At 34.7% G+C, this 72089-nt stretch overlaps 2 protein-coding genes across 4 annotated transcripts; both read right to left on the bottom strand.

The window, feature by feature from the left end:
* Nucleotides 1–12923: 12923 nt before the first annotated feature.
* On the bottom strand, nucleotides 12924–34634 carry LOC127831626 (splicing regulatory glutamine/lysine-rich protein 1-like). The gene is made up of 5 exons (XM_052356605.1): nucleotides 34569–34634; nucleotides 16368–16518; nucleotides 14509–14780; nucleotides 13951–14123; nucleotides 12924–13674 (listed from the first exon to the last, which is right to left on the bottom strand). Exons 1-5 carry the CDS (start codon nucleotides 34632–34634, stop codon nucleotides 12924–12926), a joined length of 1413 nt encoding a protein of 470 aa, XP_052212565.1.
* Nucleotides 34635–39514: 4880 nt separating this feature from the next.
* LOC127881420 (regulator of chromosome condensation-like) lies at nucleotides 39515–62102 on the bottom strand. 3 transcript variants are annotated; one of them, XM_052429293.1, is made up of 11 exons: nucleotides 61988–62102; nucleotides 48284–48359; nucleotides 47409–47596; nucleotides 46978–47157; nucleotides 46479–46623; nucleotides 44106–44177; nucleotides 43417–43560; nucleotides 43003–43116; nucleotides 42478–42630; nucleotides 41594–41699; nucleotides 39515–41237 (listed from the first exon to the last, which is right to left on the bottom strand). In XM_052429293.1, the coding sequence occupies exons 1-11, from the start codon at nucleotides 61988–61990 to the stop codon at nucleotides 41177–41179; spliced, it is 1242 nt and encodes a 413-aa protein (XP_052285253.1). In that variant the 5' UTR covers nucleotides 61991–62102; the 3' UTR covers nucleotides 39515–41176. The 3 variants fall into 3 exon arrangements, with proteins under 3 accessions (XP_052285253.1, XP_052285251.1, XP_052285250.1); XM_052429291.1 differs by lacking the exon at nucleotides 61988–62102 and adding an exon at nucleotides 50511–50627; XM_052429290.1 differs by lacking the exon at nucleotides 61988–62102 and adding an exon at nucleotides 48580–48745.
* Between the last annotated feature and the right edge of the window lie 9987 nt (nucleotides 62103–72089).

The raw sequence follows: 72089 nt of genomic DNA, 5'->3' as shown, positions 1-72089 counted from the left end.
ATACTGTTCATGCTAAACTAAAACCACAAAAATACCTATTTTATTATTTTGAGTTCTGAGAATATAAATCAGCGTGTATAAGACAAACATGTTCAAAACTGTTTAAAATGTTTAAAGAAACTCGTATGACCCTTGCCAAAAAAGGCATATTTCACGATATTGATACGTATGTTTAAGATTGATGTGAATAATTTTATCACACAGCTCAATAAAGTGATTGGTCTGTAAAAATAATGATCTTTTTCAGAACCTTTATTCTTATTGGATTACACTGGCGTCGCCATGTACAGTTAAGTTTTTAGTAGTTTAAAATTGTTTTCCAGCAATACAATATTTGGTTAAATCGTGTTGCTTATTTTGCCAGTAATAGTTTTTCAGACAAACCTGATGTTTGTGTTTTTCAAGGATTTAATTTTTGTGTCAGTTGTCTTTTAAATATGTGCTTTAACCGTGTTTAATTGTTTTCATGTATATTTTACTTGCGCTTTTTAGATTAGGACGAGTCGCTTCAGATTTCTTTCTCTTTTTGCTTTAAGCGTGTTTAATTGTTTTCATGTATATTTTACTTGCGCTTTTTAGATTAAGACGAGTCGCTTCAGATTTCTTTCCATTTTAGTAAATGTGCCAACGGTACTTTATACTGACTGTTACTCGAAACTTGTCATTATTTCTTTGTAACGTAATATTCATATATGCAATGAGCAAGTATTATATTCTCGAAAATTAATTGATACCATATGTTTTTGTGAGTGAACTCATCAAAAGTTACAGTTTCTTGTTTTTCAACTCAATTTACTGTTGTTGTTTAGAGAATATCTCGCCATTTTTATAAATTTCTAGACAGTACATGAAAACTCACAATCAAAGAACATGTAAGTTGCTACGATGAAACGTAAAAAATATGTTTAATTTCATACAGTTTAAGCAATTTATTTTTGAATTGACAAAGATAAGTTATATACTTGACACTGAATAGCAATGGTTGATACACTATAAAACGTATGCATCAGTAACAAATACATAAGTTTCATCCCTTGGAATGTACATAGCAACATTCACATGCTTGTGGTCAACTTTCTGGGGAATAACTATAATCCGAACAATTTGAGGAATGAGGTTGTCACTTACAGCTATTTCTTACTCAGGCATGTATTGACATGTTTTGTTTGTCTGCAACAAATAGCGATTTACGTAAGCTGTATATTACAGACACTTGTCTTATATTTACATCTGAGTATGTTGTCTTTGTGTTTCTATATTTTCCTCAAAACAAAACTCGCGTTTGCATTACGTGATTCTTTGCAACTTTATCTCGTTGTTATTTATCATAATGAACCTGAATACATACATGGCTTGTGTACAAGCACCAACAAATTCATATTTTGGACTATGCCAGTTTCTTTATGCTTTAGGCTTAAGTGTAGCCTATAGCATGCACTGTTTCTTTTGATTCAGCAGTCACTGGGTTTCTATCCTATTTCATAAGTAGTCGTCACTTTTCCACTTAATTCTCAATATCGGCGCACATCGACATTCTTGGGGTAACAATAATGATGATGTCCTTGACCTAAATTCGGTTAGGTCAAGGACCGGACTGGCCATAAAGCCACCGGGGCTCGAACATGGGCTGTCTCTCCGCTCATCCAAGGAGAAGGAGCTGTTGTCAAGGGTATCCGTGCTCAAATCAGAGGTCGAGCTGTGAAGATCACACTGGCATTGCAGTTGTAGAATACTTGAGCGTAGAGACACAAAACGTCTACAAAGCGCGCGATCTTGTTCTTTCATGACTGCCTGCAAAAATGATGACAAACAAAATAATCTCTTAACGTCTACTGTATGATTGAACAATGGCCTCTGTCGGAAATATAAAACAAAACTAATTTTGCTTTAAGAATTGTGCAATACGGTAACCCTTGAACAAAATGTACTCACTTTCATAAACTTGTGAACATTAGTTATTTTAATATTAATTACTAGTGTGGCTTTCAATTTGTGAACATTAGTTGTTTTCATATTTAATGATAATTGTGGATTTCATTTTGTGAACCTTAGTTGTTTTCATATTTAATGATGAGTGTGATTATTATGAAAATCATGATGACGCGACGACGACATTAATTATGTTGATGATGAAGACCACGCTTCTCCTGCTTTTACAGCAAAATTCTACCACTGAGGATGGCAATTAACAACTTTGTCAGCCAGTGCGTCGTAAGACAACACGGAATATTGACAGCCTATCTGTAACTCGTAAAAACAATCTGGCTAATTGATGTATCTGTACATCCGATCTTACAAACATGACACTTGGTTGCCCGAGTTTAGCAGAATTTCACTAAGTTACTTATTCGTTTAGTATTGCTGTCTTTCGTCTTGTAAAGAACATCCGTAACAAATTCGTTTACCGGTATACGAAGAATTATCGGCAATAAATTAACATAAATGATAAATGGAAGAAATATATATCCAATTCAGATACAAATATTTCGTTTAAATTATTAAAATCATATTCATGTGATTAAACTTTGCACATTTACTTTTAAAAGCGGAACATTTGCCTTTTGAAACAAGGCGTGGATTCAAATCAGAAAGACCAATTAGCGCTATATAAATGCGTTCTTGTATTATCACTTTATTTTAAAAGATTTTCCCATGCGTGTTATGTGGTGTCTTTTGAAAACAAATAAATACATGTATATGTCTGCCTACATTTCACTTGCATGTATTTCATTTTATGAAAATTTGGTTTGCATATTTTACTTACAATTTCTTGCTTTATCCATTCTATAGCTGTACGCATGTCGCGAGCACGGTTATAATTGTCGTCTGCTTTTCCAGACTCTGTTGATGTCCCTTCAGGTGCAGATGGCACTGACAACGACTTCGCATAACGTTTTGGTAGCGTAACATTGTTCTGAATTTTTGTATTAAATCCATCAGCCTTGCCTGTGAGGAATACATCTTTTAGGCACTCTGGAACCGGTTCAACCGTCTCTGTACCGTCAACAGAAAAGCGTATTTCAACATCACACATGCTTGATTTCATTTTTCTTGTAGGGTTCTCAATTCAACATCACACTTCAATATTCTGAAAACAAATACCGGCAGTGACAAAAAAGCAAAATTAATCACCAGTTGAGTATATGTTACCTGAAATAAAATTAGCATTGTGTATCGAATAATGTTTAAACTGTATATCATATAAAGTTTGCTTTATATATCATATCAAGTTTAGATTATATATCATATCAAGTTTGCATTGTAAATCATATACAGTTTGCATTGTATTTCATTGTAAGTTTGAATTGTACATTATAAAAAGTTATTTTCGTAAAAAATTGGCTATTTTACCAAAATAATTGAGCCGGTAGACTTCAATTTGTCTTATTGTATAAGGCTTTTCAGAAATAACAGAAGAAACAACAAAATACGACGACTTGCTTCCTGTTTATCAAAGAGAGCTTTCAGTTGTGTTGGATACTTGCTAACAAAATATCATGAAGAACAATCGTAAACAAATATTCCTCGCTTTGGGAAATGCGTCTGCTCTTCGTGCTTGTGCGTAGAGTGTCGTCCCAAATCAGCATGTCCAATTTTTTAGCCAAACTTAGAAGTGATATAGAATGGTTCATTTTGGGTGATTTTAACATCTGTCAGTTGAAGAAAAAGAACGGTCTTCTTTCTAAGTATAGTCAATTGCTTAACTTATTCACTCTTACACAACTGATAACTGATCCTACAAGAGTAACAGACACCACTCAGTCTTTATTACACCATGTTTTAGTTAGTCATACAGATAAGATATCTCAGTCTGGCGTACTTCCTTTGAATTTAAGCGATCACTTTTCGATCTTTTGTACTAGAAAAGTGACGAAAGGGAAAATATTTAAACATAACACTGTCAATGTTAGATGCATGAAGAACTATAATGCCGACGATTTTACCACAAAGTTAAAACAAAAGGATTGGGATAAAATGTTTACTTCCGAATCCTCACAAGAGTCTTAGATAATATTTAGAGACACTTTTTTTATCAGTTTTGAATGAGGTTGCACCAATTAAAGAAGTGCGCTTAAAACAACAAACAGAACCATGGATTGACTCACACATTTTAGATCTAATAAAAAATAGAGATCAATATATGTATAAATTCAAGAAATATGGGGAAAAAGAATTTTATAAACAATTCTGTTTGTATCGAAATAAACTCTAAAAGGCAGTTAAAAAGGCAAAAGCAACCTATTTCCACGAGCAGCTAGAAGAAAGTAAACACAATCCAAAATCACTCTGGGCTCATTTAAAATCATTAGGATATAGTGACACAAGTAAATCTTCACCAAATGTTGTCCTTAAAATAAAAGACCGTCTTTGTTTTGAAGCTAAAAATATAGCTGATCATTATAATCATTTCTTTACCACGGTAGCCGCCGTCTTGGTAGACAAACTTCCAGCTGCTCCAAATTGTTTTCATGTAGCCTCTGATGCTTTTAAAGCTTTTTACATAAAAAGAAATCCTGAAGCTAAGTCGTTTAAACTCCGTACAATCTCCGAACAATTTGTTCACAAGGAATTACGTAAGTTAAATTGTTCGAAAAGCACAGGTTTAGATGATATACCTGCCCGATTTTTGAAAGATTCATCATCCTTTATTAAAATTCACATTACATTTTTAATTAATAGCTCTATTGTAAAAAATTCTGTTCCAGATGCTATGAAAAGTGCCAAAGTTAAGCCTCTTTTTAAGAAGAATGATAGATCTGATGTTTGTAATTATAGGCCAGTTAGTATATTGTCAATAGTTCCAAAAATTCTTGAGCGCGCCATATGCAACCAGCTGGAGTCTTTTTTCGTCAAAAAAACATTTTGTACGAATATCAGAGTGGGTTTAGGGGGAGGTACTCTACCGACTCCTGCCTTATCCATCTTACAGATCACATTCGTGTACAGACCTCTAGGGGTATGTTCACGGGTATGATTATGCTTGACCTTCAGAAGGCTTTCGACACCGTGGACCATGACATCATTTGTCGAAAGCTCCTGGAGATGGGCGTGGAGTCGGTTGAGTGGTTCCGCTCATATTTGTCTGATAGGACTCAGTCTGTTCACGTAAATGATGCAAGGTCGGACTTCCGGTCGGTTGTGTGCGGTGTCCCACAGGGCAGTATTCTTGGGCCTTTATTGTTCCTGGCATATATAAATGATATGAGCACAAGCATTAGTTCGTTTTGCAAACTTATTCTTTATGCAGACGATAGTGCCATTTTGTTTTCCCACAAAGATCCATCTTATATTAGCCAGGTTCTAGGCAAAGAGCTAGAAAATTGCAGTAAATGGCTAATTGATAAAAACTGTCTTTGCATCTTGGGAAAACAGACTGTATTCATTTTGGATCCAATAAAAAGTTAAGCAAAATCCAAAATTTTACTATTTCATGTAATGGCCAGGAAATAAAATCTACAAGTTCAGTTAAATATCTCGGTTCATTTTTAGATTCAGATTTGTCAGGTACATCTGTTGTTGATAGTATTTTAAGTAAAGTTAATTCAAGAATTAAATTTTTATATCGTCAACAAAGTTTTTTAAATAAGTCCCTTAGGAAGACTCTTTGTAATTCCTTAATACAATGCCATCTAGACTACGCATCATCTTCCTGGTGCTGTGGTCTTACACAAACTTTAAAAAAGAAACTGCAGGTAGCTCAAAACAAAGTTTTACGTTTTATTCATAACTACCATTGTAGAACATCACTTCGTGTTGCAGATTTTAAGGATGTTACATTTCTGAATATTGAATATAGATGTAAACAATTGCGACTTAATCATGTTTATAAGATTTTTGACAATATAGCTCCCAGTTATATGCACAACAATTTCACTAAATGTAGTAATATCCATTCTTACGGGACTAGAGCTAATGATAAGGGTGATTATCACGTACATCCAGTTGATACTTTTACTTCCAAATCTTTTAACCATAATGAAATAAAAGACTGGAATAACTTGCCAAAAAATATACGATGCACAAAGTCTATGAATACGTTCAAAAAACTTGTTAAGAAACATTTTTTAGAAGAAATGGAAAAAGTTGAGAAACAAGAGTATCTGTATTATTAATTTTTTATCATTTGGTTTTAGATCTGTAAACCATATTGTAATACATTTTTAAAATGTAAACTATATTGCTATACATTTTTAAACTGTAAACCATTTTGTAATACATTTTTAAACTGTGTTTATGCAATCCTGTCAAGTTCTTCATCATACGATGTGTTTTCGTATTTAAAATTAAGAATTATTTTCTTAATACCATAATATGACATTGTGAGACCGTTGTCACTTTTTTCCATCATATATTACGAATTTATGATATAATATTAAGTCACTCAGATCTACATGTGACGGCTTTGGACCCCGTTGGAAATAAGTTTTGTACGATCTTTCGTCAAAACTTTACGGGTTATCCAGTGCACTTTTATATCTATATTTCAATATAATTTAATTTTGACCAATAAGTGTGATAAAGTGTAATAGAATATAAACCATATATATATATATATATATATATATATATATATATATATATATATATTTATTTATTTATTTATTTATTTATATATATATATATATGTATGTATTAATATCTATGATGGTGACTATCTGTGATATTTCTGAATTGTTAATAACTGTCCACATGGATTGTAGTATTATGTTATGTACACAAATAAAATTATTATTATTATATTATTCTCAAAGGCAAATCAGGGACAACAATTTGCGCCTGTAATGGTTTTTTGTTTTGAGCAGACAGGCTTATCGGGGACGACTCTTTTCGCACATGCATTAAACCAATGTTCCCGGATCGAGACTCAAAAGTATTGCATTTTTGTAATAATGCTGTTTAACCTGAAGAATGATTGCTCGGTGAGCTATTTGTATATAAACGGCCCATAATGATTTTTTTTTAAATATATGAACCTCGTTATTTATTTTTGTAATGTGTACATAGCACAAATATTTGACGCATACACATTAATTGTAACGAAGGACAAACACTCTACTATTTTATAATTGTAGTACAATAACAAACGTTTTAATGATGCTTCAACAAACAAATAGCAACTCGAAGGAAATTTGAATTCACTATTATAATTATTGTAAAATGTGTGCTATTGTTGTTGAATACACAGACAGGCAGACAATTTATACTAATGTATAGTTAATTGGTGAGGAGATACATTATTTATGGGTTGTTAACGTTTATGATTACCTATTCTACAATATAGATAAAATAAAATATGCACATACAGATTAATATACCGGTTTAATAATCACCCGTGTAGTATTTTAATACATTATGAATCGATACGAACCATTACAATTCACTTTGAAGTCTAAATATGGCGATATATGGCGATAAATATGTTTTCTTGCGGCACCCGCTTTAATACATGCTAAAATGCCATTAAAATTACAAATTAATCTATGCAATTAAAGAATTTCTTGATAAATTAAGCTCTTATAATATGTGTACCGGTTTATGCGTTTCATACACAAATACTTAATAAGTATTTGACATACATAATTAAATAATATGAATAGGTATTTCTAAACTTATTTTATAAAGGTTTCGTATATGTACTGTGAATATATTTGCCGCAACTTTTAAATAAAAAAAAGAATGTGTTACCCGTCAATAAATCCATCTAGTCCGAGAATCGTTATTAATATCAAATATGAGATCGAGAAGCACGTCTTCATCAGAGAAAGTAACCACAAATGACAACATTGTTAACATACCGGTACATGATATCTAGTATACACAACACAATAGCAAAAGTCCAGATTAGCGCACGCGTCATCTCTGCAAAAACATTCCTCGTTAATGGTCAATATCAGTTTGGCCGGGCGTTCGTTAATAATTTCTTTGACAGACGTGTCTCCAATTCGCACATTGTCTCAACTTTTAGTGGTGTTTATCACAGCCTTTCATAGACCCCACTTTACAGGCGTATATGCAGGTGTCAGCGTGATTAACATTAAGAGCTGATTTAATCAAGTTTGCGTTGATAGCCTTTATCGATTAGTTTGATAGAAATCGCTCTAAAATTAAAATGACAACTGTGTTTCTTCATTTCATTTATTTTCGTGTGACGTTTTTATTTGTCCAAATGCATTCCTTGTATTAACATGTATATTAATACTTATCCGCCGATAATTAAAAAAACATAATCTAGTGACATAAAATGTATTTAACGCAATAATATGTTGTATACACAGTACTGAAGGTTTTCGATTTCGTGCTTATATTGAACGATATCTTTTCACGCATTGAAAACAATGATTTATGCATGTCATTGTTGTCATTGACGACTCGATGTTTAATTTTATCTTATAATTTATACAAACAGAGAAAAGTCCCCGGGAAAGTGTTTCACTATAGATGTATAAAACGAGACCCTTAATCTTTTTTTTTTAAAGCAAAATCTTTACATAAACAACATCTTGTTAATTTTATCCGTCTTTATCCACTTCATAAGTTGCAATGTGCGATATGATTGCATTACGCTTGATTTTTGCCGATAATGACGCCGCATTTCATTAGTTATGTGAATGTGATGGTTAACGGTAGGTTTTAACCGAAGTAATTAAACACGTGCAAGATTGTAGTAATGAACAGCAGAATGTCTAAGTCGGTGGGCATGTTAATAAAGGTAACATTTATGTATAAGTAATTTGGGCAACGGGGGAAATTTCAGTAACATTTGACTGTGGCTTTATTTAATTTTCAAGGGCATGAATAATTACGCGTCTACTAACTAAAATATAAGGCATTATGTATGTGCCGTATGCAAGCGCGCTATCAGCTCTAGGGGTACGATATGGCATAAAACCCGTTTTTGCACGAAGCGGCTCAGATAATGACATTTATCATATTTGCCTGGAGCTTCACATTCCTTCTTGTGCATAATTTGTTAATTATTGTAAATTTAATATGATAAATTTGAGCCGGCCGCAGTCTGAGAAAACCGGACTTAATTATTGTGCGCAAAGTATCATCATAGATTAGCCTGTGCAGTCTTATCAGGGACGAAACTTCCGATTTAATGGAATGTTTGGTTAAGTATCATCTAATCTCTCTTCTAAATGAAAATCCAGTCTAACCGGACATTATCGACCCAGATCATGTTACATATATTCACATTCGTATATGTGTTACATATGTGGTAGAAAGGTAACACGCTGTTAGTTTGAAAATAATCCCTAGTGATTGGGTGCATGAAACATATAATTTATAAAATGGTTTAATAAAGTATAAGGTTTATTATTATTTTAAAGCTTTTTATGCAAGCACTCAGAAAACAAGCAGCAGTTTTTCCACTCGTTTGTTGTAGTAGTGTTTAGACGTACACATTTTGCCCTGTATCTTCCATGCTTAACAATACCATTCCGACAGGAAATGATGTGTTGTTTCTTAAGTAAATATTTTGAGTTACAACGTATGCAATTCATTTGAAAGATTTGATTAAACAATACTGAATCTTATAATAATTTCTGTTCAATAATAAATCGTATATTGTAATTATAATTTCTGTTGCTATTTTAATGGTTGTTGTGGTAAAATATCTCTTAATCGTTAGTTATAATCCATTTTAAATTTTAAAGTTTTGAATTTTCACCACGCAATTTTTCGTTTTGTATCATCCATAAGAAATATAACCACGATACACATAGTCTACGATCGAAATAGAATATCAGTTCTTTATATATTGGTCATCCCACAAAGTAAAGTACTTACGCGAGATAAACTACGACGAGTACTAGTAGTTGGTATCTTGATCACTACATTGTATGAGATTAGTAAATACGTATATAACAACATTAAGATGTTATTGCTACAGAGGATCAACATTCAGTTTCGGCATGAAGATGGATTGCTGTTGCCGCATTGTTTTCCTTCGTCGAGTATTCTTCTGAGTTAAAAAGATAATTTATTTCGTGTTATTTGTATCCTGATAATAAATACAGAACAATGAAAAATAGTTTAATTCGTGGGTTTGTTAGCAAAGCGTTTGTATGGGTTTTCTGATGTATTCCATGTGGCGGTTAAGTAATATCTCCATTATAGCATCTGGGTTTATTTCCTAATGTTAAAATGTACTGCATTTTCCTCTTAGATGATCCCTTACACTTGACCGTTCACTTACATGAGCAAAGACCGAAATGCCGCCATTTGGTACATGAAAGAACAATAACAAATTGTGAAGTATACACAGTTGTCATTAACATAATAAAGATATCTTTTTGTTTAGCCTATACGGATATGTGAAGGCTCTCAATATTACCAACCGTTTCATCATTCCATCTATACTTTGGATGCCTTGCCCAGCAGTGGCGAGAAAAAAAATCCTACATCTTCCACAACATTTTGTCCGTAGCCGCGAGTTTTCTCAGATCGCAGTGGATATACCGGTAGTACAAAATATATATCTTTTCGTAAATCGTATAATATATAGGATAAAATCGTCAAATTTTCTAATTATTAATTTGAAATGTATGTGTCCTTCCTTCATGATTTATAAAAGCACGACAGCATGCCAGAACGCCGCTAAACCATCATTACCAATGAATACAAAGAATTATAAGTATCCTTTCTGGGCGAATATTTATAGTTCTAGCTTGTTGGCATTTCGTTTCCCTTGAAGGGACTCACGAACACGCCGAAACGAAAGAAAGACAAATGTCACTTGTCATTATTGTCGGTTTGACGTTATGTCATGTTGCCACCATTCAGACTGGTCAGCAAAAAAGAACGACAAAATCATAATTGTTGTATCGGAGCATGTATTTGACGTTCAGCAGGTGTGTTGGCGACATTTTAACCCGCCTGCATGTGAAAACGATAGGGCCGAAATCAGCCACCGTACTCTGTCGATGTTATTTTAAACATCGCTAGTATTTATTTTACAAAATCAACAAAGCATCACTAGCAAATTGCTAAGAATGATTTTTATTATTAACACAAATTCATGTATCACAAAAAATGAAAATAAAATAACAACACATTCAAATATGAGATAAACGCAATAAAATACTTAATTTGATGCCCTGGGTGCAATTAAGATACTTAAACTGATGTGAAATTCGTTCGTGGGGCACATTATTTCTTTTGCGTTAAGAGTAAACTTGACATCACGGACCAAGTGGTATAGATACATTGTTATAAATGTTAATATCTGGTAATTAAACTGTGTCACTCATCGGACGGCGGACGGCTCCGACGTGTCCAGTCTTCCCGATACCTGGAGATCGGACACATCGGCTAGCGACCGGATAATTTGTGACTGAGTCATAAGGTCCGGCTAAGTGCCAAACGAAATACTCTTTTATAAAGACAATAAGAACGTTCGTATGGTATTTTCCTAAAAAGAGAATAAGGTGCAATATTGAATCATACCCAATTTATCGAATATTCTATATTGAAAAAAAAAACGCTGTTTACTAAACCAAACATTAAGAAAAGACAATAAAAACTCAAATGGAAAACCTGCAAAGTAAACCATAAAAATAGACTCATGTATTTAAATAGATAAATCAATAACATTTATATATTTTAAACATGTAATAAATTGTTTGAACTGCTGCTGTGTGTATTAAATAAAATGCGCATATCAAAAGTCCATTTCAGCGCATATGAAAAGAAACATTAACATTCACTTAAAAAAAATGTATCGAAGTTCAAGTTCCATTTCTCTTTTATACATACAAGATTTATGTTCATTCAAAGTATCTAAAACAATCTACCGATAAATGACTACACGAATAATTTAATAAATGATCCATGCAAGGTAATTTGTCCAGAAAATTTGACGGCCATAGAGATGATGTTCGTGATGTAAGTGTATCGTAAAATCCTTAACATTTTACTTACCTAGCCTTATATAATGACTTTAAAAAGCCAATTACTTTATTGGAAGGCTAATTTTAAACGAGTGAAATCGACTGAGCATTGGTCTCTGGTAAGCGTTATGCCGTTTAGGAGCCTGGTGCGTAGGCTCCACATGTTACATTGCCTATGGGCCCCAATGGTGCTTTATCCGGAACTTCACACAGCTTTTGACTTATCATTCATAAAGTATTTTATTGGTAAGTCTGAAATGAATCAGTTATTATATTATGTGCAATGCTATGGTATTGTACGTGCAATCTTCAATAGATTACTTCATATGGCGTACATTATAATGGTTATTGCCCTTAGATCAAATAAAGCAGATGCAAGGTTATTCTATATAAGTTTTATGTTCAAACGAACAGCAAACTCGTTTTACAAATTGGACTTCTATTTTAGGCTGTTTAATTGCCTGTTAAAATAGTGTGTGCTAAAATCATGAATACGTTTACAGCATAAAATAAGGTAAGAGTACTAAATCATAAGAATTAAATTTCATTTTAACAAAAATAACGAAACAACATTTAAATAAAGTACAACGCACATATTTCGAAAGTAACTAAGATGTTTTAGAGGTAGTTGTCGAGAGGAGCGCGTTTTTCTATAATTGTCTAACATGACCCGTCCATGGACGTTCATAGAGTACATGGAGAAAATGTAAGTCGGCGCTTTACGAATGAGCTGACACATGTGCATGGGGCAAATAATAAGTTGGTACTCTCAAGCATACGACATTCATTGACTATTTCAAAGCAAACATGGTTAGACAAAAAAACATCGTTTTAAAAAAGAAAACAATCACACTGTAAATAACACTAGTATCTTTGTGGAAATTCACACAAACTGTTGTAATCTAACACAACATGTGAGTTTATTTACCCGTTTAATATTTTATGTCGGTTGACGTTCGGTAATTGACTTGAACTAATAAATCAACGATTTCTCGTTATATAATAATATTTCTAAGTATGAAATTCTTAATAAATTGTGAAGTCGTAGTCAGAAGCCTTTTTCTCTTCCTTGCTAACTTTCTCACTCTTTGGCGCATCAAGATCTTTATTTTCAGAAGAACTACTTTTACTCGATCGGTGACTCCTTTCTTTTCTGTCTGAGCGATCAGATCGTTCCCTGTCGGACCTTTCCTGTCGGTCTTCTTTGTTCTCTGTCCTTTCCCGGTCTTTCCTATCACTTCTGCTTTCACTCCTCTTCTCGTCTGTCCTTTCACGATTGTCACGTTTGCTATCGTCTTTACGATCACTTTTGCTTTCGCTTTTTCCGCTTTTTCTATCTCCTTCATGTCTGCGTTCTTCCTTCTTTCTGTCACTTCGATCACTTTTATCTTTTTCTCGTTCACTTCTCTTTTCACGTTTTCCGTCACTTTCACTCGTTCGTTCGATTTTTTCGCTTTTCCGATCTCCCTGATCTCTTCGTTCTTCCTTCTCTCTGTCACTTCGATCTCTTTTATCTTTTTCCCGTTCGCTTCTTTTCTCACGTTTATCGTCCCTTTCACTCGTTCGGTCTTTCTCACCGATGCGATCGCTCTCAGGTTGTCTGTCAGTTCGTTTGTCTTTTCTGAGTTCTTTCCCTTTTGCAGACCTACTTTTCGATTTACTGTCCATGGATTTACTGTCGTCGTAATTACCGACTCGAGATTCGGCGCGTTTTCTTCTCGCATCTTCAAGTCGTTCTTGCAGCTGTTGATCCTGTTCCAATTTTCGTTCGGAAAGCCTGTAAAAAAACAGATCGTGACGTTTATGATTTAGGTACAATGCATCGAATGCTTGACAATATTTCAGACAGATATCTGAAGAAATCCATAACTTCAGTTGTTTGTGCATGACTGTGTTCCAGTATTACTGGTCGATGTATGTGTATTTCTGAAATCACAAACACCTTTGAAAATTTGCATTTAGATGATCAAAAAATAAGATATTTCAAATTAACGGGGAAAAAGGTCGCGCATGACATGTGGACTGTCGACTCTTTTAAGAACAAAGTACCAACATTTTATCCATAGCAACTGCCTTTTCAAGAAGTTCCAGAGCTTTTTCCTCTGTCGTCTGTTTTTGCTGACGTCTTTTCGTGCGTCTGGCTTCGATTATCTCCAACTGACGTAGCCGCTCAGCCTCTTTCTGGCGATTTGCTGTCGTCAGGGTGTTCATTATCTCGTCTTTCTCCTAAGTGTTAAACAACATCACATGAATTCAGTGACAAGTATTCGTTTATTTTGTGAAATTGTATAGTAAACTTGTTTATGAAAAAAAAATAACTTCGTGATTTAATAATCGGTTGTAAATTTTTGAAAACAAAAAAACGGATCAACATTTGTTCTATGCACGTTATCAAATATTGCAATCGCTATAAACATGACCTGACGGAAATGATATAGACAGCAATAGCAAACAAATAGGTTCTCGTCATTTTGCTCTTGCTGTTGTTGTTAAGGTTGCTCGGTTAACCGGTTAATAACCCGTTACAATAATAGGTTAAAAAATTGTGACATGTTGCATCCCTACTTTATACAATTAATATACATGCTATAAACACACGATGAAAATTCACCTCTTCCACGGTTCTCAGCGTCGCCGGCGACGGTAGACTGCGCGTGGTCAGGCTACTGTCGGACCGACGCGGGACGTCCAAAGGTCTGTCTGTGCTCTGACTACGTTTGATTTCGTCTGCCAACGGCGCCCGCCGTTTCCCGCGCTTTTTAATGTAGTCACTGACTGCACGACTGTTTTCCTTCTCGTCAACAACGGAAAGCCGGGAATCAGAAGTCCTCGTTTTCATGTAGTTTTCGACACACTCCTGTTCGTATCCCTTCCTTTGGTCCTCTGTGAAAGATTCCGTTGCAATATAACAGTTATCAGGCAATTATTGAAATTTATTGATAGAAACCGTTTTGCATGTGGCACATGAAGCAGTGAGATGTATGTATTTGTAATTCGTAAAGGTATATTAATATTAATATTTTAAACGGTAAACTATTGAGTTGTACAGTAAGCAGTAAGGAAAACACACAATCGACGAGCTAATATCAGCAACATTCAACGCCTTATAGCCAGTTTAAAGACAAAATAAGGTAAGGAGCTGTGATATGTATTGTCTTATATATATTTACATGGACTACATACATGTATATTGTTATAAATGTATACTTAAGTTCTTTTCCAATACATCCGACGATAAGAGCGGAGCTATGATTGCAAAAGATAATTATAAAATATATATGCTCTCTGACATGCAGGAAAGTAGTATAACAGAGTGCAGAAGCAACGGGGTTTCCCGGGTCTTATACACGGACTGGACAGAATTTAAATATACCGTTAAGAACTTTATTTTCGCAAATATCTCAAGTTATTGAAATACAGTTGCAAATATCTTTAGTGCATAAAAGACAGATTTTCTTGCAGTTTGTGCCGATATCTTAAGGTTTAAGGATAAATCCTTGAATGCGTCTAAAATCGTTGACAAAATGTCACGTTGCGTGAACATAACAGTGTGCGATGAAAGAAGTAGAAAACCGATTTTTTTAACAAGAACACATGCTTATTAAAGAAAGTAATTCCGATGTACATTTGTATTTGACATTGCCACAGGCAGCATAAACATCTGTCTTTTATGCGCTAGTTGAAATTCTTTAAAAATAATTAAAGTTATTTTAAATAAAGCACCACTAACCGTCGTGTATACATATATTAAAGTTAAAAGAGGGAACTCCACAAAGTCACGTGATCCTGCACACTGTATGTGTGCCATTATAAAGATATTTTAAATTACATGCCCCTGTGACCTTTACCTTTAATATCTCGATTTCAAAATTGGCTATTGTTATCCTGAATGACTTGAAATTTGTAGATATTCTTTTGAAACACATTTTCATACTTGCCCCATTGACTATGAGCTTTAACCTATTAATACAAGTACATTAGCCAGTATCTTACAACTGCTCTTTTTGAATCAGAGTAGTAGAACATGGTCAAACACAATATTGAATTACCAATAACAACATCTATATCGCCGGGTCGGGAATCGAACCTCTGATTTATAGGGCTTCGCTCTTTCAACTGAGCTAGCCGGCGTTTTCATTTGAACCATGGTGTTCGCAAAAACTGCATTTATTCAAAGGTTATGTTTGCTACTTATAAAATGAGCCGCATTTTGGGGAAAACTCAGTAAATGCATATGCGTAAGGTAGCATCCCAGATCAGCCTGTGTAGTTCTTAAAGGCAAATAAGTGACGATACTTGCCGCATGTACGAAATCTTTCGTTTAAAAGAATTCTCTCTCGTGTAAATGAAAATCCAATCTTGGTGGAAAAAATTCTAACCTGATTAGCCTGTGCTGACTGCACATACTAATCTGGGACGACACTTGATGCACATGCATTAAGCCCAGTTTTCCCAGAATGAGGCTCATACCTAGCATTCGGGACTCTGCACGCAGTGACTTGGTGTCGTCATCGAAGGACATGAAGTCTCCACGCAGCTCCATCCGGCTCTCCTCGATCAGGTCGATCGTGTCTTCCGTCTCCTGCTCGAACAGGTCGAGGAGGCTCTCGATGAAAGCTTTCTGAAATGCAAAGTGTGCGCCATTTCAAACAAGGAAATATTTGACTGTGTAGAGTACCGAAATACTCACTTATAGAGCTGACAATTTCAGTATTTTTTTCGACAACCGGACAGCTTAACAAATACCGTATATATAATTATAAGCCATCATTAAAAATACTACAACAATATTATGGGTAATTGCAATACAAAGAAAACACATTAAACGAAAGCGGAACATTTCTGCTACGAAACATGCTGCAAGGTAAACAACGTTTATGACATCAAATGATTCAAACTGCACGCCATTAACTGTTTTATATCGTGTTGCATGTATGATGCATGCCTTTTATTAGATATGAAAGTAATCTTAAATGTATTTTAAATATATCTTGAACTTTATCCCGAAAACGATTCTTGGGTAAAATTTCTGAAGCATATATTAAATACATTAGGCTTCGGCGCGATATGTGTTGTTTGTTTTTTCAGGGAGTATGAAACGTTAATTATTTTATATCCATTGTAAAACAACGCATATCTGATATATATGTTCAATATATGATAACCTAGTTACAACAAACGACAAGGGACGAAAAAATACTGCATTCACGGAAATTTAAGATTTCAGCCTTATCTCAATGTTGTAAATCTTTCAAAATTTGGATTCGAGTTTACGCGTTTAAGAATATCTGCTCACAGACTTGAAGTCAACGCAGGGCGATTGCAAACGCCTGAAAAGACATCGTCTGAGTACAGATAATGTTAACACTATAACGCTCTCAATGATAAGTTCCATTTCTTACTTAAATGTCCAGTGCTTAAAAGTCTTAGAAAACAATATATACAGAGATATTATTGGAATCACACACATATGATAAAGTTATCGAACTCTTTAAAACAATGTCAAAACAATTAAAAATCGGGCAACATTTTTTTTAAGTTGCTTAATTGAGAACTAAACGATATTATCAATAGTTTCTCTCCATATTTAGTTTTAGTTATAGCAAAACAAGCTTTATGTATACACATTCTTAGAACACCCCAGTTTATTTGAACAAGATACGACTTTACAATATGCATATTATTATTACGTATCAGTAAATAGTGTGTATAAATATGTGTTAAATATAGCTGTTTATTTTGTATACGCATATCCTTAGAGTTGCCAATTCTTTCATCATAAATGTTAAATATATACTACTTAAAATAATATATGTATAAGCCTGTATGTCATCGACCACGGTTGACTATATTATGTGTTATATGTATGAGTTCAGTACTCATGGGCTTCACGCCTAATATATTCTGAAATAAAACCTATAATCTATACAATAAAAGAAACCAAGCACAAATAAAATGATTGCGACACGAAATGGAAATGACATGTATGAAGATCTTAACGTTATATGATTTATTCAATTAAATGTGTTCAAACTATCAACGCACGCCGCTTATGAATTTGTTTTGCTTTTTTCTTGGAATGAAATGACGACTAACAATATTCTGGACAGGTACACGTCCGATGCGCGGAACAATATGTACTAGACCAGAGCAATATTGATTCAACGACAGAGTAATGCATTCATATATGAATTATTGGCATTCGGGCGTTATTGACAAAACGACACGGTCCTTTATAATTCCGTATAAACAGAGTATGGATTTCACAGCAGATTTTTCGATTTCACATTCTCTAATTCACATTTCAATAAAGTAATGAATTGTTTATGGACCTTGTAACAGCCAGTAAAGGAACGCTTGCTCGACTCATGATTTGAAGGCTGAAAGGCATGTGACATGTAATATTGTAATCAAATATTAGTTCGCCGAACATTCACAAAGGGCTCCTTCTTGAATTATTTATACAATTTTATAAAATCTATAGCCCTACTTTTTTCAAAAAGCATACCACGATTACAATTCCTTGTCTTTGTATGTATGTGATAATAGCAGCTGTCGCGGCCTCGAATTATGTGCATTTTTGATACGTCAACGCAATAATATTTTATAAAATACATATTAACGCACCTATGACTGTCACATTTGTCAAATGTTATCTTGTGCTTATAATATGGGCAATTGTCGTGACGAAATGGCAGATTTCGATACATAAATAAGGGTTTAAACGATAATACTAAAATAACTGCTCGTTAGAAGACGCTCAATGCAACGACCCAAATTTGTGCGTTTCGTTTTCGTTGTTTATATATTTAAAAAATGTCGTAGATTAAGGCTTAGACGATTGTTCGTGTTTTTGTTTTACCTTATGTTTGCAACGTTAAAATAGTTTGTAAAATGTTTTTTTCCTAATCGTATAACTCTGTTTATTTCGCCATTCCTTTTTGTCTGCAAAATAGATAGCAATTAAGCATTCAACACCCAGTCAACATTTCTAATACATTTTGATAAGCAGGGCAACGATCGATAGATTTTATTTTAGGTATAAAATATTTGCATTGACATGGATAGAAACTTTGACATGGTATGCATTAATATCGTATAATAAATCTCAAGAAAGGATTAGAGGAAATCAACCTGTCATAGAACAATAGATAGAACTATGATTATTCAAATTGATACTATTATGTTCCATGTTATAGTCATGTCCCAAGTGGCACATGGTATGCATTATCGTATGATGAATGTCAACAGAGGTTTAGAGGAAATAAACCTGCAATGAAACAAAAGATAGGCTTTTGATTTTTCAAACTGACACTATCATGTTTAATGATATAGTCCCAAGTGACCATACATTGAGATATGTTCGATTCACTGCCTGTCAAATAAAAAAATATGGTTAAAATACCTTTGATCTGTTTGATCGTTTTATGTTGCTTTGGATTTCTATCTATTCATTACTAAACTCAACCGCGGGATGTCATTCACGTAAATATTGATTAATTCTTGAAGTTTATTGTTATGAAAAATCCTGTAAAATAAACTCCAACTTCGATTGGATTAAAAAGAAACCCTAGTTCGTTTATCTTCATTAAAAAAGCCTTGTTCATTTGGTACGTCCGAATGAAAGAAGAAAACAATGTAATAGCGCGTTTATTGAACTTAACCCATTTATGCCTAGTGGACTCTCCCATCCTTATAAATTGGATCAATTTATTTCCAAAATTAGGGATGTCTAGTATATTTATTTCTATGTTTAGAATATTTCTTACAGAAATTCCTTTAAGCAGACAGCGCAGACCCAGATGAGACGCCGCATAATGTCTTTTTTCTGGACGCTAGGCATAAATGGGTTAACTTTCGTAAATGAAATTTAGATATGGTGTGGTTTTATGGTTGTATTCGGTCTAACCAATGCCTTATACATGAAATAAACACATTAAACCGATGTGTTTTGATACAATTATTAAGTTTTAGGTATGTAGTTCTATAGATTGCATATAAACGTGGATGTGTTTTTCTTTAAAATGGAAACTACCAGAACGTGTGTCTTGCCACTGTATTATTCGTAATTATTCGCTTGCCTTTTGCTTTACTTTATTATGTTGAAATACAAATGTTCTATATAAAGCATCGTCTGATGGTTTCCAATCAAACTTATTACGCGAAATTACCGAGCACGGGTAGCGAAGTTGATTGCCTGGTGTTGACAGGCGTTCATAATGTACACTAAGTTGGAAACTGTGGGGACTCACATTATACAAATGCTAATCTACTTAACAGTAAGCGCTCTATATCTCTGTTGAATCCGGAAACGTGCGCAATTGTCATTACTGTTGATAATTGTGCGCGTATAGCCAAAGCCCCATTTCTTAGAAAATAGGACTAACAAAGCCAGAGCACAATTGTTACCAAATAGGATTAACGTAGCCGAAGCAAAAATGTTTATAAAAAGATTTACGTCGACAAAGCACAATTAATAATAAAAAAGCAACTAAAGTAGCCGAAGTACAATTGTTACGAAATAAGACTACCGTAGCCGAAGCAAAATTGTAACACAATAGGACTACCGTAGCCGAAGCAAAATTGTTACAAAATAGGACTAACGTAAACCAAGCACAATAGCATAAGCACTCTTGATTAGAAAATATAACTAATATAGTTCAAGTTGACATTGTACCAAATAGGACTAACGTAGCAAAGGCGCAATTCCTTATGAAACTAAAGTAGCCCAATAACAACTGTGAAGAATATTTGACTAACATAGCCCACGCACAATTCTTTATAAAATTTAACTAACGTAGCCCAAGTACCATTGCTTAGAAAAGAGGCACGTACAAAATACATTATTATTTGTAAACGCATGCTTTTCGCTTAAAATATGTTGAAGTACAGATGTTGGCTATAAATCGCATGCCTTTCGCTTTAAATATGTTGAAGAACAAATGTTTGATATAAATCGCACGTCATTCTCTTTACATTGATGAACACATCTTTTATATTCATTGCATGCCTTCCGCATTTCATATTTTGAAGTATTTATATTTGATATAAACTATACCCTGTCATATTAAGTTTTGCACTTAAAATCTTACTGATTTCTTCTTTTACACGGTCATATATATGACATGCAGATAGATATTCAATGTCAGCGACATCAAATGATTCAAACTGCACATTGAACGCCATTAAGTGCTTATAATACAAAATGATGTAGTTGCATAACTTGATACAGGAATGCGGCATGGGTTTTATGAGATATGAAGGTTTTCTCAAATAAATAGTTAAAGATATGTAATAAACGAGACAGTAGGTTAAACATGATTGCGAAACTAAACGCATGTATTGAGATCTTAAATCAATGTTATTTATTCAATAAAATATTTGAACTATCGACGCATGTCACTTCAAAGATTCTGTCTGTACAACTGTTTTTTTTTCAACTATACTGTATGAAAACATTGAGTCTTATGGTATAACGCAAAACAATATTATGTACATGTATACGTCCAATGCGCGGAACGATATACCACAACCAGAACAATATTAATTCAAAACCAGAGATATGCATATTTCTGTGTTTTATTGGCTATCGGGCGTTATTGACAAAACTGCAGGATTTTTCAGAACTTCGTATAAACAGAGTATGGATTGCACATGGGTTTGTTTTACATTCACTCATACACGTATTAATGAAATCACGAATTATTTATGGACTGTGTTCCAACCAACAAAGGAACGCGTGTTCAATTAGGAATTGATACATGAAAGACTGCAAGGCATGCCTTCAATTTAATCGTGATGCACTGAACCAGCTAACGGGTCGACGATCATAAAAATGCATTACACTTTCCACACTTTCCAGTGAATTTAATTGAATTTCAATAGTAAACCAATAAGGCTATTAATGAGTTATCGCCAATGAGCAAACGACCTTCATGTATTACCGATGATTTAAGTACAATAATGGTGTTGGCAACTAACCTGTACCAGTATTTAACAATTCAAAGTAAGTATCATGTATCGGAGATTTTCAGCCACTCTGGGGATATTCACATGACCTTTGTGAATAAGACTAATGGTTAAAAACAAGACACTGATTTTACAAAGATTTATTTATAAACCGCAATATGCAAAATAATGTAGAAAAAAATGAAATGTGTTTATCTATATAAACTTTTATTTGGATACAAAGATTAAATTCACATAAAAGAGTATCCACAAGTATACAAGCACCTTAAATATTCGCACGAATGAAGGAGGGCAAAACTGTGGTATCAGAGAGGGGTTTGTTTGAACATGTAAGATGATGTCTAAGCAAATAACCTTAAGCCTTTGTCAGAGCGGAATTGACAAATAATCGCACAATATCTAGAAATCGTTAAAGAAAGTATAGTGACGTATGAGAGTTATTACAAATGTTCTTTATTTTAATGTGTTTCTCTTTTTTTCTTGTTCGGGCTGCTAAATATAATAAGAGAACAAGGCTTTTAAGTAGGATAAAAGCAATCGATTTATTTGGTAATCGATCATAAAGTAGAGCTTATTGAACTCGATTTTTCACAACAATCACCTTCCAGAACTACATGCAATCAATATTTACTTGAATGACATTTCCCGTTTGAATTTACCAATGTATAGATTGGAATTGAATACAACATATAATAAGCTAGCATATCATATATATCTAAACCATAATGTTTTATTAAACGGGCAGTGAATCGAGTATATCTGAAGTTATGGTCACGTGGGATGTGTCTTTTACGTGGAGCATGATAAGATCAGTTTGCAGATGCAAAGGTCTATCTTGTGATTTATGGCAGGTTATTTTCCTTGCAACAACACCCGAGAGTCATCATACGATGTGTATAATGATCTGTCAACGTTTATGCATAATCATGTAAATAATTAAGATCTAAAATGAAAAGAATCGATTCTTCTTTTCTTGCCTGAATATCACAAACATATGGAAATGCTTCGATAGTGTTTAAATTAAAACACTTCAATCTATCTTTTTTCAGCCTCAAATAAATAGCAAATTAAACCAGATTTTTTATTGGAAAATACACATGTTCAAAATATAAGGAAAAACAAAAGCATGTACACAAACGATCGTTGGGATCTTTGTTAAAGATAATTGGTTTTAGCTTAACAGCACAATAATAAGATATATAACTGTTAAAAATTGTGTCGTTGCATCATGCGTCTTATGACGGTCAGTTCATTTGGTATTGGAGGCTAAACCAAATCTTATTAACCTGAGAATATCATTTTTCACGAAATGGCGATTTTACCAGCACAAGATAAATTAACAGATAAAATACAGCGTTAGAAAGGACTAACGTAGCCAAATCACACTATTTAAGAAAATAGGACTTACGTACCCCAAACACAATTGTTTAGAAAATATGAATGACGTAGCCCAAGAACAGCTGTTTAAAAAATATGATTAACGTAACCCAAGAACAACTGTTTAGACTAAAGTAACCCATGCAGAACTGTTCAGAAAATAATCCCGTTTGTAAGTAATATTATATACTTCTAATACTATATCAAGGTTGCCGCAAAGAAATCTTAATGAGCAGTCAGTTACGGAATACCTTAAGTGCCATCATGGTTACACATTAAAATCCATAGGGCGACAATGCAATAGTGCGATAGTACGATGGCGACAATGCGATAGTACGATGACGACAGTGCGACAATACGATGGCGACAATGCGATAGCACGATGGCGACAATCCGACAACGCGATAGTACGATGGCGACAATGCGACAGTGCGATAATACGATGGCGGCAGTGCGATAGTACGATGGCATCAATGCGATAGTCATATCGTACTGTCACCATCGTATCGTGCCATCGCATTGTCGCCATTGTTCTATCGCACTGTCGCCATCGTACTATCGCAATATCGAATTGTCGCATTTGTCGCTATCGTACTATCACACTGTCGTCATCGTATTACCGCACTGTCACATTGTCGCCATCGTACTATCGCACCGTCACCATCGTATTGTCACAGAGTCGTCATCGTATTATCGAATTGTGGTCATCGTACTTTCGCGTTATCGTACTGTCGTCATCGTATTATCGCATTGGTCGCCATCGTACTATCGCACTGTCGCCATCGTATTGTCGCACTGTCGTCATCGAACTATGGCATTGTCGCCATCGTACTGTCGCACTATCGCATTGTCACCCTCTATATTTAAATGCGTAACCACGATGAAACCGCGAGAAAACAATTGTCATTTTTTAGGTTTAAGAAATGTAAGAAGCTTAATAAACTGGATATTTAGTATCCAATGACGATTGTTTAAATACGGGCCAAGAAGTTTAAATTGTTGAAAATGCAGCGAATGAATGCTTCGACAGTTCGGCTTTGTTTTGGTAAACACCACAGTTTAGCTACTTTTATGTGCAACATAAATTACCCCTTAAATTAACGTGTTTTGCTTTGATGATCTACACCATGCATGAACATATTTATAAAAGCAACCATGTGATCTGCATCAGTCCGGTTTGGTTTTTACGAAATGTGAGTGCGGCATACGGTGATTTTAAACTACGCCAAACGGAAAGACATTCTTCGTCTGTGGATCGCCTCGTATGTCTCCAATTGACTATTGATATATCGTCTGTTTCATTTCAATGATGTGGGTTTAACTCATATGATATGTGCAAATAATAATATTCTGTGTTCTTGCCATAGACTGCTGTATGTTTGTGATGTTATGCTGTGTGTTTGTAATGTCATATGATACGGTGTGTTTGTGATGGTATGCTATGTGTTTATGATGGTATGATGTGTGTTTGATATGGTATGTTGCCAATAAATGATATGGGGTTGATGAAATACGTCCTCAAATTCAAACGGTTCACCCTTTGACACGAGATTCATGACTACAGCAATTACATTACCCAATATTAAAAATAATAGTGTGTTTGCCGTTAATTTTACTGACCTTTGTTTGTTAACATAACGCTTGAAACTTGTACAGATAATTATCAATTGAATTATAGAAATAATCTGGTATGAGCAATGACTAGAGAAAAATGCGGATACAGTGTTTTTTATGATGCCAGTGAAGTCAGTGAATACATGTAGACGTTAGAAAAAGGGATGGTAGTTTGATACTCAAAATAGATTACGTTTTTTAAGTCAAAATGCATATTTGGTCTAAATATTGTGAAATAGAGAGATAAGAAACAGCGGCATACATTGTATTTTCATGTCAAGCGACCATCTTGTTTGGTAGTGCCGATCCAAACTGTTTGGAAAAGGGCTACCAAGTGAACATATGTTTAAAATCATTAAAATATTTAGCATTAGATTAGAAGCAAATAAATTGTTCTGTGTTGCATGTGACAAACATTCTAATAAAAGTTTGGTTGTTGTTTTTTTAATCTTTTTGAATAATTTTGTCAAAGAATCACCTAATACAAATTTTACTGAAATTGTTTGATTCGATTGAAATGGCTTTAAGACGTGTTTCTAGTTAAAGCTATGGTGCCCATATTGTGCAGCAAACAGATCCATTATGTAAGTTACTTTATAAACCTAACTTTATTTGGAAAACAAGAGGTCCCTAAGGATCATTAAACGCTCACATGAGAAACTGTAGCTAAAGTCAAACGAATTCAACTTTTGCAACTTCCGCAAAATTGGTCATGTACGGAAGTACCATATCAAAAATTTCAAATCATCAAACCCTCAAATGGGATTGAATTCCGTGTACTTAATCTTTACTAATTTGTGGAAACTTTAATCTAGTTTACATGCGAAAAGTGTCTATTTCAAAGCAAATACATTAACAATAGATGAAGTGAATGGAATAGTGTTTTATATTTATGATTTTATTATTATTTATATTTATGAATTTCGACATTTGTAAAAAAGAACACATATGCTCAAACGAAGACTCGGTAAATTGAAAGAAAGCATTCGACGCATGGGCAAAAATGTATGTATACACTACAGAATACCGTTAGGGCAATCGTGGTTACACATTTAAATCCAGAGGGCGATAATACGATGACGACAGTGCGACAATACGATGGCGACAGTGCGATAGTACGATTACGACAATGCGATAATACGATAACGACAGTACGACCACGCGATGGAACGATTGCGACAATGCGATAGTACGATGGCGACAGTGCGATAGTACGATGGCGACAATGCGCTGATACGATAACGACAGTACGACCACGCGCTAGTACGATGCGACAATGCGATAGCTCGATTGCGACAGTGCGACAATACCATGGCGACAGTGCGATAGTACGATGGCGACAATGCGATAGTGCGATAATAGGATGACGACAGTGCGACAATACGATAGCGACAGTGCGATAGTACGATTGCGACAATGCGATAATACGATAACGACGGTACGACAACGCGATAGTACAATGGCGACAATGTGATAGTACGATGGCGACAGTGCGACAATACGATGACGATAGTACGGTAGTACGATGGCGAAAATGCGATAGTGCGATAATACGATGACGACAGTGCGACAATACGATGGCGACAGTGCGACAATACGATGACGACAGTGCGACCAAACGATGGCAACAATTCGATAATACGATGACGAGAGTACGACAATGCCATATTACGATGGCGAAAATGGGATATTACGATGGCGACAATGCGATGATACGATGGCGACAGTACGATATGACTATCGCATTGTCGCCATCGTACTATCGCGTTGTAGCATTGTCTCCATCGTACTATCGCATTGTCGCCATCGTTCTATCGCATTGTCGCCATCGTACTATCGCATAGTCGCCATTGTATTACCGCGGTGTCGCCATCGTACTATCGCATTGTCGCCCTTTGGATTTTTATGTGTAACCACGATGGCCCTAACGGTATTCCGTAATACATTCCAGAGCGTTGTTTACCCCCCGTTCACACATAGACGCCGCTTCTACTAAAATTTCCAAATTGCTCGATTTAGACTCCGATCGGCCTCGATCCTTTTTTCAGATCGTCGCTGGATCGGGATGATCGTCGTAAAGTCGCAGCTGTGTGAGAACGGGGGTTGAAGCGGTTGCCGATAATGCTAGTAAAATTAATTAACAGGGAATAAATGCGACAGCAAATAGTTGTAGGTGTAGTGAGTGTATAGTGCTGTTTATCAATTGCAACACGTGATAATCGCCACCATTTGACGTGTTAGTTGGGCAACGTGGAATAGGGCACGAAGCCAGTGTCTTTTCAACTAGACACCATTTCAACTAAATACCATTACGACTATACGTCATTTAACTTGACACTATTACAACTAAACACCATTACAACTAAACACCATTTCAACTAAACACCATTACAACTTGACACCATTAAAAAAACATACCATTTCAACTAGATACCATTACAAAGAAACGCCATTACAACTAGACACCATTACCATTACAACTATATAACATTACGACTAGACGTGATTTAAACTAGACACTATTACAACTAAACACCGTTACAACTAAACACCGTTACAACTAAACACCATTACAACTAGACACCATTATAACTAGACACCGTTACGACTTGACAATACCATGACAACTATCATTACGACTAGATGCCATTTAAACTGGACAATATTACAACTGAGCACCGTGACAACTAAACACCATTACAACTAGATACCATTACAACTAGATACCATTACAATTAGAAACCATTACAACTGGATAACATTACGACTAGACGCCATTTAAACTAATCACTTTTACAACTTAAGACCATTACAACTAGACACCATTACAACTAGATACCATTACGACTAGACGCCATTTTTAAACTAGACATAATTACAACTGAACACCATTACAACTTAACGTCATTACAACTAGACACCATTACAACTAGATACCTTTACAACTAGACGCCTTTTCAACTAGAAACCATTACCATTACAACTTGATACCATTACAACTAGACACCATTACAACTAGACACCATTACAACTAGACATCATTTTAACTAGATACCACTACAACTAGATGCCATTACAATTAGACGCCATTACATATAGACAATATTACAACTTAACATCGTAACAACTAGACTAATAACATCTAGACATTATTACAACTTAAGGCCATGACAAAAGACATTTTTACAACTAAACATCATTTAAAATAAACCCATAACAACAAAACAACATTACAACTAGACACCATTACAACTAAACACCATTACAACTAGACACCATAACACAAAGACTATGAAACAACTAGGTGCCATTACAACTAGACGCCATTTAAACTAGACTTTATAACAACTAGATGCAATTGCAACTAAGCAATATTTCCAATTAGACATAATAACAACTAGACAAAATTGCAACTTGAAACCATTGCAACTAGACACCATAACAAATAGACGCTATTACACCTCAACACCATTCAAACTAGACCCCATTACAACTAAACACTCTTACAAATAGACACTTTTTCATCAAAACACCATGACAACTAGACACGCTTACAACTAAACACCATGACAACGTATCACAATGACAACTTGTAACCATAACAACTTGACACCGTGACCATTAGACACCATTACAACTAGAAATCGTTGAAACTAGACACCGTCATAATTATACAGCAACAAGGGCTGTTTGTAAAACATGCATGCCCCCCATATGGGCTGTCCGTTGTAGTGGCAGCCATTGTGTGAATACGTTTTTTGTCACTGTGACCTTGACCTTTGACCTAGTGACCTGAAAATCAATAGGGGTCATCTGCGAGTCATGATCAATGTACCTATGAAGTGTCATGATCTTAGGCAAAAGCATTCTTGAGTTATCATCCGAAAATCATTTTACTATTTCGGGTCACCGTGACCTTGACCTTTGACCATGTGACCTCAAAATCAATAGGGGTCATCTGCGAGTCATGATCAATCTACCTGTGAAGTTTCATGATCCTAGGCATATGCGTTCTTGAGTTATCATCCGAAAACCATTTTACTATTTCGGATCACCGTGACCTTGACCTTTGACCTAGTAACCTCAAAATCAATAGGGGTCATCTGCGAGTCATGATCAATCTACCCATGAAGTTTCATGATCCTAGGCGTATGCATTCTTGAGTTATCATTCGGAAACCATTTTACTATTTCGGGTCACCGTGACCTTGACCTTTGACCTAGTGACTTCAAAATCAATAGGGGTCATCTGTGAGTCATTATCAATCTACCCATGAAGTTTCATGATCCTATGCTTATGCGTTCTTGAGTTATCATCCGAAAACCATTTTACTATTTCGGGTCACTGTGACCTTGACCTTTGACCTAGTGACCTCAAAATCAATAGGGGTCATCTGCGAGTCATGATCAATGTACCTATGAAGTTTAATGATCCTAGGCCCAAACGTTCTTGAGTTATCGTCTGACAACCACCTGGTGGACGGACCGACAGACCGACCGACCGACAGACCGACAGACTGACAGACCGACAGACCGACATGAGCAAAGCAATATACCCCCTCTTCTTCGAAGGGGGGCATAATAAAAGTAAACAGTATAACAATTAGAAACCATTACTTCATTATAACAACAAGACGTTATAGCCACTAGACACCTTTACAACTAGACATTTTAACAACTTTACACCGTTACAAGTGGACACCTTTACAACTAGACGCCGTTACAACAAAACACCATTACAACTACTAGTAGATACCTTAGACTAGACACCGTGAAAACAAGACACCGTGACAACAAGACACCATTACACTAGACATCATCATAACGAAACGCCAATACAACTAGACAGAATTGAAGCATGACATCATTGCAACTAAAAACCACTACAAGTAGACACTATTTCAACAAGACACTATTACAACTAGGCACTATTACAACTAGACACCGTTACAAGTGGACACCTTTACAACTAGAAACTATTACAACTTATGATTGTAAAATAAATTTACAGCAAATGAATGATACACCAAGGTGTAGTAAGTGTATAGTTTTGTTTATCAAGTGCAACACGTGGCAATTGCCACTATTTGACGTATTTGTTGGGTAACGTTAAATAATGCCCCTAGAGCACGAAACCAGGGCCCTTACAACTTGAAACCATTACAACTAGACGCCATTACAACCAGACAACATTAAAACTAGACAACATTACAACTAGACAACATTACAACTAGACAACATTACAACTAGACGCCATTACAACTATACGCCATTACAACTAGACAATATTACAACTAGACAATATTACAACTAGATGCAATTAGAACTAGACAACAGTACAATAAGACTCAATTACAACTCGTCACCATTGCAAGTTGACACCATTGCAACTAGATACCATTACAACAAGACACCATTACAACTAGACACCATTACAACTAGACAACAAGACAACAAGACAACATTACAACTAGACAACATTATAACTAGACAAAATTGCAATTAGACAACATTACAACTAGACAACATGACAACTAGACAATATTACAACTAGAAACCATTACAATTAGACAACATTACAACTAGACAACATTACAACTAGACTTAATTATAATACGACACCATTGCAACTAGACACGTTTGATACTAGACACCATTACAACTAGACAACATTGCAACTTGACAGCATTGCAACTAGAAACCATTACAGCTAAATACCATTACAACTAGACACCATAACAAATAGACGCCATTACAACCAGACGCCATTAAAACTAGACAACATTACAACTAGACAATAGTACAACTTGAACAATTACAGCTAGACAACATTACAACTAAACTCAATTACAACTTGATACCATTGCAACATGACACCATTGCAACTAGACACCATTACAACTAGACGCCATTATATCTAGACGTCCTTACATCTAGAAACCATTACAACTAGACACAATTACAACTAGACGCCATTGCAACTATACGCCATTACCACTAGACAACATAACAACTAGACAATATTACAACTAGATGCAATTAAAACTAGACAAACGTACAATTAGACTCAATTACAACTCGTCACCATTGCAAGTTGACACCATTGCAACTAGATACCATTACAACTAGACACCATTGTAACTAGCCACCATTGCAACTTGACACCATTGCAACTAGACAGCATTACAACTAGACACCATTGCAACTTGATACCATTGCAACTAGAAACCATTACAATTAGTCACCATTACAACTAGACACCATTACAACTAGACACCATTACAACTTATCACCATGACATCTAGTAACCGTAACAAAAAGTCAACATTACAACTAGTCACCATGACAACTTGAAACCGTTACGACTAGACACTATTACAACTAGACATCGTTGAAACTAGACACCGTTACAATTAGATATTATTACAATTAAACACCATTACCATTAGACATAATCACAAATATATGTTATTACAACTAGACACTGTTACAACTAGACATGATTACAACGAAAACCGTTACAGGTGGACACCTTTTAAACAAGACACCGTTACAATTAAACACTATTACAACTAGATACCTTCGACTAGACACCGTGACAACAAGACCCAATTACACCTCGATAAAATAACAACAAGACACCATTACAACTTGCCGCCATTACAACCACAAACCAGTGCAACCAGACACTATTACACCTAGACACATTTGCCACTAGACACCATGACAGCTAAACACCCTGACAACTTGACACCAACAGCTAGACGCCGCAGAAACTAGACAACTTCACAATTAGAAACCATGACAATCAGACATCATTATATTTAGACACTTTTACAACAAGGCATTATCACAACTAGACATTATAACAACTAGACATCCATACGAGTGGACACATTTACAAATAGAAGCCGTTCCAACAAGACACTATTACAACTAGATAACATTACAACAAGACATTATAACAACTAAACATTACTGCAATCAGACAACGTCACAACAAGACATTTTCACAAATAGACATAATGTTCAAACAATCAGTTCGCAAATAGACATTCTAATCACGTTTTTGATGATGTAGTTTATTGTTGACGCAATCGAAGATTACCTTGTATCACGGTAAATACTTCCGAGAATGACATTGTATGATCTATTGATCATTTCATGGAAACAACGAGAATGACATTCTATGCACATTGATCATTTTATGGGAATATTTTAACAGGTAGAAATATTGATTAAACAGCCAATTCCTACGTTTGTTAGATGTCCAAATATCATAATACTTTGAGGAACATGGATGGTCTTTTTGGATGTTTTTATTGCGAAATCAACAAGGAATATTCATACCAGTAGTCATTTTCCTTCATCTAATGCTATGTTGTCGTATAAAGTGTCTGATACAATGTCACCATATTTCGCTAACCTGTGATAGTGCGCAACTATTTCGATGGTTCTAAATTCGTTAAATAAGCAAGAATTGTTCTATTAAAAAAGAAGCTGGACATCTAAAATAGTGTTTAATTTGAGGTCCAATGAAAACACATTTTTATGCCCCTGAAGGAGGGCATATAGTGATCGGACCGTCCGTCCGTCCGTCTGTCTGTCCTTCCGTCACACTTTGCGTTTAGGTTTCGCGTTTAGGTTTCGAAAAAAATCTCATAATTTCTATGCCCCTTCACATAGCAACTTGATATTTGGCATGCAAGTGTATCTCGTGGAGCTGCATATTTTGAGTGGTGAAAGGTCAATGTCAAAGTCATCCTTCAAGGTCAAAGGTAAAAATACATGTATCAAAGCGGCGCAGTAGGGGGCATTGTGTTTCTGACAAACACATCTCTTGTTCTCTCATAACATTGTCCGCTGTGTAAAATGTTCTTAATATGTGCAATATCATATGCCTTTGAACATATAATTCGCCAAGCAACCTTATGACTTCATTTTAACCTATTTAATAAACCAGTGTTTACCATTAGATTATGGAGCAATCAGCAAATGTTTGCATGCGGTAATAAAGGTGTTATTGTATTGACATGTGTCCAAGCCACTTAGAAAAAGTAAATGCCACTGTCAGTAATGCAACGTCATTCTGATATGATGTAAAAACTTTAAATGACTGACAAAATATGACATGCGATGAAAGATTTAGTTCCTTGTTGTGTTTTTAGATTTACTCAGCGGATATTCAGTGGATTTTGAAAAGTTAATGAATAGACAAAAAAATCTCCTTAATGCTCTTTAAAATCCATTCTCGCGGCATTTTGAGGTAGAATGCGTTAACTGTAATGACTCGGGTTTTTGGAGGGCTTTGTGTTGTTGTTGTTTGTGGGATTATATTGTTTTGTGTTGTTGTTGTTTTTGTTTGCTGATAGGCCGTAACATAATTATTTTCAAACCAAAGATATCCAATATGTTGGCGAAGCCAATAAGATTCCAATGTCACAAAATGCGTCATCAGAGTTGTTTTTTCTCTCTTGACCATGAAGAATCGCTACGATACTTGTTGTTTCATTCGCCATAAGCTTGTAGTCCATCGTCTTGGTATGTTATGTCTTAGAAATGAAAGCACATCCATTAATGCGCATCGATTAAGGATCGGTGAATTGATCATTAAAGCAGATCTATACATCGACCATACGTTTCACTTTACAATTAAAAAGTTAGGTGCATTTTGCCATAGTTTAACCCATTTATATATATATATATATATATATATATATATATATATATATATATATATATATATATATATATATATATATATATATATATATATATATATATATAATTTTTTAATATAATTGAATCCAATAGTCGAATGCGATTATAACAGTTGTAGAATAAACTATTCTCCAGCCTTTGAGGTTTGGCTAAGCGTCGCGCAAAGGTTTGACCCATTTATGCCTAGTGGACTCTCCCATCTTCCTAAATTGGATCAATTTATTTCCAAAATGAGGGATGTCTAGTATATTTTTTTCTATATTAAGAATATTTCTTACAGAAATTCCTTAAAGCAAACAGCGCCGACCCTGATGAGACGCCGCATCATGCGGCGTCTCATCTGGGTCTACGCTGTTTGCCAATGCATTTTTTTTCTAGACGCTAGGCATAAATGGGTTAACGACAATACTTCTTGGTCCGATGAGTTAAATTTTATACATTAAAATTGTATGTGTGAACAAATGAAACACTAGTTGAATGAGTTAACAATTATTCTTACCTGACATCACAATTATTTTTATAGAAGTAACTATATGTAACCCTTTTGACCAAGTGACACAGTATCAGGCATGCAACAAGGCGAATCGCAATGATCAAAATCTTGTCATCGTGAGTGTAAGGGCGACGTGAGACGTTCGGGCATTTACAGTAACCGCGCTTTTGTAATCGACGTAATCACAATACTCGGAATGTAACGAAATACACACGACAGCATTGCAATTGCATTTTAAATGCTAAACAGTTGAAATTATAGTAGCGGTCCGTCCCTTAAAAAAAACTATTGCGCGCCATACAATAAAAAAAATGGAATTGTTACAATATGCAACTTCACTACTCAACCCAAGAAGTAGAACTAACATCATATTTGCACATGGCCTTCGAGATCTACCGTCGATTGAATTCAAAAACCCACTGAAATTGCAACAACATACCATTATTCTGATTTTGAAGAATGATGAACGAGTATTTAAATTATTAAATGAAAACTTACTTTGACTGGAGGCGACAGTCCTTTGATTTTTGCGCGCACAGCCTCGTTCTTCAGCAGGGTCTCCATTTCTCCTTCGAACAATGATCACTTAAAAGCAAATCTAATTTAAATAGTTATATTGCAATAGTTTGTTTTCAAACAAAAACTCTAAATCTCTGGAAAATATTATACAGTCGCACAGGTTGGTATAGTGCTAAAATATGTTCTAAGACTCATGTTCAACAAAGTTAAGATCTGCTCAATCCCAATAATTATCACAAAAAGTACTTCCGAGTTCCTGGTGACTCTGTGGGTTATCAAGTCTCATTGCCTGAAATATCTTCAATTGTATTCTGTATTTCACATCGACCTGTTAACGATTATATATCGACCAGCTTTTGGCCATGCAACTCCGCGTTTGCTTATTTGATTGATTTCTGGTGCTTGACAACAAACGGTTATGGTACCTGAGTAATCGATTGACTTTAATTGTTTCAACCAGAGCCATTGCGTTCACTTTGGTACATCGTGTGTGTGGTTTATTGTGTGGCCCATTTGATATTGCTGACAGAAACTTTGACAGATGTTTGTATTCCATGCCCAATGTTTACCCGAAGGAGACCCTGACCTATTTGGTACATGTTTATTGATGTTGGCATTATGACAATTATAGGATACTTCCATTTCATAAGCAAACATAAGTCTCTTTCTGCGACAACTGGGCTTAATACAAGTGCGTAAAGTGTCGTCACAGATTATCGCTCCGTACAGGCTAATCTGGCACACTTTCCGCCTCAACTGGATTTTCACTAAGAGGCTTCCTTTAAACGAAAAATACCTTAAAAGCGAAGTGTCGTCTCCGATTACCCAGTGCGATCTGAAAAGGCTAATCTGGGACGACACTTCAATCACATGCATTAAGCCCAGTTTTCCCAGAACGCGACAAATTATCAAAGGACTATTATACTAAAATGACAATGTGCTGCTGACTGACTATGCTTTTGAAATAAGCTAATCGTGCTAATGCGCGGCAGTTGCCTATATTGACATTTTTTAAGTCGATCTTTTATAAATCAAATAAAGGTAAACTGTTATGGTCGATTTTGTATGAACATACAATTCAGTATTGATTGATTAATATAATCCTATAGAATGCTCACAAAAAGTAAAACTAATTCTGTAAATATTGGATAACGAAATGTTTTTGTACTCTGCATGTCCTCTTGAGAAATGTCCGCCAGCATGATGGATATTAGCTGCGTTCTGGCAAAAAATATGGGACTGAACGCATCTGCGTAAAGTGTCGTCCCAGATTTGCCTGTGGAGTCCGCAAAGGCTTATCAGGGACGACGCTTTCCGCTTTCATGGTAGTTTTCGTTTAAACCAAGTCTCTTCTTAGCGAAAATCCATCTTAGGCGGAAAGTGTCGCCCCTGATTAGCAAGCATGGACTGCACAGGCTAATCTAAATGACACATTACTTACATGCATTGTCTACGTTTTCCTAGACAGAGGCCCATTATATTTTGACTGTACAGCTATATCTGGCTCAGCCCTCACATTGGACTATTTAGCGCACAGCTCACATGTTTAAAGACATCAAAGGACTACCGAACAGACTCCAAAACAATAACAATAATACAGTCAATAAATTACGTGGTTTAATTACGTTAATAGATTTTGTAGTCGTAATTTATGAAGTCGATACATTCCATAAAATTGTGTAATGAACCTCCATTCTTATAAATAATCTTATAATAAAAACTTCAAAGCATTATGTATTATCTTCCATAAAATTTTACATTTCTATTAAATGTCGTGATATAACCATTTCCACTGTTCAATAGAAATTCGTCAGTTTCTGCATAATTATTCCCCGCTAAAGGCGGATAGATATAAATTTGGCATTGCCCGTCCGTCTGTCGCCAAACTTTTCAGGGCTATATCTCCGAAACTATGTAAGATATCAACATGAAACTTCATGGGTGTATAGATATCAATGAGGAGAAGTGAACATGAGCCATAAACCTACACTTTCTTAAATAGAAGTTATTGCCCTTGGTCGTTTTGTATGCTGTAATTTTTCAGGGCTATAGCTCAGATACGATACGAGATTTGAACGTGAAACTTCATGGGTTGGGTTGATATTTTATAGGTATTCATGAGGAGAATTGGCATGCATAAAACACAAAATCAATCTTTGAATAAACTATGTTTTATCAATAATTATTCATATGCATATTTACCTGTAGTATTGATTATTTTATTTGAAACAACAAAGCTATACTTTCATAATTTACAGTTATTGCAGTGTTCAACGACTTTGTTTGTTAAATGAGCACCCATTTACAAAAAATAAGGCACAAGAATAGCATTGAATAGCATTGACAAAACGAGATTTTGCGTGAAATAGTACTGATGTTTCGAGTAAGGTTCTTAAGGTTCTTATTTAAATGATGTTAAAACAAAAAGACTTAATCATTAATATGAATTGCATGATCTTTGAAACTATTGGTACCTGGGTAATATAACATTTTTAAAATGGACTAAAATATCATATAGTGACAAGATAAAAATGTGTTAACATCCAGGCTCTATTTACCAAATTCTTACACCATTCTTTATGAACATACTCATTAAAATTCACATAATTACGTTGTATTAAATGATATACAACAAGAATACAAGTGAAACAGACGGATGATCCCTGTCTACGCTTTGTCGGATAATCATGGTAGATACAAAGATTAATTGAAGTTCGGATTATTTCTTCCAAAATCTCGCGTGAAAAGGAAATGCTTTTGAAAATGACATAGTCAAAGGGCAATAGCTCCATGAACAAATAACAGCAAAATATCTGAAAGAGTTTCGTACACATACAAAGACTCCGGAAACGGCTATTAAAGAACAAAAATGTAAGTCCAATGCCCATAACTTCGCCATAAATCAATGGACCGGGACGAAAATCATACTTCATCTGTAAGCAATCTATAAGAACTCACAAACCAAATCAGCTCAAGTTTCATGATGATCGGAAAATAAATGTGACCTCTAGAGTGCTAACAAGGTTTAACTATAGCCATATAAGGAAAAATGCCCCGCGCCGTGGTGGCCATGTTTTTTCAACCAACCGGCATCATTTTTAAACTCGTACAAGATATTATTAGGATGAATCTTCATACCGAGTTTCATGAAGATCGGACTATAAATGTGTCCTCTAGAGTGTTAACAAGATTTTACTATAGCCATATAAGGAAAAATGCCCCGCCCCTTGGCAGCCATGTTTTTCAAGCAAACGTAACCATTTTCGAACTCATTCAAGATATCATTAAGACCAATCTTCTGACCAAATTTCATGACTATTGGAAATAAATGTGGCCTGAAGGCAAATGTTGACGCCGCACAACGGACAACGTACCACGCACGACGGACAAAAGGCGATCACAAAAGCTCACGATGAGCACGTTTTGCTCAGGTAAGCTAAAAAACAAGAGCTGTCTCCATAGGATGACATATGCCCCCGAAAAACGCTTTGATAGAAGTTTTGAGCATTTTTCGAAACCTAAACGCAGATTACGAAACCTAATTGCGGACCCTAAGTTCAAGGCGACATAGAAGTTATAAGCATTTTTCGAAACCTAAACGCAGATTTGAAACCTCAACGGGGACTCCAAGTTCAATGTCAAGGGGGTCCAAATTTGTGTGCGAACGGAAAGGCTTTGTCCATATACACATACATACCAAATATGAAGGTTACATCTGAAGCAACATAGAAATTATGAGCATATTTTGAAACCTAAACGCGGACCCTAAGTTCAAGGTCAAGGGGTCCAAATTTGTGTGCCTATGGAAAGGCCTTGTCCATATACACATGCATACCAAATAAATTACATCTGAAGCGACATAAAAGTTATGAGCATTTTCAAAACCTAAACGCAGATTTTGAAACCTAACAAGGACCCTAAGTTCAAGGTCAATGTCAAAGGGGTCCAAATTTTTGCGCGAATGGAAAGACCTTGTCCATATACACATGCATACCAAATATGAAGGTTACAGAGAAGTTATGAGCATTTTTCGAAACCTAACGCAAAGTGTGATGGAAAGACGGACGGACCGTCCGATCACTAAATGCCCTCCTTTGGGGGCATAAAAAAAAACTCCGGAAACGAATAATTTATGTCCAATTCTCTAACTTCGCCAAACATCAATGGACCAGAAAAAAATTCGGAAAATGGAATGCCGGAGGGACAGATGGACTGACATAAAGTCCGACTGCTATATACCACCCTTACTTCATATCAAATATCATCAAATACAATTTCTTGGTTTCATCAAATTCAGATCACAAGTGCCTGAAGTCTCATGCAGTACCAAGAAATATATTCATACTCCAATGGCAATAACCCTGAAAAACAATTGAACCGGTAAAGCCAGGAAAGGATGTACGGATACCAATGCACGTTTTGTAGGGATACTTCATTTCAAGTATCATCAAACTCTGGTCATCAACTCGTGCCAAAACAGAACATGTGATGGACATAGCTTATTAATAATCAAAGGGCAATTACTCCTTAAATTGGACTGGATCAACCTTTAGGATGCACATGTTACCCTTAAGGGATGATATATATCAATGTTAATCAAAATCGAGTGATCTTACACAGAAACAAGTATTTATGGAAGGTACCAAGCACAGAAACGATTGTCCAGAAATTTCGTTTCAGACCCAAACCAAGTAAATTCCATAGATATTATCATTCTAACAGACGGACAAATAAGCCAAAAATTGTTACCCTTTTCGCGAGTAAAATAAATGATTTGATCTGCTTGTGAGGATCCTGGATCAAAATATAAGTCGATGTGCCAGCAAGTAGATAAGTAAAATAACATTAAAAAGTTTTTCCTGTTCTTATGGTGTTTTTTAGCTAACAATCAGTTTTACTTAACATTTATAGACAATAAACAGACACTTGAAACAAACTTTATTAAGAGAAATTACTCATGATCATGCAGTTGTCTTAGTAGAATATTAAAACCAGTAAAACATAAAATCAGACAGTTGTTTAAAAATATCAAAGTAAGACATTATAATTACCTAGCAAACACATAATAGTACAGAAAACTTACAAACAATGATAACAAGTCACACAGAATTTTGCCAAACAAAATACATTATACAAGTTGTAAGATAATCAACTTATGTAAATAAATTTAAATAACTAATATTAAAGCAAATTAATTTGCATAAGAACAGAAATATTCTATTAATTATTAGAATTTCACTTACTTTGGAACAATGTCATACAACTAGATCTGACAATACAAGTCAAGTCATGACAGTAAAAACAGGATCTTATTTCCAAACTTTATTTAAACATTTTGTACATAAGAAATCAGCACAAAAATACAGCAATGATCTTACAAAAGATTCAAAACAACACTCATTTGACCTGCATTTTGTGAAAAGGGGTTGCAAAGTCTGGACAGAAGCTAAGCTCTCCGCTAAAGTCCCACAAGATTTTGTGGTCTCATTAGCAAACATGAAAGCTTCTGACATGACTGCATGGATGAGTAGGCTGGTCTATGGCTATGCCGACTGCAAAAGGCTTCCATTTTCCAACAACGCGGATCATTAAATATTCCATGCAATCTTAAACCCTCTGACCAGCAGTTAAGCTTCAGTATATCACGGTAACCAACAAAAAATTTGCAATCCTGTTGCCATTAATAACTGAACTCGCACATGTCATATTTGTTTACTAATTTTTCATGTTTTCAAATAATAAAAGCAAAAATCGGATTTGTTTTTTGTATCCAAGAACAAAGACCTATGGAAATTCATTTATTTCTAAAACATTTTACGTTATATAATTCTGAATATTTGAAAGTAGTCACTAATACCCTTTATTCAGAATAAAATGATAAAACTTATAAAACTGTTTAAATGTCTGCTTAAACACTGATTGATTGAATAAGTCCATCTGTCTAATTACAAAACTATTATCATTCAAATTTAATTTACAAAATACAAGTGACAAATGACTAAATATTCCATACATCCCTTTAATACTAACTACATTTGTAAATATCACGACTACTGCACAAGTGCATTTTTACAAAGATTGCTACAAAACTGTTGTTTGAGCAACATCAAAACAAAAAACAAAAGACGCTTATTGATACACAGAGATCTACGAGATCAAAGTTCATGAGTGATTATGCTGTATTTTCTACAATCATGCATGATTCCTGATCAACATACTAACTTTGCAAATAAATTATTGACTATACAAGTCCATAGTTGTAATAAAAAATTATATAAAAACAAATAAAAGACAACGTTTTACATCCACTAATTATTTTGCCACACAATTAAATTGTATTTTAAGAAATGCCAGGATATGTAACAACTACACTCTTCAATTCTCCTTACAAGTGCTCTCAGTGTTTTTACACTTCCATGTGGCGGCTATCATCTAGTGGCTTCTTTCAATCCAGTTGAATTGTTAAAAAAGCATCCCTATATGACAATGCATGTCATTTTGTAGGTGTCTACACTGGTGGAGTTCCTGATGGCTTCAGATGGCACTATAGTTTGAATTATAGCAACCAGTGGCTTGTTGCTAATTGTTTATTTGTCCACAGCTAACAGCACAGTGTGTTGACCTCCAGAAGATACCTGAATTACTTTCCTGCAAAGATACAAACAACTATGTAACCATACAGTGTCAAATACATTATTTGTCAAAGTGAGTCTGTATAAATACTGATAAGGTACAATATTGCATCAATATTTCCAAGTGTATAGGCCTATCAGCAAATAATATACATAATACATTTAAATCAATAAAAATCGCTAAAACTATGAATTGAAACAATTAAAACTATATAAAATCAGAAGACCAGGTGACAGCAGAAAGTAAGGTCTCAAATAAAACAGACATAGCATAGGCTTTAGGACCATTGATAATACAGTATACTCTTTCAATAAAAAGTTTTCTTTACAGGACAAACTATATTGCACATAACAAGTAAAGAGCAAACTGACCGGTCCTGTAACTGCTTGCCGTCCATTTTTGTTGGTAGCCATGCATCATCTTCTGAACCATTTCCCAGCTGCTTGGAGGTGCCCATTCCCCAGCATGAGACCGTCCCTGTACACACATACATTGAATTAAATAAATATAAGTCTAGATCTGAGAAAATGGGGCTTATGAATCTGGATAAAATAATTCAGTGTCCTCCAGAAAAATTGGAGTTGCCAGATATAATTTCAAAGTAGCCGGCTATTAAGCACTAAAACCAGTGTTTTTTGTACCATTTTAATGATTTAAATGATATTTTGGGGATAAGTAGTTGGTGTCTAGACTGAATGTAACTGGTGAAATCCCCGGCCGCCAGTGCTTCTGGAGAACACAGTCGTAAATTGTCATCACATTAACCTGTACAGTTTGTATAAATCTTTTCACATTTTTATGGTATTTTTTCGCTTAAAGTCTCTAAGTAAATCTTGTTTAAGCCAAAAGTGTCGTGTTTTATTGGTCTTGGCAAACTGCACAGGTTCATAGGATAAGACAATTAACACAAATGCATTAAGCCCTGTTATCTCAGAGTATGCCTGATACACATTATAAACTGGGCTACATTAAATATTTCATTTTTTTACAGAAATATTTTCAGCTCAATACAAATACTTCTAATGTCGAGGTTTCCATGAGAGTAAAGTAAAAGTGGAATAAATTAATGTAACAAAAATACATCAAAATTTGCAAAAATTAAATTAATTGTTAATTATCTAATTTAAAAAGATCCTTTGTAAAAACATCAGCTACCAAAACATTAGAACCTTGTTTAAAATAAACAAATGCTCACAATCATTGATTGCATAACATATGATACATCTTTAAAATATAGTAAATCCCAAACACATACCATCCTCAAGGAGTGCAAACGAGACTGAATTACTGGCTGATATCTGGATACATTTCTTATCAAGTTTCACCAGTGTGGGCTCCTTGGTTTCTGTGCAGTTTTCTCCAAGACCCAGTCGCCCATACTCCGATCTTCCAAATGTGTACACATTGCCTGGAAAAGAATAAACAAAGGATCTTATTGTGTGTATTACTTAAGTTTACAAAAGTACAAGTACAGAAAAAGTACACCTAGTGCATTATTTTAGTAATTATTAATAAGTTTATTATTCATTTTAAAATTGAGTTCATAAAAGCTGTTGTTATAATATGAAAACAACAGCACTTGAAGTAATTTTAAATTTATCTTTACTTTATTTAAAAATTCATCAAAATGGTAAATTACATAATGCTTCAACGTTGTTTTTTTACTTCTTAACCATGTGGACACATATTCTGTACATTTTAAGACACACAAAATGTTAATAAAATAAACGCAAGTGTTCCATGTAGATATTTATATTAATATTTAAAGGCTGTCACTCACCAGCATTGTCCAGGGTCACAGAATGATGCTGCCCACTGGCCACACACACAAAATTCTTCTTGCTGAACGCTTTCACCTTCTCTGGAACAAATCTGTTCTTCATGTCACCAAATCCTGAAATAGAGCAGTCAGATGAAATCAGCTTTTTATTCACTAACAGTTAAATAAGTAGAAAATTCTGTTAATATAATATTCCCATAGAATTATTAGTTTATGAATTAAATTATATAAGCATAATCATATTTTAATTTTTAATGGAAGGTTTATCAATATAGGAGAACAAGTTCAGATGTCTATAACATTTGTAAATGAGGCTGTATAACAAGTTTAAGTGCTTATTTATATACTGATTTAAATGGCTGTATGTATTTTAATCAATACATAGCCTACAATCTTAATGTACTTATACCCTACCTAGCTGGTAGTAGTTGTTCAGGCCCCATGAGTAGATATCTCCGTTCCTGTCCTTCGCGAAAGTGGCATACTGTCCCACAAACACGTCCTCAATGAAACACTTCTTGCTCCGAAAATGAACTGGGGCTTGGTGCAAGATGTATGCTGAAAATACGCATCATAAACATCAATAATTATTCACATAATGATGATGTTCAACAAATGTTTTTTTCACCAATTTGGGGTCCTGTCCTTTAAATATGGAAAAATCACATTGTTTTTACTTAAATTGTGAAACTACTGTTGTTTTTGGGATTGGGGTCAAATTTCAGCCACAAATTTGGTCAAAAAGTACCACTTTCCACTTTTGTTAACTGTTAGCTATTGCCAAGTTGCATCCAGTCACTCATAATAAAGCACAGAGATGACATATAATAAATTAAATGGCAAGTTAGAGAAAAAATGACACTAGTTACATGAAAAATTCACGCCATTTTACCAACAACCTTAAACAAAGAGGCGGATTGTTGATACTTTATATCTAAAATGCCACTTTGTTTTGTAAATTCTTACAATCATTTTTATTTGATTAAGTTTTGCAATTTACATCATGTCAAAAAACAAATGCTTTTGATGGGTAATGTACTATCCGTACTTATATAAAATGACATAGATTGTGATAGAGTATTATTTGATCTAGCTGCACTTACACAGCCCTTTCCTGCCCCCTCTCTGTGAAAAGCACTCAGCAACTCTGCCCAACTGTCCCTGCTCAGCACATCCTGTGACAATAAGAGTTTAATAAGTATACATTTCATTATGCTATATTATACAAGCAGCGATACACTTCATTTCATTTGTTAAATCAAGTATTGATGCAATTAGAAATGTGTCAGTGACACTGGTGCCCCCGCAACAAATGCTTGGACACGGACCAATCAGTGGACAAAACCACTATCAGACAATTTTCAGCCAATTGACTGCAGTAATTCAGTACCATGATCATATACATATAGGATCTGGCACAAATTGTCATATCATACCATATTTTATTAAAGTTCAGGAATATTGTTAGTAAGCGAGCCTTTGGGGACAAGTTTAACAAAATATGGTATGATATGCAAGTGTCAGTTCTTTTTTATCACATGCTTTTAAATAAGCAAATTAACTAAATATTTACACAAACATAATGATAAATCCTGAATGTTGTTTACATTCCGTGACGTCATTTGACGTTGCAACATCATTTCAGCAAAATAACAAAATGCGATTGGTCAATAAACGAAAACTAAGCCAATGCAAACGCTTAACAAGAGCACCGCCTTGCGGGTGCAGACCGCTCATCTATTTTCTTTTTAAAGGTGAAGGGACTCTCATTTTCAATCACAAAGGAGGGAGGAGTGGAGTGTATAGTGTGGGGTTGTGGACATTTATTACATTATCTTCCAAAAAAGCGAAAAAAAAAAACAAATCGGGGGGGGGGGGGGGGGGGGGGGGGGGGGGGGTGGGTTTGGGTGCGATGGTTGGACGGTATTTCAAACATAACCGTTTAAAAAAAAAATGGGGGGGGGGTATAGTGTGAGGGTGTGGTGATAATTTGTGAGATAATCTTAAAAAGAAAAAAAAAAAAATTAGGGGGGGGGGGGGAGGGGGGGAGGGCACGGGGGATGGTTTGGGTGAAGTCTATTGTGGTATGTCAGGTAAGAGTAGTTTCATCAAAGTATCAATCAAATCTAATCATAAATAAAGAAGTTATGGCAATTTTAGCAAAATTTAATAATTTGACCTTGAGAGTCAAGGTCATTCAAAGGTCAAAGTAAAATTCAAGTTGCCAGGTACAGTAACCTCATGATAGCATGTAAGTATTTGAAGTTTGAAAGCAATAGCCTTGATACTTCGAGTGGATCGAAACACAAAATTTAACCATATATTAAAAGTTACTAAGTCAAAAAAGGGCCATAATTCCGTAACAATGACAACCAGAGTTATGCAACTTGTCCTTTTACTGTACCCTTATGATAGTTTGTGAGTGTTCCAAGTATGAAAGCAATATCTATGATACTTTAGGGGTAAAGTGGACCAAAACATAAATCTTAACCAAATTTTCAATTTTCTAAGTATAAAAGGCCCATAGATCCGTCCAAATGCCAGTCAGAGTTACATAACTTTGCCTGCACCGTCCCCTTATTATAGTTCATAAATCTTGCAAGTATGAAAGCAATAGCTTTGATACTGTAGGAATAAAGTGGACCTAAACACAAAACTTAATCAAATTTTCAATTTTCTAAGTATAAAAAGGGCACATAATTCTGTCAAAATGCCAGTCAGAGTTACATTACTTTGCCTGCACAGTCCCCTTATGATAGTTAGTAAGTGTTGCAAGTATGAAAGCAATAGCTTTGATGCTTAAGGAATAAAATGGACCTAAACACAAAACTTAACCAAAATTGTCAATTTTTTATGTATAAAAAGGGCACATAATTCTGTCAAAATGCATGCCAGAGTTATCTAACTTTGCCTGCCCAGTCCCCTCATGATAGTAAGTAAGTGTACCAAGTTTGAATGCAATAGCATTGATACTTACTGAGAAAAGTGGAACTAAACGCAAAACTTAACCAAAATTTTCAATTTTTTAAGTATAAAAAGGGCACATAATTCTGTCAAAATGCATGCCAGAGTTATCTAACTTTGCCTGCCCAGTCCCCTCATGATAGTAAGTAAGTGTACCAAGTTTGAATGCAATAGCATTGATACTTTCTGAGAAAAGTGGACCTAAACGCAAAACTTAACCGGACGCCGACGCCAACGCCGACGCCAAGGTGATGACAATAGCTCATAATTTTTTTTCAAAAAATAGATGAGCTAAAAATGTTGTCTTACACATGTGTAATGTAAAAAAATATGTAATGGTTGTATTTCATGGGAAACAGGGTATAGCATGTGATAGATGTGGGAATTAAACTATGAGCCCTTGAAGCAGATTTACAAAAAAGTTAAATAGATGTTCAAGAACAAAAGCTCTTGGACAAACATATGGACAGATGATGCAAGTGCTTAATGCATCAGAATACTAATCCACGTACCGCAAGTGTACACCTCTCCATGGCTAGTTAGACACACAAGATGATCTCCCCCTGATGCAATCTTTATCACCTCCTGGTCAGCAAGGATCTGATGTGGTTTGTTTTTAACACCCTCCTCTGTCAAACCCATATGTCCATTTGCATCCTGGAAGATATAGGCTTATTTATTTTGAGATGTGTATTTTATGCATGGTTAACTTTTAAAATTGAAAGATTTGTATGATGTTTTATTAAGCACATTCACTAAATATGTAATATGGATAAAAAATGTATTTTGTTGTTTGACCTTTAACCTCTATGTGCAACCTTTACCATACCTTTGATTAAGAAAAATGGGTGTTGAACAACAAGTCTTTATATCATGATTCATGTGTGCAAAGTCATTAAATGTATAGTTGAGACAGGAATTTTGTGAAGGTCACCTTCATAGGGCGCAAAGCTAAGGTGTATTATAATAATGGTCTATTATACAGTGGTACCCCAAGACTGATGGTCTTACCCTAAAGTTTCCCCATATGTAGACCTTTCCCTCCTCGGACAGTGCGGCAGTGTGACTGTCTCCACCTGACACCATGACTATCCTTGGCAGCCCCTCCACCTTGCCAGGACGGGTCTCTGCTCCGTCTTCACTGGTGTCCCTGCCCAGGGTTCCCTCATCATTGCAGCCAAAGGTGTACACCTACATTAAGCAGTTCAAATGATGTAACAATGTAAAATACTTCTTAACAAAAGATTGAGTAAACAGATGATCTTATTACTACACTGTACAAACTGCTGAAGTATTTAAATACACATGATTTTCTGTGTATATAATCACACTCACATGTTTTACTTTATTTGGTCGTTATACCTACAAGAATATCAATTCAGTCATCTTCCACTATTTTGCTGAATAGAATTTAAGAATAATAATATGGGGAATGTCCTTACCTCCCCTTTTTCCGTCAGGCACACAGTGTGCATGCCCCCGCCGCACACCTGTATGATCTTGTCCGGGATGTCGACCAGCGTGGGACGTGCCTTCTCCATCACATCTTCACCCAGGCCGAGTTGCCCCACATCCCCTTCGCCGCATATCAGCACCACGCCAGCAACATCTTGGTGACAGGGGTGGTGGACTGAACACACAGAAAAGTTAATATATATTCGTTGACAATATGTGTTTTAATCAATCATTCTAGTTATCATTCCGTTTCTTATGTGTAACATTGTGAAATTTATTAAGCAAATACTGAACATTTATATTTAACATTCAAAAGATGTAATACAAAACATTAAAAAAAATATTTACACCATGGTAAATACTTGAGCTCGATTGGTCATTGTCGGCTCGGGTACTACTTACATGTACCCCGGGTACTCTTAAGTATACTAACATGTACCCCGGGAACGGTAAATATACTTAATCGTACCCGGTCGATATTAGACTGTACCCAAGTATTTCCGCCCCAAATCCGATGTCGTAAAACCCGCTACCGATTATCTTAAAACTTCTCTTTTTAAAAAATCTGCATCAACATGCTTTTTAAGTATGATTTTCGATAATATAGATGCCATTTTACAGAAAATTGACATATATGTAAGTATTATTAATTAATTCCAAAAAATAACGGACAACGACCGATTTAGCGTTAAATTTCCCGGGTACGATTAAATATATTTACCGTACCCGGGATACATGTAAGTATACTTAAGAGTACCCGGGGTACATATAAGCAGTACCCGAGCCGACAATGACTAATCGAGCAATACTTGAGCATCAAACAATTTCACCAATATAATTACAATTAAACAATTATAAAAACCTTTTTTCTTTTTCTGGACACTATCTGTAGCATGACTGTCCGACTCTCTAGTTCGCTTTTTTCCTCGTCCAACCATCTGAAACAAACAGTTTTAAATAGAAAATTTACACAGCAATGAAATTGTGTCAAAGACCTATAAAATATATAGGTCTTTGTGTGCATTCAAAATATAAAGCTTTCAATCCATGAACTAAGATTCCATTTAAGGTGATTATAAAATTATTACATTCTGTTGATTCATAACAAAACATGTCTATTTTGTTTTATGGTTAAACAATTTCATGGTTTGAACTCACCTGACCATTTTTTGCATCTTTGAACATGTCCCCAACATTAACTGTTTCACCAACAGTTTTTATCTCAAATGGAGGCATGCTTATGATTTAAGAAATAACTAAAATCTAAAATAGAAAACTCTTAACTAAAATTATGATATCTTAATCCAGTATTTCCTGTTTAGACTAAGCAGATTATAAAATCAACATTCAATCTTCAAGTTACTCTTGTCACAACACTATGGGCTCTGTTTATATCAAAATCCTGATATACATATATCAGTCTTGCTGACTGATTAAAAGTGCAAATTGCAAGTGTTGAGATTTACAAACAGTGACCCCTATTTATTGCCAGAGGAAATAGCCAACTGTGAAACCAGTGTGAACAATAACATCCTGAGTTGCAATCAGGTAATCTGTCTAGCAGCTGTGTAATTATGACACCAAACCAATAAAGATAATTATCCCCTTTGAAAACAATCACCAATTAATTGCTTAGCAATTGTCAGTTGACAAATATTAAGCGTGAAAAAGATAACAGATGGGTCAATAGTATGTCAATTGTATGTTTTATCAAAATTGTTTGATTTCTTTTTTAATATGAGGCTCAATAAAAATTACATTTCTTTTTATTTTAAATATTTACATAGTGGGATGATAAACAAGAATTTATATAAAATGGATTGTTAAATTCACCACCTGAAATAACAAGAGGGCCATGATGGCCCTGTATCGCTCCACTGTTTTTTTAATGCGAAAAAAACGTGCAATGCGCATGGGTTGAAATGTACTTAAGCATGTGACTTTCTCTTTCTATCCCTCGTCCCACTGGGCGCTTAAAAGTTGGAAGGGTGAGCTTTTTTATATAATGGAAAAAGTTACTACCATTTTAACTAAACATACTAAAAAGCCTGGGAATTGCATGTTGCACAGATCCTTTGCTAATAACATAGGTACATTTATCTCTCCAAAAGATATTGTCGTTCTTTCTATTTCACATACTTTAAGATGCTGAAGATCAAATCTACGCATTTGATATGAAACAGATTCACAAGGCCCATAGGAATCAAAATGCCTTAACCCTTTACCAAACGACACATTTTTGACTTTCTCAATTTGAAAGTGGTTGCAGACGACAATTAAATTGTAATGGAATATGAAGGAAATGATCAGGTAGGGTAGAAATAATTGTGATAAAAGGAGAAATTGCTCATCTTGAGCAATTTCTCCTTTTATCACAATTATTTATAAAGTTGTCAGCTACAAACCCGTAAAATCCTGTTAGTGTTTGGTAAAGGGTTAATAATCTCTGGTTCCTTCTTAGAGCCTTTCACACATTTATAACAAATACAATAGTAGCATCTTTCTTTGTAAAGAATCATCTCAAAATATAATTAACGACCCACACATCCCTAAGACCAACAGGTCTGAGAATATTATGATAATCTAAAGATTATTTCTTTATATTTATAAATGTATTTAATTAAGTAATACATTTGACTTCTAAGATCAATTCATAACTTATTGTAAGAAAATTATAAAATGGTCAGAAATATATATGGATCGTTGAGCAATTGACAATCATATCCACAATTCATGAGTCACGATTCACAAATGGAACAATGAATCATTAGTTATTAAAAAGCAGCATATACGATAGTTAAGAACATTGCACTTCATTAATCCAAACACCTTCTCTTAGATACAAAGTTCGAGTCAACCATGCAGTATCATATATTGACTTTTCTTGAAATAATTATGTTCATGGAAGTTGTGTTTTTAAAATCAATAAGATATGATAAACTGGTTTAAACACTACAAAAAAGACACGAAATTAACATGTCATCCGAAATATTTTTATCCGGATATGTGTTCACTTTCAACACATTTAAATAAAACCCGACTTTTTTCAGTTTATAAGAAAAACAATCATAAATAACACTTTTTCTTACTTCAATTTCTTTGTAAGCAGTCACCATCTGACATAAAATGGCACTAAATGACAGGGTTTTATCTCATGTTTATAAGTTGTTGTTGTTGTTGGTTACAGCCACACGGCCGCAGTAATCTCCCCTGGTAAACGTCATATGTTCAGTTTTGTGACCCTCAGGGCAGGGTCAAATTTGAGCCCAGGGGAATAATTTGAACAAATTTGGTAGAGGCCTAGTCTAGACTTCATGATACTTGTTATAAAACGAAATAAAGAATGTCTTGGGAAGCCTGTGTCCGCCTCTGTTATTTTTGCGATGAATAATGAAATAGAAACACGACTTTGATGTTCTTAATGCACTGGCCGGCGCACAATTTGATATTTTTTTATTTTATATACACACCCTTCTTGTTATTCATACTAAGTAATCATGAATATCGTAGTTCTTATCATACGAAGTAATAATACAAATCTTAGTTCAAACATATATAATTGACATCAAATGGGTGTAAAATAACAACATTTCAATTCGGAAATATTTTAATTAGTCAATATATAGTGTAATGTTACCTACTGAAGTGAAGTCACTATTACAAAATATGAATATCTTGGATAACCGACAACAAAATACAAATGTCGGAAATGACATTTGGAAATGACCAATTTCGGATTAAAAATTCATAAATAATCGTTGATACTTGGAATTCGTGGCTCAGATTTCACGGGAGGGTTTTTGTCCGGTCCCGTTTTTTCATGGGAGGGTTTTGTCCTCCCCCGTTTTTTTCATGGGAGGGTTTTTGTCCGTCCCCGTTTATTCATGGGAGGGTTTTCCGTCCGGCCCCTATAAAACTGACGGGAGGGTTTTTATCCGGGAGGGATTTTGTCCGGCATTCCTATAAAATATCACTACACACCAAATTTAGAAGCCCTAGGCTCTATAATTATGAACATGAAGATTTTTAAAGTTAGCACAAAATAGGCCTTATTTAAGCATATGTTCATTTTTGTTTACCCCAGGGCAGGGTCAAATTTGTCCCCAAGGGCATAATTTGAACAAACTTAGTAGAGAACTATTAGATGTCACTAAATAGCGAATTTGGTTGAAATAGGCCCAATGGTTATGGACAGAAAGATTTTTAAAGTTTGCACAAAATGGGTCAAATATAAGCATATGTTCAATTTTGTGACCCCTGGGGAACGGTGAAATTTGATATGAGGGGCTTAATTTGAACAAACTTGGTAATGGACTATTAGAAGTCATTACATACCAAATTTGGAAGCCCTATGCCATACGGTTATGGACAAGAAGATTTTTAAAGTTTGCACAAAATAGGCCTTATATATGGAAATTTTCAATTTTTTGACCCCCCCCCGGGCAGGGTCAAATTTGACCCCGGGCAGGGTCAAATTTGACCCCAGGGGCATAATTTTAAAAAACTTGGTAGAGGACTATGAGATGTCACTACATACCAAATTTGGTAGCCCTAGGCCCAATGGTTATGGACGAGAATTGTTTTTAAGATTTCACAAAATAGGCCTTATATAAGCAAATTTTCAAATTTTTGACCCCCCGGGGCAGGGTCAAATTTGACCCCAGGGGAATAATTTGAACAAATTTGAACGAGGTTCACCCCCAACAACATTCCTGAGAAATTTCATCAGAATTGGACCAGTAGTTTAGGAGAAGATGTTAAAAGAAAAAGTTAACGCACGGACGCAAGCACGCACGACGGACACAGGACCATGACATAAGCCCCGCTGGCCTCTGGCCAGTGGAGCTAAAAACTACAAAGTTACTTAATAAAACAGTATGTACCTCAGGTTTTTTTTTGGCCCGATTTTATAGCCGAAATTCAGCTATTTTCCCAATCCCAAAAAGTATACTTTTTTCCCAAAATGTCGCAAAAAATTCCCAATTTCCAAAAAAAAAAAAAAAAAAAAAATTATTATTTTTTTTTTTTTTTTTAGAAAGAAGTCGAAAGAATGCGTATTTTATCTCAATTTCAATTCAATTACATCTAACAAAGTATTATATGATTTTGTTTTTTTAATTTGAATGATTATAAAGAGTCATATCAAATTTAGTATTTCCCTAATCAGTGGACTTTTCATGTGGAAAAAAAGGCTAATGAATTCATTTTCCCAATTTCATGAAAATGCCGATAAAATTCCCAATTCCAAAGCCATGGGCTATCTTTCCAAAAAGTGGGAAAAAAAACCTGTACCTTCAGTGATTTTTTTTTGCTATATAACAGCAGTTGCCTTTTGAATTGGGTAATATAGCGAGATAAAAATAGAGGAAAATGAAACATGATTATAAATAAAAGTATTTAACTTGTTTATAAATGCATGTTTGACTGCATTTTTTATTTATATAATAGTCATACAAAATTATATTCCTGTAATATAAACTCAATAAAACAATTATTTAGTTTAATAGAAAAATTTGGCATTTTGGTAAGATTTGTGGGAAAAAAATATTTTTGCAATTGGAAAACAATCTGTAACATACTGTATTTTAAGGCCAATAAATCACTGAATCATGATAGTGATAACTATAAGAAGATAAATCTAGCCAATGATTTGTCAAAATATTACTGACAGGCCTTTTTGTGGCAATTTCGGGAAAAATGCAATTTCAGGATTGGAAATTTTGTGTGTGAAAAAATTGTGAATGTGGGTCATGAAAACCAGTGTTGGAAAATTGGAGTTCAGTCTACTCGCAAAGTGAAAGCATTTTAGATGAGTATTGTCAGAAAAATGGAACAACAGCTGTCTCCATAGGATGATATTTGCCCCCAAAAAACGCTTTGATAGAAGTTATGAGCATTTTTCGAAACCTAAACGCAGATTTCAAAACCTAAACACGGACCCTAAGTTCAAGATCAATGGGGTCAAAAGATGTGTGCCTATAGAAAGGCCTTGTCCATATACACGTCATGCATACCAAATATGAAGGTACATCTGAAGCGACATAGAAGTTATAAGCATTTTTCAAAACCTAAACGCAGATTTCAAAACCTAAACACGGACCTTAAGTTCAAGGTCAAGGTCAAAGGGTCAAAATGTGTGAGCATATGGAAACGCCTTGTCTATATGCATACCAAATATGAAGGTAACATCTGAAGCTACATAGAAGTTATGAGCATTTTTCGAAACCTTAATGCAGATTTCGAAACCTAAACGCGGACCCTAAGATTGTAGATAAGGTAAACAACTTAATATTTATGGTGTTTTTACACATATTCAGTTACATGCCATCATAAAAGTTGTCTATTTTGATTTATAAATTGTCTTTGGATTATAAAATAAGGTAAAATCAGCTCAACTTCTCAGTATAATTGGATTATGGAACAAAATGTGTCAAATTGGTCATGCACACCTGTGTCCAAGTTCCAAAATTTTACATTTTTTCATGAAACTTCTGTTTTAAACAAAACTATTTACACATTTACTAAGGGGTTGAAGAATCCACTCGCCGCTCGCATATGCGAGTGAAGTTGACGGTCGGGCGAGTAAAATTTGCAAAATACTCGACCAACTGGGCGAGTGCTGTTTTTCAAGTTGAGAAAAATAAATTTAGTTCCAGAACTCCTTCCACATCAATACAAATTGCGAACAATTTTTCGAACTAACAAAAAATACGTTTAGTACACAAATAAACTGCACTTTCGTTTTGACAATGAAAAATGACGTCACGGCACAGTAAAAATAATTATCGAAATCGGCTGCGCTCTTTTCGTCGTTGTCAGTGCTTTTAGCTAATCGATTAAAAGTGAATAAAACTGTTAAATATATTGGTCATTCCCTGAATTTTAATGTAAATATCAATAAAACAATAATACATCACTGGTTAATTATAATACTTCTTATATTTAATTAAAAATAAACAGAAAAAATAATTATTTATAAACAGAATAATTCCGAATTTCGTGATCAGAAGCCTTAGGCAAAATTTACCATATTGTAACCGTTTGTCAATCAAGCGTGTCTTTCAGTAAAAGTTCGTCTGAAATATTAAAATGGAAAAGGGTTCTATTTTAAAATATCTGCAAGGTGGTGGCAACAGGGAACAGAAAGAATTAGAAAAGTCGTCAAAACGAGAAGCGGAAAGAATTGAGAAAAGGAAAGAGGTGCAGAAAACGTAAGGAAAGCAAATATAATCCATCAGATAATGTAGTTAATTTGTTTGCAGTTTAGTGTCACTATGTTAAGTAGGTTTAAAAGGTTCTGGTTGATCATAACTATAAATATAGATATCTATTTTTTTAATGCAGGGCGAGTAGATTAAAGTGAAGGGGGAGTGGATTGTCAGACCTACTCGCCCTGCAGGGCGAGTGGCTCTGGAAAAATTCTTCAACCCCTGTTACTGCTATGGAGATAGTTATATTCTGAAAGATACATGTCTTGGCTGTCATACATTTTTTTTGGTTTCAATTATTGCTTTTGGAAGCGAATATTTTGCTTTTGTTCAGACCATGGTGTTGTTCAGGAAATTTGACAGTTGTATCCCTTGTAATTATTTGTAATACATAGAGTATTTTTCTTAAATATTCCTGTGGTTAAAAGGCTCATATCATGCAGATATTAAGGCTCATGTAAAGTGTAAAACTTTAGGCGTATTCTTCACATAGGAATACTTCAATAAATATTATGGCAATAAATTCAATTTATATGTCAATAGCCTCGCAAACACTTGTAGAACATATAAGAAAATGCTAATAAAAAAAATATGATGCAAAATGTTGCTTTTGAAGAAATAATCAAAATAACAAACGGAGTTAAATTGAACAAATTTCTTTGGTCAAAATATTGAATACAATTAATGTTAGTTACTACAAATGAAAAGTCCACACAACACACGCCAACAATCCTAAAATATGCAAAAGAAAAACATTATAAAAAACTGTCAAAAATTAACACAATAATTGGGAACTACTTTAAGTATGGTGGACTTTCCAGTGAACCTTCATTTTCAAAATTACTTATTTACTCGCAATACAGTACTCATTATAGTCACAAAATGACACAATTACAAAAAAATAAACAAGGGACAAAATTGTCACAAAACCAGGTTTTTATTGTGAAAAAAAATCTGATAAAGGGAGACAACTCAAACTGAACTTTTGAAATGAACAAACAAAATTAACCCCCTTTGTAAGTTTGTTTTAAAATAAATCTATTTTTAGTCGTGGCGACCTTGACATTGGAGATATGGACGTGATTCTTTCGTGCGACACACCGTCCCATGATGGTGAACAAATGTACCAAATGATTTTAAAATCTCATAATGAATGACATAGTTATAGCCCAGACAAGCTCATTTATGGCTATTTTTTACCTTTGACCTCAAAGTGTGAGCTTGACCTTGGAGATATTGACGTAATTTTTTCGCGCGACACACCGTCTAATGATGGTTAACAAATGTGCCAAATGATTTTAAAATCTCACAATGAACGACAAAGTTATGGCCCGGACAAGCTTGTTCCGCCCGCCCGCCAGCCAGCCAGCCAGCCCGCCCGCATTTGCCAATCTAATAACCAGTTTTTTCCTTCGGAAAACCTGGTTAACTATATTACCAAAAGGCAAACATTTTGATTGTTCATTTGAAATATATAGGACTCGGAACGACGACTAATTGGCTACCTTAAAACATATAACAACATGTTTATGTCACATCTCGAACTCCATACACTTTAGTTAAACGTGGGGCATATAACATCCGGTTTCAAGGAAGTCAACATAACAATATTTGAATTAACGATCTAGGCATAATATTTGTGGGATCGGAAAAATGAATTATACAAATGTTGGGCACACGTACATATTAAACCAACTGAACACTTACATTTCTATAAAAACCTTGTCATCGATTAAAAAATGCATTTGTTATTGATTTGTCATGTTTACTTGTTCAGCTAGCCATTATTTGCCGGAAGTATATTCGAAAAATATTTCTCTTTAATTTCGATAATTTATAAATTATTACCGATCCATTTGTTCTTCAATTTTTATAAATTGTTTATGAGGTATTTTCAAGTTATATTATCGAATAAATATAATATGTAAGCAATATTTAACAAATTTGTAAATGCGGATCAATACAAACCGCTGCAGGGTTTTTTTTTAGAGAAAGGGGAAGACGCTGGACGCTGGGTGAAAGGGGAAAAAAGAGTGCGAAAGAGACATTTTAGGGGAAAAAAATAAAAACTGTTCATTTCAATGTCTATCACTCATCAAAAGAGGCTTGTCTCTGTCCTTTTTGTTCTTAAACACATTTAACACGTATTAAAGTCAAAGTCCTTAATTAAGTTGCAGGTGTAGATCTAATTATGGGAAATCTTTTCAACTATATTTCTGTACTGGGGCCGGGGGACGATGTCAATTTTGTGATTTCAATTTCATGATGAATGGGTTGACGATCTTGATCTGCTACCGTATTGGAAGGGGAAGGAGCGGCAGCTGCCGATTGTCTTCTTTCACTTTCACAATGTTCGATGTTGATTACCTCAGAATCCTGCTGGGTTGTAACGGTTTTCGATGATTTTTTCCTTAAAAAATGCCTCGATGCTTCCTGTATCTTCCGAGTCCGAATGTTTTATTTTGTTTGTGTAAGAACGCCAAGTGTGAGCCATTCTTTTCTGTTTTCACGTTTATATCTTGGCTTGCACATAGCCCGGATGAAAATTCGACTGGTTTCCGGTAATTTATTAATGAAACACCCTTCTCGCGCAAGACCGGTATCCAGTAAAATAGTCACATGATTATTACGATTAGTTGCCCAGTTTACATGACGTAACTTAAGAGCTATATTTAGAATAACTGGGATTCCCAGATTTTTTGTGTTCGTCTGGAGAGAGAGAAAGATCGTTGTACATGGTGCAAATTGGATAATTGTCGAATGCTCAAAGGAAAAATAAACATTTCTTTGAGAGAAAATATTATATTTTGGTGAAAAATATTCTTGGTGGGGAAATTGTATTTTGAGGGGAAAAATTCTGGTAGGGGAAGACGCCGAATATCGGCGTCACTTTCTTAGTAAAAAAAAACCCTGCGCTGACCAAGATGGATGACAAATGAAATTAAATCGGGAGGAGTCTCAAATGTATCAAGTGAAGATTCTATTGAATAAGTGAATTTCACATAAGCGTTATCAGGGACTACCCTAGGCCTTAAAAATAGGGAGAAGTGACTTCTCCTTTTTTCCGAAACAGGGAGAAGTTTGGGAAATCAGGGAGACGTTCGTGCGAACAATATCAAAAACAAAACATGTTCATTTCACAACTTTTATTATTTCTATCATTATACTATGCGTATTTGTAAAAACAATAAATTCTCATTGAAATCTACTATCTATTTAAGTAATTTAAGATATGAGCCGGTAGCCCCTTTTCATCACATTTATCGTCATTATATTACCATCATTCCTATGACTGCTTTTGTAACAAAACACAATCGTAATGCATAGAACATCTAGTATATCTATTACTGTTTATCCGAATACTATACACGTCCGAAATATGTACACTTAAGAATGCCTTACCTGTTTAACTTTAATAATCCAATTTTTCCTTGTTGTTATCTGGTTTAACAAACCTTATCAAATGTTTGTTAAAACCAGTTAATGCTTCATCCATTACTTAATCACCATTACTTGTAATTTAAATTGCCAGCTATGAATTGAATGCGGGTTGAATGTTACAATGTCCGCCATTTGCAATGTCGAAGGTCATAACGTAGCAATTTAATTCATACTCGGAAAATTTATATCTAATGGAGGAATTTTTTCTCAATGTTTATGTGTAGTATCATACATGCCATACGTCCCGATCTCGGCGGACAGTCCCGCTTTTGGGCCCTTTGTCCCGCCGTCCCGCCATGAGACGATTTGTCCCGACATTCGTAAAAAACGATGTAAGGTGTATAGGTTCCCAATAAAATTCGCTATTCAAGCTCTGTTTCGCTAACACTTAACACCGCTAATCCCTTTATTGCCCCCCAATTAACAATCCGATTCTACTTATCGTGTGTACCAGTGTTGTTTATGACACCTTATCAGCGATTTATCGGCTAATTATTGATTTCATCAGGCATTCACACCATGGTGGTCTTCCAGATAGTGGTCGCTTATTGCTATCGATAGTTTTATAATATTGAAATAAATGTTGAAAATGTGTTTATTTTGTATTTGTTTGAAACGGTTTACAAAACAATTGTTTTGTAAAATTAACGCTACGTCATAAATGAGTCTTTTACATTCAATGTTTACTGTAGTTCCAATATAGCGGGATATTCTGAATGTGCAATATACCAAAATCGCAACGAACAGTCCAATAAGTGATACCCATCCTGTCTAGTGTAATTGTAATAAAAACAACGAGGTGCTATATGCATGACAGTTTGACCCTACTCCAATTAAGCTAAATACAACGAGGTGCTATGCATGACAGTTTGACCCTTCTCCAATTAAGCCGCGACAATTGACAAGTAACAAACTGCGCATGGACACATGCTTAAAAAAACATCGCAACAAACAGTAAAAGAGTTACCCATCTTGTCTTGTGTTATTGTAATAAAAACAACGTGTTGTTATTCATGACAGTTTGACACTACCCCAATACAGCGCCTGACAATTCACAATTCAGTTTAATCTGTGTATATAGGAAGAAAACAAAATACGGAAATGTGTACGGCCGCGCATTCCGTGTGTAACTGATGTAACTGTTCGGTAGATAGTGTACTGTAACCCGTACTTTCAGTCAATTGGATAGCCTCCCCTGCGTTAATGTTTGCCATTGAAATTAATATAATGAGTATTGTTGTCGTAATGTTCTAGATTTTGTACTCTTAAACAGATGAATATTATCTTCGTTGTTTGCTATTGTCTTATTTAATAAAACTGTTATTGTTATGTTTTAGATTTCATGCTTCATATCAGATGTTTTATGTCTTGAATAAAAGTATCAAGAGTTTTTGTTAGTACTATACTGACTATAGTAAAGGTGGAATGATAGATCGTTTTAGGTGTCCTGCTTTTTGGTCAAATGTCCCGACAATTTTTTATGGAATGTCCCGCTTTGGACCTAAAAAATTATGGCATGTATGGTAGTATTATGACTTGTTAATATAAAAAATGAATGTGATTGCAGTTTATATCAGACGGGTGTTTAATACTCGTAATTATCGGTGGATTAACAAACTGACAAAACTAGTTGGACTTAATCGTGGATCTACGTAATTAATAGACCTTTGATCAATTTTGTTTTTCTTTTATTATTTTTGCCGACTTTCTTTAACCATGCCGTTTGCGAAAAAACTGCAATTATCGGATGGTCAAACAATTATCACGTTATTATTAGACAACTTGCGGCACGCGCGAAGAGGCACGAGTGTGTTGTTATAGGAACCAATATTAAGGGACTGCTTTGTCACGGTCAATTACCGAACCGTGCGGGGGGTAAATTGTGTAACCGTTAAATAAACAACAAACAATTAACTTGCTAATCGTCTGCGGGCGGTAGCACGCATTTGCAATAATAATCGGGCGGCTTGATTTTCGCTTTTCCGGTCTTGTTTACTAAAAAAATCGGGCGACTTGATCTTCGCTTTTCTGGGCTCGTAGGGCGATATCACGGGCGTTAGAGCGAAATTATCGCCCGTAGTAGCCCGTAGGGTAGTCCCTGCGTTATCAGTGATTTTTTTGCTTAAAATTACAGCCGATTTTCGGCTGATTCCCAATGGCAAAAATCAATGTTTTTTCCCAAAAAGCTTACCAAAATTTCCCCCAAAAAGCCCAATTCCCCCCCCCCCCCAATTTTTTTTTTTTTTTTAATTAAGAAAGAAGTTTCTTTTGCCTTATTATTTCGTAACTCTAGATATCAACTATTTATTTAAACCTTCTTGCAAAATATATAACTTTAATTTAGTCCTTTTCGTCGATAAATCATTCCCGAATTTGCAACTCTTATCAATTAAAACAATCCCAATGTGACCAGACTCCTTTTCCAAAAATGGCTAGAAAAACCCCTGAAGATGCACTTTTAAACAATTTTAATGTTGTTACTTATGATCATATTTATAATGCTTAATTTTTCCAATTTCATGGTTTATCGCGCTATTTTTCCCAATTTCATGGTTTATCCCGCTAATTTTCCCAATTCAAATGGCACAGGCCGTAACAAATAAAAGCAAAAAAAATCACTGGTTATGGAGATAATAGGAAAATGATATAGTTTCATGAAATATATTTTATTACATCATAACTCCTCTTGATCGCATGCTATGCAAGTGGAAACTTAGACTTCTTCCAAAATCTATAAATAGCAACTCGTGTGATAAACTCGCGTGAAATACGCATAGTGTTGTTGTGGGGCTTCATTGACGCAATTCAATGGTAGTAGTACCTTAAATATAACTGACCTATACTGTTAGTGGTTTTATTTGGTTCATGTGAGTGTTTTTTAATGAATTTGAGAATTTGCCATAAATTGGAATATTTTTGCTAATAATGACATTACTACTTAGATTTGTTTTTTGTTTTTTTATTTATACATATATGGAAATAATATGTAATTATTTTAACCATATGTACATTTCATTAATTTATTTTGGGTATAACTGATCATTTTTATATTTTTCAATTTCTTCTATGTGGGGTCATTTTGGCACTTAACATGAACCTTAAAGGGGCCTTTTCACAGATTTTGGCATTTTTTAACTTATTCATTAAATGCTTTATATCGATAAATGTAAACATTGGATCGTAAAAGCTCCAGTAAAAAATCAAGAATAAAATTAAAAAAAGGAAAAGAACATTGCCCGGACCAGGTTTCGAACCAGTGACCCCTGGTGTCCTGCCAGAGTCCTGAAGTAAAAACGCTTAAGCCTACTGAGCTATTCCGCCGAGTACATATACATGAAGTATTTTATACCTTATATAAGCAATCTTCGTAGTTTCACAAAATTTAACGACAAAAACAGAACTCTCCAAATTATTCAATCGTTTCGCGTTGCAACGCTTTATAATTTTTAGGTTTTAAAATCGTCAAAAGATGGATATAATGGCTATATTAGACCATGGTAAATGTTCAGTATTACTGTTTCCTCACAAATATCATAACTAAAACGAAAATTTGCGAATCTGAAACAACTTTTTTCAATTTTGTCAATTTACCAAAGCGTGAAAAGATCCCTTTAATACTGCAAGACAAGATATAGCACAGTCCTCATTAACATCGTAAATGTGTTAGTGGCATTACTAGGATTTTATGACTTTGGAAATACGCCAGTTTTATAAAATATTAATATCATAATTTAAAAAAACGGAGAATGTAACGCAGACAAAACTACGATTGACAATCTGACATCTGAACCGGCTACACTCGCGAAAACTAATTATAAACGTTAACGTCATACTTGAACTCATTCTTGGCATATATAAAAACCATTGGATTATGGAATATTTCAATAAAGTATCCATCTGAATAAACATGCTCTTACCATTTATTTTTTTGTTTTAAAACAGAGCAACATAAATTAAAAACGTGCACTTTTACGCATGTTATTGGCGCCTCAGCAGACGACTTAGTCTAATACTCCAACGACTACTTATTTTCGGAAGTCGATAAGGGATGGATTTATCAGTCAAGTCAAACGGTTTTGGATGTGATATATTTGTGTCTATTGTACATATTCGTTTGTAAATCGGCTATTTTTCTTGTGGATGGTGTGTTAACGTACTGGCTTTGAAATCAAGCGATCGAAGATTCACTCTTTTTGCTTCAGATAACACACTAGCCAGTCGTTCTTCGCACGAGACCTTACAGCATGTTAACCGATGCAAAGACCTATAAAATACATGTATTTTATAGGTCTTTGACCGATGTATATGTGCAGCTGTAACGTGTAGTGAAGATTACAAGGAATTGCCCGGACACAATATATTTTCAAAATAGCCAATAATATAGTTTCCTCAAACAGCCTACACTTTTTGAAGGCTAAGTTTCAGAGGGCTTCAAACCCGGCTTCAAACCAAAGACCTATAGATAACACAGATTGGAAACTCTGCTCTTCGCGATAGCGATATGCGATAATATCTAACGATGGACGCGGGTCACGTGACATTGATTTTGGAGATGCCGGTGTACCTGTAGATTCTTCCCTGTTCCAGCTACTGTCGGCCATTTTGTTATAAAGCAATCAATTATTCTTCGTAATTAGTCGTTAATATTTGTTGTCGTAGGGTATTCTGAGCATGATCTGGTATTTTATATTATAGTGATATTGTTATTAACAATCTTAATGTGTTAATTAGTGTTTTAGCGCTCGGTTGTCAGTTTGCAGAGCAATGAATGTCTGAAAGCGCAACGTTACGAACTTCGCGTAGTGAGCAAAGTCGGTCGCCGAAAAAAGACATATTGAATATTTTTTGTGTGATTAAATATAAGTATTTATTTTCTGTGTTAATAATTCTTTAGGTTTTGGTAGTTATTATTCTAATTAATTATTAATTTATCGGAATTTGAAAGAGAACACTGGATTCGTTCATTTTCGATATTTGAAAAATTGAAAGGCCCGAAGCATTTTTTTTTAAACATCTTCATTAAGCATCACATATTGATAACGTAAGATTTTTATGCAAGGTGAGATGTTAATCTATGTATGATTTATAAAAAGTAGACGAAAATGAGGTATTTTAAAGGATTTTGCCTTTGTACAATTTGTACTATTTTATACTGTTATTCCATTCAATCATTTTTCACACCTGTCGCCAAAGTGGTTTGTTTCTTTTTGACAAACTTTTCTATTTCTCATCCCATATCGTTGAAGTAAGATTTTTATGCTAGGCAAGATGTTAATCTAAGTATAGATTTAAACAAACCAGAAGAAAATAATCAATTTTAAGTATTTGGCCTTATACAATGTTGGTACAATTTTAAGCTCTTTTCTTCTGTTGTACAAGATTGCTGAAAAACGTGTTTTTGTTCTTTTTGATAAACTTTTTCATTTTTCATCCAAAATAGATTAAGTAAGATTTTTATGCTTGGTGATATGTTAATCTAGGTATGAATAAACTAAACTGGAGGAAAATGTTCATTTTAAAGGATTTTGGCCTTGTACAAAGATGGTACAATTTTAAGCTCTTTTACCCTATTATACACACATGTCGTTAAAGGTGTTTTGGTTCATTGAGAAAAACTTCGTCATTATTCACCTCAAATCGAAGAAATAAGATTTTTATTCTGGGTAATATGTTTATCTTGGTATGAATAAAAAACAAGATGAAAGTACAATGTATGGGTTTAAATTCTCATTTAATATCTTTTATTAGTATTACCAGTTTTCCTGTCAATGTTACACATGCAAGTTAATATACAAACATATTTTAACAGATAGCTGTGAGATTACTATTAAAACACAAACAAAAGCTGTGAGCTGACTATAATTCGCCGGCCGCGGCCACTGATCACACAATTAAAATCAATCAACAACGCAAACTGATAATTGAAGTTAGGATCCCTTCTTTTAATTAATTCTCAAGAATAAAGAAAAAACACACAAAGCATCTTCTTCAGTTCGCTAATTGATCCGACGATTAACACGCGCGTGAAATGTTGTTTTTTTTCTTTTCGCGAAATCCTAGCCCACGATACTGAAACCTTAATTTAATTACCAAAAGAAAAAAAACTGGATTACAAACAAAACTTTAACAACCTATAACTCATGAATAAGATCTAAATAAAAAGAGAATTAAACAATTGAAAAAATCTACACAATCAATATTGAAATTAGTCTAACTGAAACCGTTTTTGGAGCGAACGATCATAGCATTTATTATACTGTAATGTTGTTTTAATCAGAGACCTAGATCTATGTGTCCACATATATCTATCCGTTTTGAAATAATAATATTTTATAAGGTTTTAACTGTTTGAAATACCAAATTATACAAGAACATTTTATCAGCAAAAGCCTTTCAAATAAACTATTCAACAGCATTCTCGCCGCGATTTGGAAGTTCTTAGCGCTATTTCTTCAACGATCGCGGCATTATAAATTCTTAGTGTAGGTAAATAAAATCGAGATTTTATTAAAAATAACATAATTACTCATGTTTCTATGAAACTTTATTTTTTAAAAATCGGATCATTATTGACCAAGTTACAACCGCCTTTCATAGCGCCGTAACATTTTCGCATAACTTTGCTCGATAATCGTAGCCGTTGCTACTGACGCGTCGCTATCTTATCGCAATCGTGATACACCGGCTATCTCCGGACTACTCCGATTGATTCATGGAATAAATCGTCTGCTGATCCTCAGTGTACTTATCGGTTTCTCGACCACGTGACCCCGCCGAGAGATAGCCCGATAAGGCGCGAAGTTTCCAATCTGTGTTATCTATAGGTCTTTGTTCAAACCACGGACTCCGTGTTCAAACCAAGCCCACCAATTTACATTACTAGAGAATGTCGAAAGAAGGCATATATGAACATCTTCTTTTCAATTTTGAGCATATAAATTTTGTATAAAGCATTTTTTACTTTATTTGTCTGACTTATCGCATTTTATTGTATTTGTATAAACGAGTTCATGTCAACATTTTGTTTGCCAAACATGTATCACTTTCTTCTTTGAAATTTTTAACGACCAAGATAGCTTACACCACGTGTGGTGTTTCCTCTCGTTTAACGACAGACCCTGAATACACAAATTAACTCCTTCCACATCTGGAAGTGTGTACGTTTCTCTGTGAAACTCCATGTTATTTTCTAAATAATCAACTTTTTACACATGGTTTACATTTATAAATTTGAATAACATGAAAAGAATTTAATTATTTAGAAAAAACAAAAGCTTCTATTTCAATCGATCATGACGAAGTGTGCAACGTCGGCAGGATTATGGTTTAATTATACAAATAAATAGTCACATCACCATGTTACAAAGCTTATAGTACGCCCACGTCTATAAACCACAGCTCGCATTTTTTAAGAACCAAACATGAATGTATTTGTCCTTTGAGCCACAGAAGACGAAAGTGTAAAAGTGTGTGTGTTTTTATACATAGATGAGTTTTCGAACACGAATCTGGTTATTCTTCTGGTACCATTCGAAACCTTCAAAGAAGGAAACCACTCGACCAGTCATAGGTCAATGTCACAGCAATATGTTGTATATTGTCATATTGAAATTCCTTAAAATAGGACAATATTAGCTGGCTCGTCTATAAGAAGGTAGACCAATATCGATCATGAAATATCGAGACATCTTTCCGTCAATGACCACATTTTTTAGGCGTAGCTGCCTAACCCAGCTTTTCGTCTTTAAAGACCTTTATAAACAGCCAATAAAATATTGGGGACATTTCCCGCTAGTAGAGCTCGATTGGTCATTGTCGGCTCGGGTACTACTTACATGCAGCCCGGGTACATGTAAGTATACTTACCCGGGTACGGTAAATGTGCTAAAACGTTTCAGGCCGATATTAGAATGTACCCGAGTTTTATTCCCGCCCAAAATCCGATGTCGTAAAACGCGCTGCCAATACCGTAATGGATCTTCTATTAAAAACTGCATCAACATGATTTTTTAGTATGAGTTTCGATAACATAGAGGCCATTTAACAGAAAATGGACATATATATGAACATAATTAATTTTCAAAAATAGCCGACAACAACCGATTAAGCGTTAAAATTCCCGGTTACGTTTTGTATTTTTACCGTACCCAGGGTACATGTAAGTATACTTAAGTTTATGACATACCATTTGGGTCAAAAGTCAACAAGATCTACTAAGTAAAAAGAGAAATATACGTCGACGTACAATATATACGTCGACGTACATTATTTTGTACTTCTACGTACAAAATTGTACGTCGACGTACAATTTTTACCGACCCTTGAGTGTTAGCCAATCAGAAGACCCCGTACATCTGTTGCTTTGATCCGCATGTCAAACAGACTCTTTATACGATTTTTATTTCAAAATTTGATTCCATACTATTTGGCCTATGCTTTCTAAACAATCGTGTTACCAAAATAAAACAGCGGAAGTCTACACTGTGTATTAGCAACCTGCTGTGGTGATCCCTATTCCTTTGTGCGTCAAGTTATGACGTATAGATCAGACATCGGCCGGCTGTCTAATAAAGTGTATGATATTTATTACTTAAACCGATTTTAGAATAAATACCGTCAAATAGATACTTATTTTAAATACTTTGTTTGTTTTTTCAATTTTGATTTTTTTATTCATTTTGTCCTCGATTAAAAAAAAAAGATTTTAAACATTTATTATGAATAAATCTGAAGGAAAAACGGCTCAAGAGACGAGTGTCTTGATTGGCTGTTCAGAAAATTGGTACGTCGACGTACAAAAATATACGTCGATGTACAAATTGTACTTCGACGTACAAATATAAACGTCGAAGTGTATTTCATATTTGTACGTCTAAGTACAATTTTTGTACGTCGACGTACATATTTTAAGTCGACGTACATTTATCTTTTTACCTATAAGGTCTTGTTGACTTTCGACCCAAGTGGTTCACCATATAAGTTTACCCGGGGTACATGTTAGTAGTACCCGAGCCGACAATGACCAATCGAGCGCTAGTAGACCCGAATGAATGAATCCGATTATGCCATTGGCTGGTTTGAGAGAAATCCCCCATATATTGGCCACATCACAATGTCGTTGTACAGTGTACATGCATACAATGTAGCCATGTTCTCTGTTCAGTTAAGGGATATCCGGACCACTCTCAGCGTATTAATGCGATACATAACAACAAATTTTGGCCAAGTTACACTTTTCTCGCAGAATTTCATGGTCAGTGATTGGACAGTAAATCATCATGGAAAAATAGAATGGACTATCGAACAAAACCGTATGTTGACAACACAGCATTGCTTTCAAGATAAAAATACCACGAATTATAAGAAATAAAATGAATGAAAACCTATCGGTAAATGCCAAAAATTTGCATTGTGAGAAAAAAATGATGAAATAGTTTAGTGTCATGATAAGGGGAATCATTAAATTATCTAACCACACGTGTGTGACGTACGTCTGTCTGAAAATCGTTCCTGAAAGCCGGAATATGCTACCGACAAGTTTGCTATTAAAACACAGTATTATTTCAATTTTCTATGAAAATCCGATCAGTTTGTTCAAGAATGAGGCAACAAAACCTTGCGTCATTTAATAACGGACAGCATATAGTGCCTGATCAGACTGCTGCATACGCCAGAAGATCCATTTTCACATTACGCGGATCTAAAGGTGTGGTTTGAATGTGTGGAAAGAAAACAGCATCTTAACCATATATTAACATATCAACAATTTCGATGGCAAAACAAACAAATTCATAATACGCCATGTGCGAACCCATATGTTGTTATCTGACGTAGTATATTTTTTTAATCTTTTAGCACAACTGTGTGGTTTGAACATATAAATATATACGTGCACTTCATTACGAACATTTAATGCGACGGATATGCGACTAGCAAGTGGAAGAAAAAATATTTTTTTCCAATTTCATTATTTAGAAAAGTAAATTATCTGAATTTTTCAAAGTCATGATATAAGCAAAATATATTTTTAAAAGATATTTCTTGTTTAAGTCGCAATATTTCCAGAGATATCAGTGTCGTAATGGGTGGCAGACGTTTCCCCCCCCCCCCCCCCCCCCCAAGACGTTTTCCTCCCCAGACGTTTCCTCCCTAGACGTTTCACCCCCATTTTGGGGGTGCAACGTCTGCATAATATGTAAATGTATATTAGCAGTAGTTATTTGTAATAAAGTGAAAAAAGAATCACTTTATCAATAAGTATTAAAATTGAGTGCATTTTATCTGTCAAAAAATTGATGTAAGTGGAGTCCTGACTGATTAAAATATTAATTAATTATTTTATATGGTTGTTTAGGGAAGCCTCTAACGAATTTTACCAATTAAATAGATCTAATTATAATTGTTTTTATAAGTCCCTGAAATTTTTCTTGTATTAATCGAGCTCATTGAAAAATTGAGTAAAAGCACAGCTTTGATGTTCTTTGATGGTCATTTTAAATGGAATAGTATGTTACATTTGTGTACAAATTAAACAATTATAACTATTGTATTAATGAATTGAGTAAAAGCACACCTTTGATGTTCTTTGATGAGCATTTTAAGTGGAATAGTATGTTACAAAGTAAACAATTATAATTATTGAATTAATGAATTCTTTTTGCAACAAACAAATACAATTAAACCTATATATACTAAAAAACAGTTGACCAAGCCCCAGTTTTTGAATTTCATTTTGATGTCTATATATCACTTCATACATTATTGTTTTCGTTGGAATATTTTACATATTGATTCAGTCTGTCATCAAGATTATCATATAATTAAAAGTTTGAAACTAAGGTTGTTTGCAAAAATAAATTTCAAATTTAATTTTATTTGTAAGCAAAACAATGTGACATTAATTACACACTGCGTGATATCGGTCATTTCAAATATTATCGTTATTATGAATGATTAGGTCCTTATGTTGTTGTTTTTTTATATATTTTTACTGTAAACAATGTCATGAATTATTTTAAGTCCAATAATGTAGGATGAATTTATAAGGAAGTAAGCGAGGCGGCAACAAGCTGATAAGCAGTGATGGCTACACATACACTGCAAGGGTACGTATATTATGCATAATAATGATGTTAATACTATTTGAAGAATTCAAAATAATAAGATTTCAAAATAAGAACGATTCCAAATATAAATCATAATTATTAATAATAATCATTAATAATAATTAATAATAATCATTAATAATAATTAATAATAATAATTAATAATAATAATACAATAAAAATTAAAAATAATAATAATTTCTTGTAATATTTCAGTGTAGCGATGGTACAAGGACCTACTGGACCTGTAGCATCCGTAGCAAGGTTGCGAAGTGATAATAATAATAATAATAATATCAATAAACAATAATAAAAACTATAATATTAATTGTATTGTATTATATATCTCGCAGCTCGACATAGACTTCATCGGCGAAGACTTCTTGGTGGAAGACGTGCGTGTGGGTGATCAACGCCATATCATCTTCGGTACGGCGAATCAACTCGCCCAACTTAAAGAAGCTCGTAGATGGTTCCTAGACGGAACTTTTAAGGTGGTAAAAAGCCCATTCTACCAGCTCTTCACCATCCACGCCTTCGTCAAAAAGGACGAGGACACTAAACAAGTACCCCTGGTGTATGTCCTGATGTCGATATTTATTTTTGGTGTAATATTGCTTGCAAATAAATGTGTGTTGTGTAAAGGTAAGTATATTATTATACCGTTTATTGAGTAAATTTGTATTTGATTGTATCTTTATGTTTTAGATGCAAATATTTTATTTTGGTGTAATATTGCTGGCAAATAAATGTATGTGTTGTGTAAAGGTAAGTATAATATTATACCGTTTATGAAGTAGATTTTTATGTTAATGTATTGTGTAATATTGTGTTGTATTTGAATAAAAAAATTTGTGAATCATAATCAATTTAATTGCATGTGTATACTTACTAATCACTTTAATTTATCGAATTTAACAGAAAAGAAAAAAACATGTTGATTGATAACAGAAGAAAGTCGTCAATCAAAGGTGCTAAAGTTTCCCGGTATTATTCACACCTATATATTACCATTTTGACGAAACCTCTACCCCTTTTCTACAGTAAATTCAGTGTGACGAAACCTCCGTAAACCATTTGATTCGATGCTTTAGATACCGATCCCATTAAGTATAGTTCCGCTTCCGGTACAAATAAAAAGCTGGTTTGTGAATTTTCGCGAACGTTTGTTTACGTTTAAACATAGATTGCTGTCTCGTACGCTGAAAATGGGTGATCGTTACAACATTCACAGTCAGCTAGAACATTTGCAGTCGAAATATATTGGAACTGGCCACGCAGATACGAGTAAATGGGAATGGCTGACAAATCAACATAGAGACAGTTCGGCTTCATATCTCGGACATTTTGATATGCTAAACTACTTCGCGTTAGCAGAAAATGAGACGAAAGCCAGAGTTAAATTCAGTATGTTGGACAGGATGGTGCAGCCATGTGGACCACCACCAGAGAGGCCAGAAGATTAAATTGTTGAAAGTTAACAATGGACATTCATAATCATCACGGCACATAGTCATAACATTAACAGTGAAAATAAAAGATGCAGAGGTCAGAGACAATTTCCTGGAACTAGCCAAAGACATGCAAAACAACTTAATGGGGAAAATAATTGTTTAAGTGTTTAGTTATCTTTGTCTTAGAACACATAATGTTAAATACAAAATGTTTTATTTAAAAAATACTTGTAATAACTATAATTGTGTGTACCCTGAAAAAAATGTGATAACTTCTCCTTTATCAACACATTTGTGAGATTAATAAAAATGTACTTAAATATGATCTCAAGTTCTGTTATTCCAAATAAACGTTACGGACTTCCAGAGCCTTTGATAAATTTTGCTGTGGCGGGAGTCCAAATGCATCCATTCTAAAAGACTAAAACACAACCGCATTTATCCGCAGCTGATCAGTGCCCTTCCCTAAACAGGCCTTGTTGCAATAATCCAACTCCCAGCTATTGACCCTCCGGGTCCTGGGAGTTGCAACTGGTTTCACGATTTACCCAGTAATTTTACCGCCTGGATTCCGGGCGCTGATTAACACTACGCAGCCCGCGATTTTTGCCTAAATCACCGACACGCCGTGGTCATTATTTATTTTGGGTGAAAAATCACTGCAATCTCGCGCGTTTCATCACGCTAGGTCGAGCATGATCATCGCGAATGCGATAAAAATAATCTCCGCGGTGATTCACCGTGCAGTGCCTTCCCCAGGAATTTGTTTAGGCGCCCCGGGGGTGGGTTCTGAAGGGGTGTCCCCTCCCGACGTTGATTTTTTTTTAAATTTAACGTGTCAATTCACGTTCTGTGGTGCGTTATAACTCAAAGAAAAACAGCGTAAAAAGACGTCATTTGGTGCGCTATGACTTTTAAAAAAAATCCCCCAGTCATTTAAAAATATTTTTTTTTTGTTTTGTTTTAAAACTTTTCCGCACAGATAGTAAAATCCCGACTCGAACGATTCCCCAATACATCCGTTTCAACCCAACTCTATTACTGTATACTTACTATTTTTCAAGTTTCTATTTATTACCCGATAATCCCGTTTATTCCGTTTTTATCAATCTCTTTCTGGTAAATATTTACGATAAAAGCTTTCAGTTATTTCTTTAACACAAACCTTGCCATTTTTTAAGTGACTATTTATAGATTTGATGAAATGTTGCCTCTGAATATGCGTCAATCCCCTGACCTGTTGTGTGCTTGTTAAAACGCTCAATACACGCCATTTGTATGCAATAGACGCGACGTTGTACATGCTGCATAATTTTCGCGCTCTTTTTAATTGAGAAAAAGATTCGACACAAAATAAATTTGCACTGCTAATTTGAAGCAAAAATATTTAACGTTGCGGTAACATTTACATTCGGAAATGTGTTTCGGATTAAAACACGTTAACATCGACTTACGGAAAT

Source organism: Dreissena polymorpha, chromosome 5 (assembly GCF_020536995.1).
Source record: "Dreissena polymorpha isolate Duluth1 chromosome 5, UMN_Dpol_1.0, whole genome shotgun sequence".
NCBI classification, from domain to species: domain Eukaryota; kingdom Metazoa; phylum Mollusca; class Bivalvia; order Myida; family Dreissenidae; genus Dreissena; species Dreissena polymorpha.
The sequence above is the reverse complement of the archived record's forward strand: the minus strand, read 5'-3'. Positions and strand labels throughout refer to the sequence as shown.

Excerpts from the sequence above, each read along its gene's own strand:
- LOC127881420 (XM_052429290.1), bottom strand. The coding sequence starts at position 48,657 with ATGCCTCCATTTGAGATAAAAACTGTTGGTGAAACAGTTAATGTTGGG. Across the intron at positions 46,624-46,977 it reads ACATATGGGGAAACTTTAGG|GATGCAAATGGACATATGGG; the intron begins GTAAGACCATCA and ends TATATCTTCCAG. Across the intron at positions 42,631-43,002 it reads TGTGACCCTGGACAATGCTG|GCAATGTGTACACATTTGGA; the intron begins GTGAGTGACAGC and ends ATTCTTTTCCAG.
- LOC127831626 (XM_052356605.1), bottom strand. The coding sequence starts at position 34,634 with ATGGAGACCCTGCTGAAGAACGAGGCTGTGCGCGCAAAAATCAAAGGA. Across the intron at positions 16,519-34,568 it reads GACTGTCGCCTCCAGTCAAA|AAAGCTTTCATCGAGAGCCT; the intron begins GTAAGTTTTCAT and ends TTTGCATTTCAG. Across the intron at positions 14,781-16,367 it reads TGCAGAGTCCCGAATGCTAG|AGGACCAAAGGAAGGGATAC; the intron begins GTATGAGCCTCA and ends AATCTTTCACAG.